The sequence below is a fragment of the Zingiber officinale genome, chromosome 2B (genome assembly GCF_018446385.1).
Source record: "Zingiber officinale cultivar Zhangliang chromosome 2B, Zo_v1.1, whole genome shotgun sequence".
In the NCBI taxonomy this organism is placed as follows: Eukaryota; Viridiplantae; Streptophyta; class Magnoliopsida; order Zingiberales; family Zingiberaceae; genus Zingiber; species Zingiber officinale.
Genome location: NC_055989.1, coordinates 111,268,671 through 111,340,759, shown reverse-complemented (window position 1 = coordinate 111,340,759; position 72,089 = coordinate 111,268,671). Strand labels below are relative to the sequence as shown.

Here is a 72,089-nt window from a genome sequence, read left to right as displayed (position 1 = left end):
AATCTGCATGCATACTAAGTAGGAATAACCATGTAAAACAAGATATTAAACTCATTTGATAAAGTTATAATATTAATTAACAGAAATTTGAGCCTTAGAACAAAACACGATGAGAAATAACTAACATGATTATTTGTGATGGTTTAATGTCAGGGCAAAAAACTATAACTTAAAACAATAAATAAAAACATATCATCAGATAATTTTTAGTTTTTCTTTCTAAAATCTTTTATGATATTTCTCTTATAATCAATATTTATCCCATGCACCTAAATGACTATGAAATTTCAAACAGCAAACTGCCATCACTTTTTCCTATTTTATCTATTAGTTAACATGCACGAATCATATTCGATATCACAGAGGTAAACGATATAACTAGCCTGTCTCTGCAATGCAATTAATGACTGACAATGCAAGTGGTGTTCGCCATTAAGCACCGTTATCATGAATTATCTCATAACCAATCAGAACTAAGTAAGCAGCTAAGACATTCTTCTAGAATCTAGACTAAGTGAATTGCCAGTTCACCACCTATTTGCTTCATGCAAATCCCGTCTTTTGGTTTGTATCTTTCATGTGAATTTTGATAACCTTGTTAATCTTCTTAAAGAATAACACAATGACTGCAAACCAAACCTAGACTACAAAGTACAAGCAATAATAATGATCCAAAGTTTGAATGCTTATAAGTGAGAGGAAAATAACATCGATACTACCCAGGGAAAAGATGGCATCAACAACCCAACAGCTTCATATGATTCCTCTTAATTATATTCCTTTGTCCATAACATCCTAACCAGGATTGCAAAGTCACTGCATGATGCTAACTAAAATGAACATGACCCATGCCTATATTGACTCTGCAGATATTCTCTCTATATATCTATAGTTCAGAAACTAGTTTTCAAAGCAAGGAAAGATAGATGTACTGGTTATCACTGAATTTTCTGGAAATCAACTAATTATGCTATAGTGTTCAGTATATCTATATTCTCTTACCTTGACAATGCTGAAACATATATAAGCCCTTTCTTATAAGCAATAGGAAGGGAAAATTCACCTTCACTCTGTGTCACACATGAAGGTTAGCTCCTCAGAACTGCCAAAAAGAATGAAGATATGAGAAATTTTACACTAACAATGCAAAAAGGGCAAACATCTATAGTTTAGTTCCTCATTGTCCAAATGGCTTTGTATGGTGGAAGTTGTTGCCAAGGTCCTACTTTTGCTTCATTGGGGCTTGCTTCCTCGTACAATATCAAAGAATAAGAGGCTTTGGAAATTAGTCTATTACAAGAATGAATTAGATTCATATGGTGATTCATGTATCTATGGCTCTGTTGTTGTTGCTTTCTGAACTAAAACTTGCTGATTCCTTGACTCAGTGGAGCAGCTCGGAAAATCCCTATAAAAGTTTTGATAGATCTATAATAACACTAATGAAAAGAAAAACACTTCGTAAGAAACAAGATCTATGGAAGAGATTCTCTTTGACCAATTTCAGGACTATACTTCAATATTTCCCTGAATTATACTAAATGACAAAAAGAACATTGAAAAAACTACTAGGGTTATCTATTTCTCTCTTCTTCTTTTTTTGTTTTGTTAGCGAGATTTAGTTCAAAGTTAGACCGACGGAGTCTGTAATTCTCATACTACTAAAGACATCGTTCCACTTGTTCACAAGAACATTGAATCAATGAAGTCCAGCCAGATTCTTTTTAGTTTCTCTATCAAGCAAGGATAAAATAAGCCCTTTTAAATTCTCCCTGCAACCTTTGCTAGTTGGAAAGTCTCTCTGACTCATGGACTAAAGTAAATCGATTGTAAACGCAGAAACTACACAGTGGCATTACCTCGAACGCTGAACGGACAACCTTCTTGGCGCGCTGAAACAGAGAGAGATTCCCTCTGCAAGAGTGTATGTGCTGGAACTGGTCAATGCCGAACTTGCGAGTGACCTAGCCGAACTGGATGTAGACGAAATCGGAGTAGGGGAGGTCGACCTTGATGTAGCTGACGCCGTACCAGATGAGATAGCTCCGGATCTGGACACCCTCGAGGTTGGAGACGGAGCCGTAGCCGAGGAAGCCAGACACGCGCAGGGCGTAGTAGACGACGTACTTGAAGTCGACGTAGCACTCTCTGTAGAGATCGATGACGAAGTAGCCGTTGGAAGCGACGGAGAAAGACTTGACGGTGTCGGGGAGGATGCTGGGAGGGAGGTTGTACTCCTGGAGGATGTCGTAGACAGTGGAGCTGTTGGACGGCAAGACCGACGATTGGGCAGTCACCACCGCGGAGAGGGAGGAAGGGAAGAAGAGAGAAAGGAGGAGGAGGAGGGAGGAGGACATGGCGATCGGGAAGGAGAAACCCGACGTTTTGGGAAGGCAAGAACAAAAACGGTCTGTTTTCAGGGAAACCCGACGGATTTGGGACAAAAAATAAGTGTTGTGGAAAAAAAACATACCAAAATGCGAAGAAGGCTTCCTCTTCTCACCCAAAGGAGGAGTTAGAGGAGATGCAGTGTGATTGGACGGAGAAGCAAGGGCATGATCCTGATTGGAAGAGGAAGGGGCGTAAGGGGAAGAGGGAGATGAGGTTGAGAGAGATGGTCGGAGGTTTAGGTTTAGGTTTAGACTGAGAGAGATGGTCGGATGAAGGGGCGGGATATAGGTTTAGGTTTGGAGGGAACTTCGTAGTGTTGCAAATTTTGGCAAGTGGGAAAATTAAAATATTTTATTTTAGTTTATTAACATCGGATTTTAAAAAACGATGTTAAAATCGATGTCTATTAACGAAAAAAAGGCGCTCATGGACATCGCCTAAAAAACCGATGTCTATGAGCGAAAATCTGCGCTCATAGACATCGATTTTTGGAAAAACCAGTGTAAAATACTCAAAGACATCGGTTTTTGCTTAAAATCGTTGTTATTCCACCGATGTCTATGAGGGTTTTTGTTGTAGTGCAGGCAAGCGATGGACACCCGTACTTTACCTGCCCTGGTGGACTTGGCCACTGAAACAGCCACTATGGTAAGCTCCCGCTCTCTATTGCGGTTATGTTCCTCCTACTATGTCTTTCTGCTCTCACTTCAACTTGATTATGAACAGATGTTTGCCTAGTCGCTCCACTTAAACCAGACAATCCTGCACATATACCGGTTTAATAAGATCTTAAAAGACCGAGTTGCATACCTAGAGTCTCAAATCTCTGACCCTGATGCAGTCATGTCCGGACTTAGGGCGGAGGTGGTGACATTGAAGAAAGCGAGTGTCTCCCGGGAACAGACCTTGGAAGAGGCCCAGGCAGAGATTAGCCATCTCTGAGATGATAAGAGCAAGCTTGAAGCTCTCTTGCAAACATCTGAGGTTAAGTGTCAAGAGGCTCAATCAGAGCTAACTCAACGATCTACCGCTCTAGAGGACTTCAAGCTTACATATAAGCAGGAGATAGATCGTATGTCTCAGGAGCTGAGTTCCCGAGACCTGCTGATCATGGACCAGAGGCGCAATCTAGAGTCTCAGGCAATAGAGCTGGGTTCTTTGCAGGCAGAGTTGTCTCAAGCTTAATCTGCTTTATCAAGCTCTGTCATTGCCTTAGAGACCTACAAGGCTAGGGAGAGCGACCACCTATAAGCGAGCCGAGAAGAATATTTACACTCTTCAAAGTTTGGCTCACAGGTAGGGATCGCTTCGCCATGTCTGTGGCTTATGGTGCGGTGGGGGTACTTCAGCAACTCGAGGAACAAGGGTATCTATCCTCTGCTGCTCCTGAAGATTTTTTGGATCATCATCGCATCCTCAGAGAGATGACCGACGAAGTATTCACGGAATTCAAATGACTTGTGTGTGGATATTTTATTATACTATATTAATGTTCACTATTGTTGTGTGGCTACTTTTTTAGATCTTTTACCTTCCCCTTAGTTTTAACTTAGTGGGGTCTGAGTTGTTAACCTGAGCACAGGGGTCTGATCAGGTCTTAAAGAAAATTCATGAGTGTTCTGGACCAGATATCCTGACCTGTCATTTCATGCCCGACCAATCATATCTTTCTGATCTTAAGTCTTATAAAGTACTAACTTAAATATGATAGGGTTGGAGGTAGTTAGCGCTCCAGGGACGGTCTAGCTCCCTGCCCTGAACGCCCTACAGATAATAAGCACCCGACGCTAATCTTTTGACAACTTTGTATGGGTCGCCCCGCTGAGGTGCCAATTTGGTTACCTCCCCTACGAAATTTGCCTTCTTCCATACTAAGTCACCTTCTCCAAAGAACCGGAGAGCAACCCTTCTATCATAGTTTGACGCATCCTTTGTTGATATGCCGTTAAGCGAGCAGCTGTCCGTTCGTGAATTTTACTGATCAAATCCAGCTCTGAAAGTCGTCGCTCAGCGTTTCCTTCATCATATAGCAGTCTTCTAACTGAGGGCACCCCAACCTCTATGGGCACCACAGCCTCACTGTCGTAAACCAGGTGAAATGGGGTGAGTCTTATGCTTTCTCGGGGAGTCGTGCGATAGGTCCAAAGGATGCTAGGCAACTCATCTACCTAATCGCCTCCAACATGATCCAACTTGACTTTCAGCCCTCGCACTATGTCCCTGTTAGTAACCTGGATTTGCCCATTGCTCTGAGGATAAGCTACAGATGTGAAGGCCTCAGTTATGTCAAATCCTTGACACCAGGCCTGGATCTTGCGGCCTTGGAATTGCCTTCCATTATCTGACACTAACTTGTGCGGTATTCCGAATCAGCAGAGGATGTTCCTCCATAAGAATTGAATAACAGCTCCTTCAGTAATCCTGGCCAGGGCTTCTGCTTCCACCCATTTAGAAAAGCAGTCTACTGCTACGAACAAGAATCTCTTCTGACTTGGCGTCATCAGGAACGATCCTACAATATTCATGCCTCATTGGTCAAAGGGGCATGAGACTATTGAGGTTTTCAACATGTCGATTGGACGATGGGTTAGGTTCTGATGCTTTTGACAGGATAAGCAAGTGTTCACCAATCTTTGTATCTTTCTGCAGAGTGGGCCAGAAATACCCGGCCAGTAATACTTTTCGGGCCAACGTCCTTCCTCCAGCATGATTGTCGCAACATCCCTGATGTAATTCCTGTAAAGCATACTCCGCCTCTTCTATTCCTAAGCATTTGAGTAGCGGTCTGGAGAATGCTCGCTTGTACAGATGGTCCCCGATCAAGGTATACATATGAGCTCTTTTCCTAGTCAACCGGGCCTCTTCCGGATTAGTAGGTAGGACACCCTGCTAAAGATAAATGATCATCGGGACCCTCCGATCGATCAACTCCTCCATATTATTCTGTAGATCTATCTGAGCTATTAGGTAGGTCTGGGCTATTGACTTATCCAGCACCCAAGTGGTCAAAGAGCTAGTCATTTTAGCTAATTCATCAGCTTTTTGATTATCGACTCGGGAAATCTTAGTCACCGTGACTTCTTTGAAATCCTTCTTTATCTTTTCATATGCTTCCTGATATACCAACAACTTGTCATTGTTAACTTCGATGTTGCTTGCTATTTGCTGAGTTACAAGATGAGAGTCTAAATAAACAACCATCCGAGCGGCTCCAACATGTCGAGCTACTTGTAGTCCTGCCAATAATACTTCGTACTCCACCTCATTATTCGTGGCTCTGAAACTTAATCTGATAGCCAACTGCAAGATGTCTTCCTGAGGGGATATCAGGAGATTCCCAACTCCGCTTCCTTGTTGAGTAGATGACCCGTCTACATAGATCTTCCAAGTTTCTTCGGAGTCAGGTTGATGAACCTCCGTCAGGAAATCTGCCAGAGTCTATGTTGTAATTGCAGTTCAAGGCTGATACTATATGTCATATTCTCCCAACTCAGTAGCTCATTTGATGAGGCGGCATGCTACTTCCACATTAGTAAGAGTCTTCCCCATGGTGTTGTTAGTCAAGACTGTGATGGAGTGTGCCAGGAAATAGGGTCTTAAGCGGCAAGCCATGAGTACCAATTTGCAGATCAATTTTTCCAAGGTCATGTATCGGGACTCGGCCCCTTTTAATAAGTGATTGAAGTACACTGGCCACTGTACATTGTCCTACTCTTTTACCAACACCGCCCCCACGGCCTCAGGGGTGGCTGACAGATACACCCAGAGTAGCTCTCTAACAATAGGCTTGAACAGCGAGGGTAAGGTCTCCAGGTGCTTCTTTAATTCCTCGAAGGCTTGGCTGCATTCTTAGTCCCATTGAAACTTGGCTGCTCTTCTGAGTACTTTGAAGAAGGGCAGGGCTTTATCCACAGACTGGGATAAGAACCGAGACAGTGCAATTATTCGGCCCACCAACTTTTAAGTTTCCTTCAGATTCTGAGACGCCTTCATATCTCGAACTGCCCGGGCCTTCTCCAAATTAGCTTCAATTCCTCTCTCAGTGATGAGGTATCCCAAGAATTTCCCCCCTTGAGCTCCAAACAGGCATTTCAAGGGATTCAACTTCAACCCATACTGCTGCAGTGTGTCGCAGGTTTCTTCTATGTTGGCAATCAAATTTATGGCCAGAGTGGGTTTGATGAGGATGTCATCCACATAGATTTCCATATTTTGCCCTATTTTCTCCCAGAAGATCTTATCCATCATCCTTTGGTAGGTAGCTTTGACATTCCTCAATCCAAAAGGCATGACGATATAACAGAAGGTACCATCTACCGTAATGAAGCTAACTTTCGCCTGGTCTTCCTATGCTAGAGGGATCTGGTGGTATCTTTGATAAGCATCAAACATGCAAATCTTTTCATAGTCTGAGGTCGAGTCCACAATCTGATCAATCCTAGGCAGCGGGTAGCAGTCCTTAGGGCTGGCACGGTTGAGGTCCCAGAAGTCGATGCAGACTCTCCACTTATTGTTGAGTTTAGCTACTAGGACCACATTAGAGAGCCAAGACGGAAATTGTACCTCTCTAATGTGACTTGCTTTCCTGAGCTGATCCACGTCGGCTTGAATGATCTTATTTTGCTCAACTAAGAAGTTCCTCTTCTTCTGCTTGACCGGTCGGGCATCAGGCAGAAGGTGTAATTGGTACTTAGCCACCTCAGGCTTGACCCCAAGTAGCTCTTCGGGTGATCAAGCGAAGACGTCCCTATTATGAGTCAAGCATTGGACTAGGTCCTCTTGACTTCGATAGGCAGGTCACTTGATATGCGGGTGAGGCTCTCTGGGTGATCAGGATAGAGCTGGACCTCCTCCCAAGGGATGAACTCCTCTGCTATAAGCAAAGGCTCCTCTTAAATGACGTGGATCCTGCCATCCTGGGTTCGCTGAGTCTTGCGAGCCTCCACCTTCACCATGTCAATGTAACACCTGCGAGAGACCAATTGCTCACCTCTAACTTCCCCGACCTGATCTCCAACAGGAAATTTGATCTTTTGATGAAAAGTGGAGACTGGCGCCCAGAACTCGTGTAGTGCCGATCTCCCTAAGATAACGTTGTATGAAGACAATGAATCCAACATTATAAAGGTGCTCCTCCGCGTCCACACCAAAGGCTCGCTATCCAAAGATATGGCTTGCTTGATCTGGCCCATGGGTCGTACTTCATTGTCGGTGAAATCATACAATGAAGTAGTCACAGGCTCGAGTTCACTGCGATGATTTGCATGCCCTTGAATGCACTATTGAACAGCGCGTTGACAGAGCTTCCGGTGTCAACGAAAACTCTGGCCACGCGACTATTGGCGATGACGGCTTGATTATTAGGGCATCATCGTGAGGAAGCTCCACCCCTTCCAGGTCTTGTGGGCCAAAGATAATGGCAGGCCCTGCAACTTGCTCCCGACTGCATCCTACAGTGTATATCTAGGCGCCGCTAGTGAGACTTCTGAGCCCTAGCAGAGTCTCCATCTGTGGGCCCTCCTAAGATCATACCGATCTCGCGGATGGTCGCGTTCCCCCTGTTCTCCTCTTCCTAGGCTTCCCTTGGCTCCTGGTTGCGGCCAGACTGCTGATTTCCTTATCCTGCATTGTCGGCCAGGGGTCTACCAGACTGACCTGCCATAAGTTGTTGGCTGGCTAGTATCCTCTGCTGAATCCTGGGCACAATCTCAGGTGGAGGCAGGCCCAGCTCAGTTGCGCGCTGAGAGTCTCGGGCGAACTGGAATCAATCATTTATGGCATGGGTGTGAGACCTATGGTAGGTGCAATAACGCAGCCCCCACTGCCCAGGCCTTGGAGCTTGAACCGCGGCCACACGTTGGGCCGACCTAGGATCCTGACCGGGAGGGAAGGGCGGTTGGACATCCCAGGCATGTGGAAGAAACTGAGCTGGTGGTTGGAGTGACCTCTTCTCTGGTTTGTTGGCGGGAGTAGGCGCTTTGTCCGCCTTCCGCCAAGCTGCCTGAGACTCTTCTACCTTGATATAGCTAGCGGCCTTCCCGAGCATCTCATCGAAGTTCTTCACGGGATCTCGGATGAGATCTCAGAAGAACTCCCCCTCTACTAGTCCATGAGGGAATGCACTTATCAATATTTCTGAGATAGCGGATGGGACATCCTGGGCCACCTGGTTGAAGCGCTTGATATAGTTCCTCAAGGGTTCGGCCGACCCTTGCTTGAGGACGAAGAGACAGTGGTTTGCCTTCTGATACTTCCTGTTGTTGGCGAAGTGGCGTAGGAAGACAATTTGGAAATCATGGAAGCAGGTGATGGACCCGTTTGGTAATCCATTGAACCATTTCTGTGCCGAGCCAGGTAGAGTATTCAAGAACACTCAACATTTAATAGCGTTGTTGTATTGATGCAACAGCACAACGTTCCGGAACTTGCAGAGATGATCCTCCGGATCCTTGCTACCATCGTACTCTCCAATGGCCGGGGGCTTGTATCCCTTCGGTAGCTTCTCCTCGAGTACCCTTAGAGAGAAGGACACTTGCTCATCAGGTTCCCCTCGGGGCTCCTCCCTAAGGACTATAGCTTTCCCCTTCTTTGAGTCCTTGGGCGGGGAGCTTTCCGCCATAGAAGTCTGCGGTTGCTCTTTCTTGTTATAGCAGTTTGGACCCTTATGATAGTAATCCGGGACTGGTTCCCGATAGAAGGCCGGGAGTGTTAGGATATATACTAAAAGTCTAGCTTTTGGTATAAATATTTATCTAGAAATAAGAATCACATTGGTCAAATGTCTACATTTATGATAAATGTAGTTGTTCAATTAATTTATATTGTAGATAATATGGTGTGTGGTGTCACACACAGAGGATCATGTTATCAGTACCTTATAAATTATAAACAGTAGCTCACGACCAAAATGGAAAGGAACAAACCATTGGAAGGTTGTAGTGTAATTAGGTATTAGTTTATCTTAACTATATAATTACACTAGTACACTTAGAGTGTATTGAGTAGGACCATTAGAGGTCGTTTCTTTTATACTGACTTTATAAAGGAACAAAGACCTCAGTTATTATGGAAGTGTGTGCTCTTAATCCTAATATAATAACAAGCACATATATTTGATATTTATTTCTTTAATTTATCAATGGGTGAGATTTAGTTCGATAAATCAATAAGCCCGATAAGTTGGGAAATGATATCACTTATAGTGTGTGTTGTTGATTATAGAAGGAAACTGTGTCCTAGTAATCTAGGTTGAGAATGTCCCCAAGAGGAGCTCATAAGGATTGTCATGTTAAACCCTGTAGGTGGAATTAGTCCGACATGACGATAAGGTTGAGTGGTACTACTTTTGGACTGAGATATTAATTAAATGAGTTGTCAGTAACTCACGTAATTAGTGGACATTCGACATCTTAAACACAGGGAGACTAACACACTCATAATAAGAAGGAGCCCAAAATGTAATTTGGGATTGGTGCGGTAGTTCAATAATAGTTCTCTAGTGGAATGAATTATTATTGATAAAATTAAGTTGTGTGTTCGGGGCGAACACGGGATGCTTAATTTTATCGGGAGACCAAAACCAATTCCTCATCTCGGTCCCTACCGTAGCCTCTTGTATATAGAGATTTATACCCAACACATACCCACCTTCTTACCCATCCAATGAGACCGGCCAAGCTAGCTTGGAACCCAAGCTAGGGCCGGCCAAGACCAAGTGGATGAGCCAAGTTGGTGGCCGGCCAAAGCTTGAGTCCCAAGCTTAGGTGGCCGGCCACTAGAATATTAAAAAGGATTTTTATTAAAATTATTTCTTATGTGGATATCATGATTTTAAAAGAGAGTTTAAAAATTAAAAATTTCCTTTTATAGCTTTCTACAAAAGATTAAGAGAAGAGATTAATCTCTTTCCTTATTTGTAGATTAAAAGGATGATTTTAATTTTTGGTAAAAACTTTCCTTATTTGTAAATCATCTACATGTTTAAAAGAGAGTTTAAAATTTGAAATCTTTCCTTATTTGTTGATTAAAAGGTGGATTTTAAATTTTAAAAAAACTTTCCTTTTTAACCATGTTCATGATTTAAAAGAGAGTTTAAAATTTAAATATTCTCTTTTATAAGTTTCTACAAGAGATTAAGAAAAGATTTGATATCTTTCCTTATTTGTAGATTAAAAGATATTTTAATTTTTAAAGATAACTTTCTTTTTATCCACATGTTTAAAAGAAAGATTTTAATTTATTAAATTTCCTTTTTATAAACCAATCATGAGGGGATAAAATTATTGGAGAAATTTTTATAAATTTCTAGAAACAAATTAGGAAGTTTTAATTCTTGTTTAATTAAAACTCTCCTTGATTTGGGGAAATAAGTGGCCGGCCATGTTATAATGAAAAGAAAAATTATTTTTAATTAAATAAATTTTTCCTTTTCATGGCAAAAGAATTAAGGAAGTTTTTATTTAAATTTCCTTATTTGCCAAGATCAAGGATTATAAAAGAGGGGGTAGAGGAGACTTTAGGCAAGACAACTCTATTATTCTTTTCCTCCCTCTCTTCCCTGGTGGCCGGCCTCTTCCTCTTCTCTCTTCTCCTTCTTGTGGCCGAACCATCTTGTTCTCTTGGAGTCCTTGTGGTGGCCGGATCTAGCTTGGAGAAAAGGAGAGAAAGGAGGCTTCGCTCTTGCATCCCTTGGAGCTTGGTGGTGGTGGCCGAACCTCATCCTTTCTTGGAGTCATGTAGTGGCCGAACCTTATAAAGAAGAAGAAGGTGCCTTGGTGGTTCTCGTCTCGGAAGATCGTTGCCCACACAACGTCCGGGATTAGAAGAGGAATACGGTAGAAGATCAAGAGGTCTTTCTAAAAGGTATAACTAATATTTTTCTTTTCCGCATCATACTAGTTATTTTTGGAAATAATACCAAATACAAGAGGCATACGATTCTAGTATTTCGAATTTGTTTTCGATGTTGTGTTCTTTTATTTTTTATTTTCCTTGTGATTTGATTGTTATTTTCGGTTGACCTAAAGTTATTTAAGGAAATTAAATATTAACTTTCCTTAAAAGGCTTTGTCTAGTCGGTGGTGGTTGTTCCCATATCCAAGAAGGTCATGTGCCTCGCCATGTCAGTACTGGAAGCCAATTTTGAAAATTAATATTTAATGAAATTAATAACCTAGGTGATTTGGATCGAACGTGTTAAGTTCCGCAGGAGATCCGAGTCTAAACCTAAAAGAACAAATAGATTAAACTTTGGATCAAACGTGTTAAGTTCCGCAGGCGATCTAAGTTTAATTTAAAAGAACACATGGTAGCTAAGAAAAGGTTCAGACCTTTGTACAAAATTTTTGTACAGTGGAACCATTAGGTTTTTCGAGTAGCAACCAACAGGGAGAAACTCCTCTGGCTGCCTCTTAGACCCTCTATCCGAAACATGAGTCGGGTCCTTGGAAACAACAGACATTTTGTATGGTCGCGAAGCAGTGATCTGTTTTTTGAAAGTCGCTCGTCTCTTAGCTTCCTTGAACAGTTCGTACTCCCCTGTCGTAATGGTTATGTTGATTCGCCCGGTGTCCTCCATCTTCACGATTTAGAACAAGTGAAGAAAGTTCCCACAGACGGCGCCAAATTGATCATGTCCAAAATCTGAGTCAGATGAAGGTCGGATGAGCTGTTGCTAGCATTAAAGGGGGGGAGGGAGGCAGGGGGGGCTAAGATACCCTTCTCGTATGCACGTACAAGGATGGACTCCCACGTGGTGCTGACGAACGACGATGATTGAGTCGGCGGTACCTGAGCTCTGCACACGCTTAGACAAGCACACGGGCGTTAGAGGCCAGAAACCATGAAAAAAGTCCCCGGAGCAGGTCCTCCAACACTTAAGTCAAGTACTTTTTCCCTAGAAGAACAGTATACGAAGAAGAAAGAAAGTGGAAGACAAGTGCGAATGTACGAGAGAGCGTACCTGCGCAAAGGAGAGAATATCCCTTTTTATATGACAGTGCGTATCTCTGGAGGCTGACCGATATCAAAGAATGTCGAGTGTCAGACCCTGTTGAGTGATGGAAGACATGTGTCATCCTCTTGTAGGCTGAAGGAAGCTTCCATTTGTAGATGATCGCAGCCCGTTGGAATATTCTCTAGCATGCAGCAGTTATTCTTTGATAGACGGTTACGATTCCCTGACTCTGTTGTCATGTAGCGCCTTCTGTCACGACTGGGTATAAATAGGACAGCTCAGGATGATCAATCAAGTATACCATCTGGCCTAAACTGTGGGGGGGCCGGGAGCTGTGGAGAGATCGTCCAAGAGTCGACCGGGAGTTGACTGCCCAGGAGTTAGCTTACTGAGAGAACTAGGCCTAGATACAACCAGACTGTGAGGGTCCAACCAATCAGATCCGGGTCAGGTATCACCCCGACTGCCTGCCAAGTCTTAGACCAAGGTGTCTCAGATCTGGAGTCTTGGTCTATGAGAACCCGATTGGGAATTATGTTGCTGACGTCGTCACCCGGTCTTACTTTCTCTTTCCATATCTGTTGATTGTCACGTTTCTTTAACTTTTAATTGTCCCGTCCTCTTTATTTTTTACTACCCGACTTCATCGGATCCTATTATTATACATCAGATCATTCTGTATACATGAATATGATCAAGTGCAAATTGTTCTTGATTCAAGATTGTTTTTTCGGTTATAATCAGGACGGATCTTAAATAGGACTGTTCAATTGTATTTCTTTAACGGTACAATTAAAGCTCATTCTATCCTCACCCAAAGTTCAGCTCATTTTTAATTTCTATATTGTTTATTTTACAACCTCGGTGAATTTTGTTTTAGATTTTCTTTGAACTTGAAATTGAATTTAGTGTTGACTTAATTTGGTTAAAATGTACCTAGAAATAGAATTCTTGGAGAGTGACATCACATGTGCTACGGCCTATCTGCACACGTACAGACGGATAACCTAAATCTGCAAGAGGCAGCGATATGTGGACGTGATTCAAGGCCTAAAGCGTGGATGACGCGGTTGCGGTAGGTAGTATGATAGTGATGCCGCAAACAACCGTGCTGCTATCAGACATGTAAATCATGGACCACGTTTTGGCACCATTTGCTCCAGGTAACGGTGTAGCGGTTAGATCGTGGTTAATCAGACATCCAACAGTTGAATCTGAGCTGTATAACATTGTAGAGATTTTTTTTTATGGAATGACAACTCTAGGAATGATATAATCTTTTGGATGAGTCTTCGTTGTTAACGTCTCTTGATTTTTCTTGATGACTAATGAAAATTTTTTGTGAATTTGGACCGGTCATTTTCAGTATTTATCGATTCGAAGAACTAAATACCTAGATTAAAAATAATAATAAAAAATAATAATAATTCATATTTCATTGTCCCTATTGATTGCTTTTAGGGTTATAAATAAATCGAGCCGAGTCGAGCCGAGCCGAGTTTTGAGGTGTTCAAGTTTGTTTGATAAGGTAACCAAGCCGAGTCGAGTCGAACTTAAAATGAACCAAACTTTTGAAATGAGTGTTCAAGCTTGACTTGGTTTATTTTTTATGAGCTTGAGCTTGTTTGAAACTTAGCTTGAGCTTGGTTCATTTAGATGTTATTAAGCTCTCAATTCAAGTTTGACTTGAGCTTGGTTCGAACTTGGTTTATTTAGATGTTATCAAGCTCTTAATTCAAACTTGTTTGATTGTTTGAAACTTTTAATTGTTTGATTGATTATTGAACTTGATAATTTAAATTTATTCATTTATTTTATTTTATTTTATTATTTATTTAGCATATTGAAAAGAGTTATTAATGAATATAGTTCGTGAAAATTATTCATGAATATTATTCATTAACATCATGCTTGGTTCATTTATAGTCGTAATTGCTTTGCTCATCATGCATACGCTAATGCAATGATTCAATTTTTTTAAAAAAAAATCTAGATATTTCGTTCTTCAAATCAATTAATCCTAAACATAATCAATCTAATCTCATAAAAATTAATCCTAAACATAATCAATCTAATCCCATAAAAATTTTCTACCGACCATTAAAGTAAATTTAAAAAACATAGATAAGTACTAGTGGATGGTTTGGTATCACGAGTTGTACAAACACCAAAGACGTATGTTATACTTTGAGAAAGATTCAAACCCTCATTACATGAGATCATCCGTGTGATCATCCATGTTATCTCTTGCCAAAGAGGACCACAGAGTGAGACCTGATTCTCAAGTACTTCTTTCTTAATAAGCCTCAGCCCCTCAGCCCCCCATCTTAAAGCTGCATTGCTGCACCTTTTTGCTGAACACAAATAGAACTAGCAAAGGCTACGATTGTAGTTTCATTTTGTCAACAAAACACATGCGAACACACACCAAAGAAACAGAGGGGTTTGTTTTAAACAGCATCTTATAACGACTATGGCCTTCCTTCTATCTCAGATATTTGACATAAATATGGCTACTCTATGATAGGAATCCGCATCCTATCTCCCCATCTCGCAGGGACATAGAGAAAAGGATAAAAGAAGGGATGAGATGATCACGAGAGAATCAGCCTCCAATAATTGAATCATCTTTCAAAAGTATAGTCCTACAATAATATCAAATCAATAATAAATTATTAATAAGTCAAATAACCTATTCTAATATTTTCATGTCCTCGAATTAATAATAAATCTAATAATTTTTTCTAAAGGATAATATTTTAAAAGAGTTATTTGAATTTGTCTATTTGGAATCGTATCATTCCACAGATGTGTCTCTTCATCAGCTTGACACTGCTGGCATCACAAATAGATTTGGATCTTCAAGCTGTCACCTCATTTTACAAGATCTTTTGTGTGGTTTTCTTGACTCAATTTTTCTCATGTTCCTTTCTATATTTTCCTCATTTTTTTTCTCGTCACAGGAGCTTTCTTTTGTTTCTCTTGTATGAATTACAGGAACTTGGTGGATCCTGTTACTCACAAAACTCACGGGTGCAGCACTCCATCCTTACGTCACACCTTTCCATAATCCATAGTTGATTCATATGTTCATCTGAACTGCACCTGCAAATACGAGATCGATATCAAGACTAATATGTTTTATGTGAGATAAGTAGAAACTTTTAAGTCATGAAACAAAAAATTACGTTTCAAAGATAGTTTTGCTCAACAATTGATAAAAGAAATAACCTCAGAGCTGTTCCAATTCTGAATTTTGAAAATCTGCCAAAATACAAGGAAAATCAGTCACACGAGTGACAGTGAATAAATATCACCGTGAGATTGTATCCTTGAAGAATATGCAACTTTAGAATGTGAGTTCCAAGAACAAGATACATCCAGCCCATAGAGTTCGACAAGAAAGAAAAAGACTGCATTGCAAACTTAATTACTCAACAGCATCTGTTCACAGAACATTGACGTAAATGGCAACCCATTGCTATCTATTTTAAACAAACTAATCTGCAAACAAGTAAATAAGAAATTGAATAAAACTAAGAAGAGCTAAATTCAAAACTTCTGAAGTAAATTTTGATGTCAAATGAAATAAACCAGCATCGATTCTGATGCCTGAGTGATGTAATGATCATTCTTTGTTGACATGGATGCTTACTTTCAATCTGACTTGGTGTACCCAAGGTGGCAAAAGACGAATACGCTTGGCCCAAGCACCCCTGCCAACCCGTCCTAGGGCTAACACGGAGGAGGTAAATCATGGGCGGCTACTAACCTTTGGAATAGTGACTAGCACATAAGAGAGGCATTTACCTCGCTTTGCCGAGATTCGAACCCCAGACCTCATGGTAACAACACCTTATGCCCACTAGACCATCCCGAGGGGACTGACTTGGTGTACTCAAGAAGCATATGTGGAGATCTATAGATCTTTACTAAGGTCCAATAAAGGACCTCCTCCACTTATAATTCGTCATCTGCTCGAGCAGCGTATGTGTTCCCGCATATTGCTATCAGTCTGCACCCAAAGATGTGAATTGCTTTTGTGATATAATAATATCTTGTCGGACTTTATGTTCATGTTTGTTTATTTTCCAATCTTTTTCTTCATATTGAACAGTTGGTTCATTCACAACACTCAGCTTGTTGTCTAAAATAATTGCTTGAATGTGGTCTTTGTCGGCAATCAAAGGGCCATGGACTCGAGTCGGATCGATCCAAATTGAGCTTAAAGCTAAGTCTAAAAGAGGAGAACTAATCTAGAGCGATATAGACAATTCATCTAAGATCCGCAGGAATCTGGATCATCCATCACGATCTGGTTCATCCAAGTCAAAGGGAGATCTGATCCGATTCAAAGAGAGAGTAGATCATCACTCTTGATCTAGATCTGATCCAAGGGCTCAGATCTAGATTGACTCCCACCATTAGATCAGATCTAGAATACCTCAGCCGTTGATGGAGATCTGATCCGATTCAAATGGGAAGCTACAACAACTGAAAAGATCACCAACAGAAGGGAGCACGTGACAACAGAGAAGAGGAGAGAGCTCTATCGCCACCGGAGCTTCGCCTTCATCCGCCGAGGTCAAGGGATTTTCCTTGTCCATCCTCATCTCCACCTTCATCAGAAGCTCCAACTGTTATCATCTCCATTGCCCACAATTCTATCCATCTCTGCCAACCTGTCCACACTGCAAGCCACCTCCACCGGATCCACCGGAGGTTAAGGGGATTCCCTTCCTTCTTTATTGGAGTTGACGAGTTCTTTCTTACCTCATCTGCAATCCCACCTCATCCATCTCAATCCTGATCAGCAATAACGGAGAAAATGGGTGTGCCAAAACAGGAGATCATCTTTCACCTTCATCGCCAATCACGAGAGCTCCACCCACCATCGGGATTAAGGGGATTTCCTTTCCTAACCACTTCATTCAAGCTTCAGCGATCCGTCTTCCATTCCATCTCGCGATGCCATCATCCGAGGGCCTACTTCATCCATCTCCATTGGTGATCCACAGCGTAAGCCCCATTGAAAGTAAGGGGAATTCCCTTCTTCAGGCCATGTTCGCTCAATTCCAACGATGTTAACGAATTTTCCTTCCTCAGCGGTTCATTGTCCATCTTCATCCAAGATCTAACTTCCTTCATGCTAACCAACTCCATTCTCTTCTTCCAGCCATCTTCATCCTCCAGCCGCAACCCACATCAGATTTGGACAGCACCATTGAGTTGTAAGCATAATTCTGATCCAGAGATTCTTCATTTGTTCAAGTGTAGGTCCTAATTGATGCAGGAGCAATTTATTTCCTCCGATACGATAATGTTCCCCTTCGAGCAGTGACGAAAAGAAAATGAGGTTGCCTGACTCAGTTGTGCTCTATTCAAAGTTCGGACGAGACAGAATTGTATTTCTAGTGGCCGACACAGCCATCCCATGGCCCTTGGCATGTGTTATGCTATATCTTTTGATGAACTCTAGATTTGGTCTTTTAACTTTGTCTTTTATTTATTTTAAATTTTTAGGATTATTTTTCTTTTCTAAAAATTAATTTAGATTTTATCTCCTTTTTTTAGGATGAGTTTTCTTTTACTTTTTCTTTTGTCTGCGACTTTTTCTTATTTCTTAGGTTATTTAAACAAGGGTTATGGCTCCTGTAAAAACATATTGTTGATGCAGCGGGGCCGGCAAGAGGGGAGGGGTGAATTGCCTGTAAAAAGAAAATACCCTCCTCGTTCTTTCAACTCTAAAACAACAACAATAATAAAATAAAATAACAGAAAAGAAGAGACAAGAAATTTAACTTGGTTACAACTTAGGTGGTTGTTAATCCAAGACAGTTGAAAAGCTCCACGAGAAATGTCTCCTTCACTGCAGGCGGAGAAGCCTTTTGCACACTAAGAAAGCTCTAAGAGTTGCTAGGAATTGAATACTGAGTTGAATAAATAATTCCAAGCTCTAGGGGCCTTTATATAGCTCCTGAAAATCCTATCTGGGCGGATAAAATTTTATCCGCTCGTCAATGGCCAAGTTGGCCAAGTCAAGGGCGCCCTCAATGCCATTGAGGGCGCCTTCAGCATGTTGAAGTCGGAGGCGCCTCCAACGACTGTTGAGGGCGCCTCCAACGACTGTTGAGGGCGCCTCCAGCTGTTTTTCCAGCACTTTTTCCTTTCCTTTTCAGCTTCCGAAGTTCCATTTGACTAGGTGATTCCGGCCAACCGAAATAGGGCTCACCCGAACCCAATTTCCGACCTTCTCCTCAAGCAGGCTTCCGTCCCGGCTTCTCGTCCCTCGAACGTCGCGCACGTTCTTCTCGTCCACCGGTGTACTCTTCCGCAGCTCTTTCGCCCTTCGGAAGCACCGAGCCCATCGGCTCCCTTCCCGTGTCGTCCTTCTCGCTAGTTGCGTCTTCCGCTTGACTTCCTACGCTCCTAAGCTTCTGCAGACTTAAACACAGGGATCAAAACCAAACAGGACCTAACCTAATTTGGTTGATCACATCAAAACAACCACGGGGACCAACACATATTGAGTTTGATTTTAATTTGAATAAAAATTTATTTTCATTTAAACCTAGAAACAGCTCCTCTTCATTGGCAAATCCCCCCTTCCTACGCTTTCTCTGCAACCTCTATTCAAACGTCGCACTAGGAAATTCCGTCAGTTGGTATTAGATCCTTAGATCCCATGAATGGTCGTCGTGATCGTGATCAAGGTCATGATATACAGGTTCTGACCGAGGAAACCTCGCATCGTGATCATAGCCCTAGAGATGAGATACTTGAAAATTTACAGAAATAAGTCACAGATTATCCCAGCATCTAGCGACGCAAGATCTTGAAGATCATGAGGTACGTGGTCGAAGTAGTGACAGACAAGTTCTGGCCGAGAAAGTCTCACACTGTGATCATAGTACTCAAGATCTTAAAGGCCATAAGTTTTTTTTATTTTAATTTAGATAAAACTTATCTTGAGAAAGATCTAGAAGATAAGATTAAAATAGTCGGTGACCTAATTTATGATGAAGACGAGACTGAGTCAACTAACGAGCCAGTATATGGCGAGGTACTTTATGGCATGGTTTAAAGTGTCGTGCCGAGAAGGTCAAAACGGACAAAACATCTCGTTCCGCCCGTCGACCGGCACTGGTACGACCTCGGCACTAGACCCATGATAGCTTTAACGTGTTGCGCCCCATGGCCGCAGTGAAGGGGTCGCTTGGCCCCACAACAGCAGTGGAGGGGTCGCATAACCGTTCTGATGCTGCCACGGAGGCGTCATGTGACTCTGTGGCCGCTGCAGAGGGACCGCACGACCACCACTATCGTACCGGAGGAGTCACGTGATCCCCACAACCATGGCTGAGGGGTCGCGCAACCTCGCGGCAGCGCCTAAGTCGCGGGAGCTCACGAGTGGTGTCGGATTTCAGATTTTTTTTAATTAAATTTAGGTTAATTATTTTAATCAACTCCTAGCTATAATGGAGATAATCTAAAGTGGCTTTATTAAACCCTAATAAAACTATCTAATTAATTTTATATTCCATTTATTTTAATTTAAAAATTATAATAAAATGTTTATTTATTTATCTATTTTCATATATTTTCCTATTTTAAAGATTATTTTTTATATTGTCTATTTTGTTTATTTTTTAAATATTTATGTTAAATATTTTATTTTTTAATTAATATATTTTATACTTAAAAAATACCGAAATTATATCAGCATGGCACGATACAGTACCGAAATTGTATCGTTCCGGTTCAGGATCGAAAACTCGGCACGGGTCGAAATTTTAAACATTGCTTTATGGTGATGATTGTGAGATTTTGGTCATTCTTGAGATTCATGCAGTGCATGTTCCATTAGAGCTGCCCATAAATTTGACCGAGGTAATGTCAAAGGATCTTCTTCCCGTTTTACCACTTACGAGATGACTTATGATTTACCAGCGCTCGAAAACTTTTGATCTTGAAGACACTAGCTTGAACTCGAGAATGAGTTCTTTTCAACCCCGAGCATTTGATGCAGGAGCATCTAGTAGCATGACCAATTTATTTCCTTCGATACGGTTATGTTCCCCTTAGAGTTGTCATGAAAATAAAATGAGGCTACCAGCTTCCCTTTTGGGTCTTAGAGAAGGATGCGAGACTACCGACAAGGAAGATGACCAGTCCGTGGTCTCTTAACTTGATTGCGCTCTATTCAAAGTCTGGACAAGATAGAATTGTCTTTCTAGTGGCCGACACGGTCATCCCATGCCCCTAGCATGAGCATGTTATGCTATGTTTTTTGATGAACTCTAGATTTGGTCTTTTAACTTCTTTTTTTATTTATTTTAAATTTTTAGGATTATTTTTATTTTCTAAAAATTAGTTTAGATTTTATCTCCTTTTTTAGGATAAGTTTTCTTTTATTTTTCTTTTATCTGTTGTAACTTTTTCTTATTTCTTAGGTTATTTAAACAAGGCTTAGTGCTCTTATAAAAACATGTTGAGTTTGATTTTAATTTGAATAAAAAATTATTTCCATTTAAATCTAGAGGCAACTCCTCTTCGTTGGCGAATCCTCCCTCATCCTACACTTTGTAGGCAACCTCTATTCAAACGTCACACTTGGAGATTTCTTCCCCTGCATCACTTATTCGTGTGATTGAATTGTTGGAAAAATGTTGATTTAATTCCTTATGCATTTGATCTTTGGTAGTTTTGTTAATTTGCATTTGTTCCAAATTGTTCATGCTTGATTTCATTTAGTTTAGTAGGTTAGTTTAGATTACTTGTTTTTGTGATTTCATGAGTTGGTTTGCATTCTTAGATGATTTGTTTTGACTTCCTATCAATTGGATGTTCTTTAGTTCCTTGCTTTATATTTTTATGAATCGCTTCCTGATCATAGTTTAGTTTACGCACTCTCTATTAGTTGTATTGTTCTTCATGAATTGTGTTGTGATGTAGATTAGCAAGTTTTCAGTTTCATTAGTTGCATTACTTCATGTTTCCATTATTTCCTTCATGTTCATAGTTTAGTGAATTTATATTCATGCCAGTTGCATTTAAATTCCCGTCTTTATTCTTAGCTAAATTGATCTTAAGATTAGAATTCACCCATTACATTCCTTGTAAGAGACAATATAGGTAATTTCCTATACTATATTCGTGTAGTGGGGTTTTGGTATTATTGTTTATAAACGTGTCACGACAACACAGGTGTAATCTCCCTAGACTTTTACGCGAGCTAAAAATATAGACTCAGATACATACGTTGCATTGAAAACAAATGGTGATAATAAATTTCAACGTTGTTTTTGGGCTTTTGGTGCATGTGAAAGAGTTTTTGAACATATATTTGTAAACTAATTGGCATTGATGCAACACACCTGAGTGGCAAGTATCCTAGTGTTTTATTGATGGCCACAAAACTAGATGACCATAATAGTAGATGGTAATGGAAAACTTATTCGGAATTGCTGAGGTTGAGTGTGGCCTAACTTGGGAGTGATTTCTAAATCATCTAAAGATATTTCTTACAGTTAATCCATCAAATATAACAATTATATCTAATAGACATCATAGAATATTATCTGCAATGACTAAAGTTTATCCTACTACTAACCATGGATTATATTGCTATCACTTGTCTTGTAATATGATTACAGATACTCGTGATAGACATGCATTATGATTGTTTTGAGCTGTAACTAGAGCAAATATAATTCTACAATATGATCGAGTCATGCAGACTATGTCAGAGAGATATGCAAATGTTTATAGATGGATGCGAAATATAGAGCCTACAAAATGGGCAAATACACATTTTCCTAATAGAAGATACTTAATGTTGACCACGAATTATTCTTGAAATATGAATGCATTGTTCAAGGACACTTGAGAACTCTGAATTACAAGACTAATAAACAACACAAAGGAAGGTTGCGCAATGATTTTATAATCGTTGGAGGAAGTATTTGATTCTGTAGGAGTATTGACGCCATTAGCTAAGAAGGAAATGGACACTCTATGATAAAAAAATTGGGCCCTATGCAATATTTCCACATATCATAACAGAAATGAAAGTACAAACTTCAGCATCCTTCTATATAGTTGATATGGAGTTGTAAATGTAATTGCAATGAATTCCAGATTTTAAGGTTTCCTTGCTCACACTCTACTGCAATGTGTTCATTTAGAAATATGGATCCATATTTCTCATTTGAAACTTTGAAAAGTACTTACATGGATCGTATTTATCCTTATAGAAGTAAACAATTTTGGCCAATAAGTGGACACGATTATATTATTTTATCACCTCATAACCTTGTGCAATCTTGAAGAAGGAAGACGGAAGAAGGCGAGGATCGAGTCCAAGTACACGGGAAAGGTAAAAAAAAGTATAGTAGGTGCAAACAATTATGTCATAATAAAATATTATATAGAATAACTCTACCATGTTAATACATGTATTAATGTGTTCTTTTGTGATAGTACTCACCTTGAGTAAGTACTTTTCCAAGTTTCAAATGAGAAATGCTGGTAATACTGATATGGATTCATGTTCCTGAATGGCCACGCTACAACAGCGTGTGAGCAAGGAAGCTCTTAAATCTGGAATTCACCGCAATCACATTTACAACTCTCTATATCAACTATATAGGAGGATGTTGTAATTTGTACTTCCATTTCTGTTTTGCTATATAGAAATATTGTATAGGACCTCGTTTTTTAATTTCCTAGTGTCAATCTCCCTCATAACTAATAGCGTCAATACTCCTATACAATCAAACATTTCCTCCCAACGATTATAAAACCTTCCTTCGTATCTTGTTTATTAGTCTTGTAATTTAGAATTCTCGACTGTCCTTGAACAATGTATTCATGCTTTCAGAACAATTAGTGGTCAGCGTTAAATATCTTTTACTAGGGAAATGTGCATTGACGGCAAGTTATATATTTTGCAGTCATCTATAAGCATCTGCATGTCTCTTGGACATAGTCTACATGACTCGATCATATTGTAAAATTATATTTGCTCTAGTTGTAACCCAAAATAATCTTAATGCAAGTTTATCATGAGTATTTATAATTGTATTACAAGACATGTGATAGCAACATAATCCATAGTAAGCAATAGGATAAACTTTACTCATTGTATATAATATCCATGATGTCTATCAAATATAATTGTTATAGTTGATGGATTTAGATGATTTAGAAATCACTCCCAAGCTGGGTCACACTCAACCTCAGCAACTGCAAAGCCAATTGAATAAGATTTTCATTATCTACTATTGTGGTCATTAATAAAACATCAGGATACTTATCACTTACATTGTATCAATTCCAATTAGTTTAAAAAATATGTTCGAAAAATTCTTCCACATGCACCAAAAGCCCAAAAACAACGTTGAAATTTATTATTACCATTTGTTCTCAATGCAATGTATATATCTGAGTCTATATTTTAGCTCACGTAAAATCAGAGAATGGATAAACACGAATCTGGCCCGCACATCAAAAGCTTTATTCACTCAGCCTCCATCAATTCCTTCTATAGTAGAAGATAATATCATCAACATGATGTTAATATCACCATTTGTTTTCAATGCAACGTATGTATCCGAGTCTCTATATTTTAGCTCACATAAAATCACAGAATGGAAAAGCACAAATCTGCCCAGGACATCAAAGCTTCATCCACTCAGCCTCCATCAATTCCTTCTACAGAAAAAGATAATTGCACTAGCAATTATCACTAGCAATTGCATCTTTTTGGCATTGACACTAGGAAGGGTGGCATACTGTCATATCATTAATAGCAATTGCATCTTTTTGGCATTGGCACTACTAGAGATAGAGTCAAACAACTGTCAGACCATTTTGATTAGATTAGGAACCGAGGAGCCTTGGAATAGCAGTCGAAGGTCGTAAACCAAGTAAAAAATAAATTGTGTACTTGTGATTGTTTTTCTTTCATTGTGCTCTTACTCTACATCTCCAAAAGAAAAGTTCTTAAAAAATATTTTACGCGCATTGGACTGCAGGAGGTGGGAATGGTGGCTACCAATGACCCAAAAGCATTGTCTCCATTTGGAAAATGGATTTCTAGGGTTTCAAAGAGTTAGAATCCGTCGGAAGGGATCATGAGGAAATGCTAGCTCAGAAGGAGACTTGGAGGTTGCTGAGGACACGATGGACTACTCCTGGGCTTATGCTTGCTTGATTTGTAGGGTTCCGAAGAGTTGGATTAGTCACAAGGAATCACGTGGAAATACCGGCTGAGGAGACTTGGAGGTTGCTGAGGACACATTGGACTGCAGGAGGTGGGAATGGTGGCTACCAATAACCCAAAAGCGTTGTCTCCATTTGGTACCTTATCCACTTCCTTTTGTTTAGAAAAGTTCAATTAATTCAGTCGAAGACCGAATTAATCAATATTTTATTGGTTCGGTTTCTTCAATTTTTGTCAGAAAGTTCGATCGATTTGATTGATTCACAAAAATTTCGATTTTTGTTCGGTTGGTTCGATATTTTATTGGTTCGGTTTCTTCAATTTTTGTCGGAAAATTCGATCGATTTGATTGATTCAAAAAAAATTCGATTTTTGTTCGGTCGGTTCAATTTTCAACCGAACACTCATCCTTACTACTTACACAAGACCAAGTCTTGGAATATATCTTAAATTATCGTGCAAGAAAATGGCTCATTAAAATGGCTTCAGAAAATGACCTAGAGCATGCATTTACTATTCTAATTTTATCTCCTCCAAAAAAAGTACTTAAGGCATACTGTCATATCATTACTACCAACTGCATCTTTTTGGAGATAAAGTTAAACCATTTTGATCAGATTAGGATTCGAGGGGACTTAGAGTCGAAGGCTATACTTAGAATTGTTTTTCTTCTGTTGTGTTCTTACTCTACATCTCCAAAAGAAAAGTTCTAAAAAAAAAGATTTTACGCGCGCTATTCTCACATAAACTTGGTTGCCCGTTGACTCAGTTGTCGGGCCGGTTACTACAATTCTCACTTAAACTCAATTACTAACCTACTAGTCTAGGAAGTTCGCTAGAAATACAATGACGGAACATCTTCAAAATTCTAGACAACATAACTAATAGTTTGGCACAGAAAAATCAGATATTAGCATAAGTCTTAAGAAATCTAGACTATCTTAAGGAAGCTCAAGAATTCTTATGACGAACTTTGCGATTAGATAGTATTCCGACAAAATAGGACATACTTGTCTTATCCAAAATTAATTGAGGAAAATAACCCCAGAAACCTAGAAGATCAATTTAGGACAATCTTACTACAACTCAAGGATTGATTGTTAAAGAACTTATTACTCTACATAGGATACTTGAGGAAATCAAAGTATAAATGAACAAACTTAAATTTGAAAATACTCAATATGAAGAAGCTTTAGAATACGCACAACAATATTCTAAGACTAAAGAAGATGGATATTGTAGTACTGAGTTAACTGGAAGAGGAGATCAAATTCTAGTCTAGCAAAATAATAGCCCTTCTAACTTCACTTCATCATAGACCAACCCCGTTTGAAAATAGGATGGAGAAACTAGTTCAAAGATCTAACCAAACTCCTGATTGGAAAGAAGCCCTTGACAATATCAACAAAGACTTAACTAAGCTATCTACTGGGAATTTTGTAACCAGACAATCTCCAAAAACTTACTCTTTCTTAACTTACACTTCAGAACAATCAAATGAACTTAGACTGAACCCTTTATTGGGTTGTCTCAAACAAACGAGAAAGACAACCAGAATCAAACACTACTTCTTAGTTAGACAATATATTATTAGCTAGAAGATCGGATGTTTCTAGTCATAGACTAGAAGAAATAATTGACATAGACAGAGATTTAATTGATTTCTCAAACGAATTAAACGGGGATCCTATGGAGTTGGGGTTTCACTGGAGTTATAGCGTTTCATAGTTTTCTAAGATTTTTGCCAAAACCGGTCTCTCTTTTTTATGGTTTTTAGGGATGCGAATGACTCTAGGCACTTAGGATGCTTTGTCAAATATGTGTCTCACTAGTGAGTCTCACCTATTAGGGAGCAATAAGAATCATATATATGATTTTCCATACTCTATCCTAGATTCTTCAGGTCTTACTATGAGCTTTTAGTAGCTCTTGCTGTCGTACAAGTTTTAAGAGCGTGAAAAACTTGACGATTTCATCCTCTCCCTTAGATAGTTACTGTTCTACATGGTATATACTTAGACAATGATTGAGGATTCTTGAAAACAAACAACCACACCAGCCTTACAGGTTTTATGCTTCCATATGATCTTTTTACAAACTAAGAAATTGCAAACTCGAAAATTACTTATACGATAATAGGCTTCAGAGGTGTTGCTACTAGTGGGTTGATGAAGCACGCAAGCTTTTGGTAGTTTGAGTGCTTTAGAAAAGAAAAGCAATTCAACTAAGTGCTGAGTCATTTAGATAAGGAGGAATCTTTTTAGTGAGGTGCTGAGTTAGGATAAGAAAGCATCTTTTGAATGGGTGTTGAGTCATAAGATAAGAACAAAATAGTTTTCATGAGTGAGAGTTAGTGCTCTCAAAAGTAGGGGTCTGAATTAAAGCTCCTCCATCATGTTGATTAAATTTACTTCTTCGATGGAGCCTATTGAGAGAGGTAGAAGTGTGGTTGTTTATCCTTGTGAGTGACTTTATTTGTATTTACTCATTCATCATTTTTCATGAGGTAGCAGGGAGTGGAATGTTGAGTGGAGAATTTATATATGAAGGAAATAGTTCTCATATCCTTTGGCAAGTAAATTTTTTTAGTATACATTTCTCTTGTAGTATGAATTTAAATGGATCTTGGTATTCATCCCATAACTAGAAACTACTTTGAATGGATGCTCTCTCGTATTTAAGTTGGTCTTCAATAGATCTATTTGTTGACCAATCTTTATCAGGATTTGAAGGATAGTCTTCTATTATCTCTTTATATGTCAATCTTAATCACATGCCTTGCTTCAATTTTCAAATTTATCCATTCGAAATGAGAACGGTCAAAGGAGCATAAGTTAAAAGTCATATGTAGATGAGCATAGTATTCTTCCTTGGTTTTGGAGAAAACTAGGACATCATCTATATATACACAGGTAAAAGAAGATATTCATATCCTTTGCCTTATGCTCCTTTGACAGTTCTCCTCCCAAATGAATAAATTTGAAAATTGAACAAGCAAAGCATGTGATCAAGATAGACATACAAGGAGTCAATATTCAAGTTCTTACTTTTGAAGACTACCCTTTAAATCTTGATAAAGATTGGTCAACAAATAGATCTATTGAAGACCATGAAAAACATCCATTCAAGGTAGTTCTTGATTATGGAATAAATACCAAGATCCATTTAAATTCATATTGCATGAGAAACGTATACTAAAAAACTGACTGGCCAAAGGATATGAGAACTATTTTCTTCCCATATAAATTCTCCACTCAACATTCCACTCTCTGCCACCTCTATCAATAGAAAAATGATGAATGACTAAATAAAAATAAAGTCACCTCACAAAGACAAATAACCACACCTCTGCCTCTCTCGGTAGGTTCCATCAAAGAAGCAAATTTAATCAACATGATGGAGCTTTAATTAAGACCCTTACTTTTGAGAGCACTAATTCTCACTCATGAAGACTACTTCGTTCTCATCTTATGACTCAACACCCACTCAAAAGATGTTCCCTTATCCTGACTCAGCAACCCCAATGAAAAGATTCCTTCCTATCTAAATGACTCAGCACTTAGTTGGATTGCTTTTCTTTTCTGAAGAGGGTGGTACTTCCCTTCTATATAAACTACCAGAAGCCTACGTGCCTTATCAACCCTCTAGTAGCTTCCAAGTAGCAACACCTCTGCTTGTAACCTGAAAGCCTATAATCCTGTAAGTAATTTTCTAGTTTATAATTTCCTAGTTTGTAGTTTCCTAGTTTGTAAAAAGATCATATGGAAGCTTAATCTAATATCTAGGCAAACTCTTTTTTTTCTAATGTCTTAAGAATCCTCTGTCTAAGTATACACTCTGTAGAATGAATGAAATCGTCAAATCTTTCACGCTCTTAAAACCTGTGCCGACTAAGGTAGCAAGAGCTATTGAAAGCTCATAGTAAGACTGAAGAAGTTGAGATAGAGTATGAAAAATCAGACATATGATCCTTGTTACTCCCTAATAGGTGAGGTTCACTTATGAGAAGCAAATCTGACGAAGGCATCCTAAGTGCCTAGAGTCATTCACATCTCTAAAACCATCAAAAACAAAGACGGGTTTTGACAAAAACCGTGGAAAACTAGTGAAACCCCAAAACTCCATAGGCTCTAATGAAACCCATAACTAGTAAAACCCCATAACTCCATAGGATCCTCATTTAATTCACTTAAACTTCCCTAAACCCCATAACTCAGGGGTAGCGCAGGGGTCGGTTATAGTTCCAACCCAATAAAAACTGACGGTTCGATAATTTTTTAAAATATATTTATAATACTTAAGTTGTATTAATGGTGTGGTTCAATTAACATATTCTATCCTTTTATTTAAATTATTTTTTTAACATATTTGTCTTGAATTCTTTAATGTAGAACTATTCTACCTATCTATTTAAATTAATTTTTTAACTTATTGCCTTGAAGTCTTTGATGTGTGACTATTCTATCTTTGTATTAAAGCTAATTCACAACCTATTTATCTTGAATTATTTGATGTAGGATTATTCTATATTTAACTTATTAAATTTATTAATCTTATTTAACTATATGATTTTATTTTATTTATTTAATATTGAATTTATAAAAAAACAATAACTTTTTTTTATAACAATTATTTAACTTAAATAATAATTTTTATGAAAAATAAATATAATTTATTTAACAATAAAATTATATTAGAAGCTATCATTAAACATATAAAATTAATTAAAAAATATAATTTATGTGATATATATATATATACACACACACACACACACACAGATTCATAACTTGGTTAACGGGGTGATTTATTTTTAAAATAAATTTATAGTTTTTAAATATTTTTTTTAAAATAATAGTAATAATCTTGAACTGTCGTAAATCGTGAACCCTTAAAGGTCACTAGAATCGTTTAACCGGCAATTCCAAACTGACGGTTTCAAACCGTGGTCAGGTCTAGTGCACCCTATCGATCAATGAAAGTGGAGAGAAGCTCAGATACGAGAGTTGGACCCGGCGTAAAGAGGCAAATCGAAGCCGACGTAAAGGACTCAAAACACTACAATGTGGCCTGACCAAAGAAGAGCTTAATCACGTCGGAATGTTTTTTTTTAATCACACTACTTACCCAAGACCAAGTCTTGGAACATAGCTTAAACTTTGTCGTGCAAGAAAATGGCCCATCAAGAAGGCTACAATACTATACACCCCTCTTGCCCCTCTTTTCTATACCACCTAGGGATATGTGTATAGTTAATCTGATCAAAATGGTCGGATAGTTGTTTGACTTTACCTCTAATGGTGTCAATGTCAAAAGATGCAATCATGCTAATGATGATATGACAGTATGTCCTATAACTTTTCCGGAGGAGCTAAAACCTAAATACTAAATGATGTCCTTAAAGACTAGCATGTCTATGTCTAACCTATGCCTAAATGCATGCATGAGAAAAAGATAATAGGGTTGGATCACTACCTTATCCCTAGTCGCTAGTGGTAAGATGCATGAATGTTAAGGTTAGCGGCATACACAGGAAGATGATAAGGGGTATGAAAAAATTCTTGATGCATGAGGACTAGGGTGATGTCAGAGAATGTCAAGCACAATTTCAGGGTAGTTTGGGAAGGGGTAGAATAGGTTGATGGATAACCTAAGGTTCTAACCATATCGATATTAAAGTAGATGTCTTGGGTGACAACCCTAGTCCTAGTGTAGGTCATCGATGGGAGTCAGGTTGTGATAGAACTTTGCACACAAGTCAATGTTAATATAATGGTTGCAATAGACTAGTTGTGCAAGAGCATAGTAGTTGATAATCTCAACTACGTCGGGGAAGTACACATTAAAGAAACCACTATATAAGTAGCAAGTTCCCATAACTGTGTGGTCTCAAAGGCAAAGGAGAACCTAAGCTCCTCGGTAGAAAACCTAGGATTCCTAGGGTGTGAGGGACCGGACAAACCTTAGTTAACACGATGATTTTGGCTAACAAATGAATTCAATAAGTAAAGCTAAAATTGAAAGCGAGAGAGGGTTTTGGGATTGTTACCAAGGCATCTTGGAGGATTTGGAAGCTTGGACTTCGGTTGAACGCATAAGGAGGAGGATGAGGAATTGTTTGCAGTAAATCAGCTACTAGTGCTTAGTCAAGCATACAAACAGTATTATATACCTTACATTGATATGATTAGAAGTTAAATTAATATTGGTTAACCATTTTCTCTCCTACATCTCTTAGTGTCAATGTTGGTCTTGAAGGCCTAGCACAGTGCTTGCGTAGTTGGTATTATTTTCAATCTCTACAGATTTCACTGCCCCACCAAAATTTTCCTCCACCCCTACCATATTGAAGTTTTATTTTTCATAGTTTGTACAAGGTTGAGCCTTGGGATTTGATGACAGAGTTGAAAAGTCAACTACAAATTGTCTTACAAGCATTCCGAATAACACTTGTATTCTCTTTCTTATTTAGGGGTAAACATCGATTTAAACCAAACTGACAAAACCAAATTAGTTAAAACCAAACTAACCAAATTTTTATTCAACCAACCAAATCAACTAATTCTTATTATTAAAATTAAACAAACTAAATCATAAAAAATTGGTTAATTTAGTCAATAACTGAATCGACTGATTTTTTTTAAATATATAAAAATATATTAAGACTTTTTAGTAAAAACTTAATCGATTTAATAAAAAATATAAAATTTTAATATTTTTAAATTTATTTATTCTTTAATAAAAAATAATTTAATCTATTTAATTGATTTTCAAAATTCAAAACAAAATCCAAAACTGATTTAACAGATATCTAAAAATAATAATAAACTTGCAAATAAACTAAATCAAATTTTTTGTTCAGTCAGGTCAGTTATTTCAATTGAATCAAAATTTTGGTGCCTAATGCTTATAGTTACCTGATGCTTAATCCTCATACATCCATATTGTTTCTTCTTTAGTAAAAAAAGTTCATGACATGTGGTTTTTCTATATCTAAACAATATTGGTGTCAGACTTATGCCTCCTATAGGAGTTTAGGTCATGTCTCAATCCCGGTGTGGCTGATCATCCTTTCAAACTAGCTACTAACCAATTTGGGTTTATATGTGAGTGTTTATGACTAGGATCAATTTGCACTTAATCTAAGTTTTCTTAAATTATAAGAGGTCACCAAGGTTGGTTAGAGTATATTCTTTAGATCCAATTTCTCTATTTAATTACCCCTGTGACAACTCCTTTCTCGAACCAGAATAGTACCATATACAAATAACAACCCTTTAGTAAGAACTATAGGGAAACATAGACCAATAGAAATGACTTTTTTTTAAAAAAGATGTTGTCTTACTTAATATCACTGAATGTAATCCGCAATTATATGACACTTATTTAGAACAATGAACAGTGTCTGTTAAAAGAGACTATCAAGCCATGGACATAGAATCAGGCGAACCATGATTAAAGTAGGAGAAAACTACATAGGAGACGTAGCCAGAGCAGTCTGGGAAGACTTTAAAACCCATTTTCTTGAAGAAGAAGCTCGTATTGCTTCACAGGTGAATAATATACTTAATTTCTACTATGCTATACATAGACTATTAATAGCCAAAGATGCAAATACTGGACTGATATTAGACAAAAAGAAGTCATGAGAGACTTAGAACAATATTCCATTCTAATCCTGCTAAGGTTTCCGAAGTGTATTCTCTTGGGTTTAAAAAGTCTATGCCTTTTGTGGTTAAGGCTTTAATCATATTTGTAATAGAAATTTCAAAGTGATTATGCATATGATTCATTGTTTTTCCTAAGAAGATAATATCTAATTGAAGGTTATCCCCCTGAAATTGTCTGTACCCTTTTGTTTGGATGTGTTTTACAAAATCACGTATAGTCATATTAAATTTGGGGAAATTAGCATTAATATCAACCTCAATAAGTCCTATGATGGCTTTCTCAGTATTTGAGAAGCGAGTATCATGTAAAACTAATAAAATTTTTCCTCCTAATTTGGCTCGAGTTAATCCTCTTAAGCCAAAGACAATAAGGCCAAGATGTATATAAATCAAAATGGTACTCCAAATTTGACATAAAATCAAGGTTTTGGCGAGTAAAAATGCATCCAGAATCAATCCCCTGGATAGCTTTTTCATGCCCTGAAGGACACTTTGAATGCTTAGTAATGCCCTTTGGGTTAAAGGTAGCCCATCAAATCTTTCAAAGAAAAATGGATGACATATTCAGACTTGTTACTGCTTTCACTTGCGTATATATTAATGATATTTTGGTATTTTCTCAAACAAAAGAAAAACATTATGCTCATTTACACATGATATTCAACCTCTTTGAAAAACATGATTTAATTGTCTCCAGAAGAAAAATGAAATTAGTTGCTCCTTGCATTGAATTCTTAGGCAGTCTTATAGGCCAAGGTAAAATAACACCTTAATCTCATATCACCAGCAAAATTTTAGGATTTCCAGATAAATGGAAGACATCAAAACACTTAGATCCGTTTTAGGATTACTAAATTATGCCAGACCGTATCCCAAAGATATTGAAAAAATTAGTGGTGCTTTGTATAACAAAACTTCTCAAACAAGATAAAGATATTTTAACCAACAAGATATTGACTTAGTAAAACAAATTAAATTAATGGTCCAACAATTACCCCAGTTAGTCTTACCGTTAGACTTCGATTACTTAGTCATTGAAACAGATGGATGTAAAACAGGATGGAGAGGAGCTTTATTCAGTAAAAGGTACCCAAAAACCTCTGAACATATGTACAGATATGCCTCATGTAAATATAAAGAAAAAGACAGACTTACTTCGCTAGATTTCGAACTCCTAGAAGTCATTTACTGTCTAGAAGCTTTTATGTTATTTATTTGTAATAAGTCGGATATTACTATTAGGACTGACTGTGAGGCGATAGTGAAATATAGCCAGCAGACAAAAGAAGTAAGAAAAAGATTAGGCTCTAAAAGATGATAAAATTTACAGATGTCATTCTTAACAGAGGACTTAGGATTCAGTGGAAACATATTAAAGGCAGTGCTAATTCTTTAGCAGATACTTTATTACATTTATTAACTTAGCTATCTCTGCAGCCATGGATCTACGAAAGAGAGTTCGAACTTATGGCTACCAAAAGACAATGAAATTTGGCAACCAAGAACATCCTCAATTCTCTCGCAAAGGAGACACTTTTGACTTTCCTCTACGTATACAACTTGACAGCATACAACAGTGTTTAATTGATAATATTTGGAGTATTCCTACTTCTCCTAGGATAGCCAGTCAAAAGATAGTCATCATCAATGTTATCTCTAATTACTTCCTTATAACTATTCAAAAACCACTTGGGAAGAAATTCTCTTGTTATGCTATCTTTTCTGAACCTTATGCAGGCCTTTATGCTACTTGGGATGAAGTTAAAGTCTTACTTCCAGCAGAAGATAAACCACCTTATAAGGGGTTTTATTCACTTAATGAAGCTTATGACTTACTAGGGGATAAATTGGCCCCAACTTCATCATAAGCCCAGCACTTCATTTAGAAAAAACAGTACAAGTGGATAAAACTTATTTAATGGCAGCAACTTCTTCCAGCAATACTAGCCCAAGAAGACAAGATACAGATCTTCTTTCTGTATCACTTAGACCCTTACATTACCAGTCATTAGAACAGGGCCAAAAGAAGAAAGATAATCTCTTCTCACTTAAAGTCTTTCCAGAAGACATCACTTTGTACTTACGTACTTTAGGAGATTCTTCACATAAAACTTTCTTAGAACTCTTAGATGCTTTAAACTGGTTTCATCAAAATCCTACTCCAGGAATGATGATTACTTACATAGAAGAATACTCTGGAAAAATTAAATGTACAAAAACTTTTCCTCAATGCTCCAAAATTGAGCCTACGGATTTGGGTTGTAGATGCCAACTTTTATATTCTATCCATCAAGCTAATATACATATGGAGAAATTCTAGCTAAAAAATTATAGAGGAAGACTTATTACTCCAGAATCACTTATGACTTATGGTCTTTTGCATCAACTATGGATCCAGGAGTGGGACTCTATACCATTATTACCAACCATACTTGGCAGACTCCTCCAACATTTACTTGAAGAAAAAGAAACTGTGATTTTAGCCACTTTCAACAGTACTCTTCCTGAATGGCTCTCTACTCAAACTGAACCAGCCAGACATTTAATTAAACTTGATGTGCAAGGACTTAATGTACAATTACTTCCTTTTTAAGACTATCCCTCTCATCCAAATAAAGAATGGCTTTCACCAAAGCCTATAGTAGAATAATTAAAATATTGGAGAGCTTCTCTCTAAGGAAGCTCTTGGTTATGAGATCCATACCAAGATCCAATTGACTACAGTTTAGTCGGAGAAACGTTCACAGAAAAAATATACTAGCCAAAATGATGTGGGACAGTACATTTCCCTTTCTCCTATATGACTCAACATCAAAACTTGTGCCAATTTTATCACAAGAAAAATTTGGCTTGGTTAGACAAACAGAAAACTACTCCTTCTGCAGCCTCTACTTCGACTATACCTTCAATGAGCTCAGTAGAAGAAACAAACTTAATCAATATAATGGAAATCTGACACCTGACGGAAGCACTGATGTCAGCAACCACTTACTGATCTTCATGACAGATGCAATGATGTCAGCAGCATAATAACGTAAGCCCTTAGCTCATACAACACCAAAAGGATAGACCTTATCTGCCACGTCTCTCTTCTAGCTCCTTCTCTCCTATAAATATAGAGCCTCTCTGCACAACAAGAGGCATCGACTAAGAGCTTGTAAACACATCCCTCTTCTCCTCTCCTGGTTTGAAAGCTTGTAAGCCCTACATAAACTCTGTAAGTACAGTTTGTAAGTTTGTATTAAAAGTATTTTGTAATCTGTCTATATGACTGAATAAATCTTTGGCTCAAAGCCTCAAGGTTTGTTTAATTTTTCTAGCTCAATAGTCCTTAGTCCTTATTGGAATCAAAAACCCGTAACTAGCTAAGAGAGAAGACTAAACTATAGACCTTTGATTCTGTAAATCCTGTGCGGGCTAAGTAAGACAAAACAACTTGAGGCTATAATAAGACCTGAAGAAGTCGGGGTAAGAAATCAAAGACTATGCAAAGGTTCTAGAGGCTCTCTACTAGGTGAGGCTCACTGGTGCGATCTAGGGAGACTAAACAAATACCTAAAGACTTAGACCCATTTGTCAAAACAACTAAGAACAACCTAAAGAACAATTCAAAGCAGGCAGTGTAGAACCTTTGTGGTTGTTTAGGTTGTTCTTTAGGTTGGCAGATGGGTCTAAGCCTTTAGGTATTTGTTTAGTCTCCCTAGATCGTACCAGTGAGCCTCACCTAGTAGAGAGCCTCTAGAACCTTTGCATAGTCTTTGATTTCTTACCCCGGCTTCTTCAGGTCTTACTATAGCCTCAAGTTGTTTTGTCTTACTTAGCCCACACAGGATTTACAGAATCAAAAGTCTATAGTTCGGTCTTCTCTCTTAGCTAGTTACGGGTTTTTGATTCCGATAAGGACTGAGGACTATTGAGCTAGAGAAATTAAACAAACCCTGAGGCTTAGAGCCAAAGATTTATTCAGTCATACAAACAGATTACAAAATACTTTTAATAGAAACTTACAAACATACAAACTTACAAATTGCACTTACAAAGTTTATGTAGGGCTTACAAGCTTTCATGGTTACCAAGAGAGGAGAGAGAGGAGAAGAGGGATGTGTTTACAAGCTCTTAGTCGATGCCTCTTGTTGTGCAGAGAGGCTCTATATTTATAGGAGAGAAGAGAAGGAGCTAGAAGAGAGACGTGGCAAATAAGGTCTGTCCTTCTGGTATTGTATGAGCTAAGGGCTTACGTTATTATACCGCTGACATCATTGCATCTGTCATGAAGGTCAGTAAGTGGTTGCTGACAACAGTGCTTCCGTCAGGTGTCAAATTTTCATTATATTGATTAAGTTTGCTTCTTTTACTGAGCCCATTGAAAGTATAGTCGAAGTAGAGGCTGCAGAAGGAGTAGTTGTATAGGAGAAAGGGAAATGTACTGTCCCACATCGTTTTGGCTAATATATTTTTTCTATGATCGTTTCTCCGACCAAACTATAGTCAATTGGATCTTGGTATGGATCCCATAACCAAGAGCTTCCTTGGAGAGAAGCTCTTCAATGTTTTAATTGTTCTGCTATCGACTTTGGTCAAAGTCATTCTTTAGTACCAAAGAGACATTAGGCGTTGTCATTTCTAGACTAGAGAAAATAGAAATTTTTAGAGAAAACCCAACTAAATACTGGGAAAAAGATAAAGTCTATTGTAAACTGGATATAATCCTGACCTAACCATTAATCGCAAGACTTAAAATACTCAAATTGGGAAATAGAAGAATGTAAAATGCATATTACTCAACTTTTGGCCTAAAAAGCTATACAGAGATCAGATTCTAGACATAGAAGTCCTGCTTTCATAGTAAACAAAGGAGTTGAGCAGAAAAGATGACAGTCTAGAATGGTGTTTAACTACAAAAGACTAAATGATAATTGTTATGATGACGGATATAAAATACCAGATAAAGAGCAATTAATCAATAAAATTCAAAAATCAAAATGGTACTCCAAATTTGACATAAAATCAGGGTTTTGGCAAGTAAAATGCATCCAGAATCAGTCCCCGGACAGCTTTTTCATGCCATGGACACTTTGAATGGTTAGTAATACCCATTAGGTTAAAGGTAGCCCCTCAAATCTTTCAAAGAAAAATGGATGACATATTCAAACCTGTCATCAAACCTGTTACTGCTTTCACTTGCGTATATATTGATGATATTTTGGTATTTTCTCAAACAAAAGAAGAATATTATGCTCATTTACACATGATATTCAACCTCTTTGAAAAACATGATTTAATTGTCTCCGGAAGAAAAATGAAATTAGTTGTTCCTTACATTGAATTCTTAGGCAGTCTTATAGGCCAAGGTAAAATAACACTTCAATCTCATACCACCAACAAAATTTTAGGATTCCCATATAAAATAGAAGACATCAAAACACTTAAATCTTTTTTAGGATTACTAAATTATAATCTGAGCCAAATGGTGATTTAAAGACAAGAGATTTATAAAGAGGAAATAAACTGGAAATGGTAATAGCCAACCCATGTGATCTTAAAAGGACTTCAGCCCTTATACTTTTGGTGGGGGCTTTGGCTCATTTTCATATTCTTATTATGAAATTGTGATACCTTAAAGTTGGTCAAATGAAAATTATGACAAACATAACAATTTAAAGAGGGTTAATGAGAAGATAAAATTTAATGAAATTTTATTTAAATACAATATGTGCAAATCGATTTTGAATCCCACTGTGAACATGTGTGCTCACTTTGCTTTCCATAGCCTTCAAAATTAGACATAGAAATATCAGTTATTAAGGTATGATTTTTTATTTGCCAATTTCTAGAATTGCTTAGAGATATCTAAATACCATTCTAAAAATTAGCTTTATAATAAAATTTAGTCATGTGTATTTCATTTCTTTACGTAGATCTTCTTTCATACTATGAATTTTGAAATAAGTGTTCTTGGTTTTATTGAAAGTATTCTACATGGAAACTTTTGTCAATCTAATCAAAGTTGTGTTTTCTTCCAAAGCATTCTACAATAAAAATTAATTGTGCTTCTGAATAATCCTTTATGGGATGGAATTGCTAGTGCAAATTGAGTAGATTTAGTGGATCGAGGATTGTCATTGATAAGGGTCCTTCAGGTCATGGCAATTGATGGAATTTACAATTGACATTGCATGAGTTGTTAATATTATAGCAAAAAGGTGAAGTCGTCACCTTAGCGGCTCTTCACACAGGAGAGGCAGGCACCCAGCAACGTATTTTAACACCCATTGGGAATTGATAGCAAACACTTATGCAGGTACCAACTACGCCAACCCGTGGGAGCTACAAGAGTTGTTAATATGGACATGTAGCATATACCATTAGGGACGCAATGATTGTCTGATAGAGATATCTTCCATAACCAAAAACTTGGTCCTTAAAAATGGACATGAAGAAATACATCATGCATCCTCTAAGAAGCATCTAGGTACCAACTATGCCAACCTGTAGGAGCTACAAGAGTTGTTAATATGGACATGTAGCATATACCATTAGGGACTCAATGATTGTATGACAGAGAAATCTTCCAAAACCAAAAACTTGATCCTTAAAAATGGACATGAAGAAGTACATCATGCATCCTCTAAGAAGCTGATATGGTCCCGAGTATAGGATCGAGTCACAGGTCAAGATCCGGATCCGTACTTGGTCATGCAACACGCAAGGGGGGAAGGGAGGAGAAAAAAGGCTCATCCTAGATAGAATCCAAATCACTTAAGGGGGAAGACTCGTCCTAGACAGAGTCCCAATTACTCAATTTTTCTTCCCTCTTTATTAATAATGACACTCCTTATATAAGGAGTCAAACATGACAAGATTAGGAAAAACCAACCATAAAGAAAAACAAGGAATCAAAAATAGAAAAGCTAATTATGCCATTATTTGTTTTCTACTATAGTAGTAGTTAAATTAGGTCATTATTTATTTTCTACTAATTAGGCAATAGCTAATTTATTTCTAATAGCTAATTAGGTAGTAATTAATTTGCTTCCAACTATAGCGATGTTCAACAAAGGCGTCTACCTCGGCATCCACATCATCACTCCCCTCCTTGATACTAAGCTTGTCCTCAAGCTCAAAAGCGGGGTATAACGCCACTAATAGCATGAAGGGAAATTTCTGAATTCACTTCCCCCTCTTCCTCACCTTCCTTGTCATCATCAGGCACTTCAATCCAAAACAGACGTTTACACTTGCGACCCGTGGAGTAGGATTCATCACAGTTAAAACAAAGGTCCTTGGCTCTCCGTTCTGCCATCTAGGCGCGAGTCAGACACTTGAAAAATGAAACAGGTGGAGTCTCCTTGTTGATGTCCGGGGCCCTGTTCTTCGCCAAAGGAGGGCCTCCACTGCTAGTGTTGAGCTTGGTTGTAGTCCCGCCCCAATTCGTGCGCAGCAACCCCCCACCTTGATGGAAGCACTGCTTTCGTTCTAGTGCCCTGGCCATATTCATTGCAATGCCTAAGTTTTCAGGCTTCTGCAGTTCGATGTCGATACGGAGATCTTCGACTAGCCCTGCAGTGAATAAGTCAACTTGTTGTTGTGGTTGGAGGTCCGAGGTCCGAGCGAGGTGAGATTGAAATTAGTGCTGGTAGTCTTCTACAGAGCCTGTCTCCTTCAGATTTGCTAGCTCTCCCAAAAGGTTGTTGCTTAGGGGTGGGCCAAAGCGGATATGACAGTGGTCTCTGAACTGTTTCCAAGTCATCTTTGGCTCTTCTTGCTCTACCTGATCAAACCAAAGTTGGGCTTCCCCTACCAAGTGGAAGGCAACAAGGCCAACCTTGTCAGCCTTTGTGGTCCTTTGGTTGGTAAAGAATTTTTCGCACCTTTTAACCCAGCTCAGCGGATCCCCTTCCCCAGGATAGGTGGGGAACTCCATCTTTGAGTATCGCGGAGCCATGGTGCCGCTAGTTGGCAGTTCAGGTCTGACCTCTGCGCCTCTAGAAGGGTCATACTCTGCGCTGGTAGGGTTGTCTGCAATGTGCAAAGGTCGTCGTCTAGCATCTTGAACATTTCGAGAAATCTCAGCAATATGCTCCTCTAGTCCTTGCTGGAGGGAAGTGATCTGCTCCATGAAAACTTGTTGTTGTGACATCAATCTTTCCATGAAGGCCTCGAGTTTGGATGTGATAGGATCTGTGTCACCCATGACCGACTCTGATACCAAGTTGATATGGTCCCGAGTATAGGATCGAGTCACAGGTCGAGATTCGGATCCGTACTTGGTCATGCAACACGTAAGAGGGGAAGGGAGGAGGAAAAAGACTCGTCCTAGACAGAGTCCAAATCACTCAGGGGAAAGACTCTGTTGGAGGATCTTGCGGCCGACTTGAAGGGGGGTTGGATAGACGGCGCCCCCAAGTCGCTCGCTTTCTACGTATTTGTTAGTTGCGCAGCGGAATACAAATAATACTAGAAAGCTAATCTAAAAACAAGAAAAGCAAGCAAACCAACACGCGCGATTTCGTGGTTCGGAGATAAAGCTCCTACTCGGCGTGTCCGTAAGGTGGGCGATCCTATCCGTCGGTGGATTACTCCCGGAAGACCTCCGGTAGCTCGAACCTCCTTGTGGGTGGAGAAACCTCACCACAAACTCACCAAGACCTGGACACAAGGGAAACTCTTGAGCACTTGTAGACTACTAATTAGACCTTAACCAAGTCTAATCGTCACCTTGGCCGACCGTACCAAGCTCCTTCTTATAGAGCTTGGAGCAAATCAAAACTGATTTGCGTTGGTTATTGGTCCTTGCATCGGTGATGTCGACCAACGGCTCTCTCGGCGGTATACATTCTACGGTCGTGATCGTCCGTACGATCATCTTCTGATGCGCTTCTGATGCCTCTACGGTAAAACCCTAAAATTAGAATTTTACTCCAAGTACGATCTCTCGTGCACTCGTACCCTCGCCACTCATTTGACTCTTCTTTGCAACCTTGACCTCTTGCCTTCAAGCCTACTTCCTTTGGCTCTCGTCCCTCGGATGCATCCAAGCCCGCGGCTTGTCTCCAATGTCATCCTTCGCGTATGCCTCGAAGTCGCTTCCCTCGGCCATTATCCTTGCTGCCTTGTCCATGGTCCCTCGGATGCTCCATCCTTCACCGGACCCGAAGCCGTCAACCTGAGTCACATGTGTCACCTGCAGTCCTGCACAACTCAAGTACACATATCAAATAACAAGGGTAAACCTAACTTAAACCCTTTGCCCAAACACCAAAACACATGGTCCCACGAACCATTGGGATTGCTCCAACAGACTCGTCCTAGACAGAGTCCCAATTACTCAATTTTTCTTCCCTCTTTATTAATAATAACACTCCTTATATAAGGAGTCAAACATGACAAGATTAGGAAAGACCAACCATAAAGGAAAACAATGAATCAAAAATAGAAAGCTAATTAGGTCATTATTTGTTTTCTACTATAGCAGTAGTTAAATTAGGTCATTATTTATTTTCTACTAATTAAGTAATAGCTAATTTATTTCTAATAGATAATTAGGTTGTAATTAATTTGCTTCCAACTATAGTGATGTTCAACAAAGGCGTCCACCTCGGCGTCCACATCAGAAGCATCTAGTTTCCTTATGTGAAGAAGATTGATTCGACTTACACAGTTGGCAAATTTAATAAAGAAGTAATTGTCTATGCCTCAATAAACCAAGTTGATTATGGTGGATCACCCAACCTAAGTTGTTTAAGGCATTGGAACTGGTGATAGTGGTTTTCACACTCTTGATGTGGATGGCCAATATGTCCAAGATAGAAATGCTTGTCTATAAAAGTGACATGAACGTAGATCTGAGGATACATTGCAAGAGGACCGAAGCTAATCTAATTCTGCGGGAATGGTGCTCGAACATCCTCGAATAAATTTTCTATTTAAATACTGTTCTTCTAGCTAGACAAAAAATATTTTGGCCATCAAATAAGGAATATTGCCATACAAAAGAGTAAATTGTGTTAGTTATGTAGGGTTGTAAACAAGCCAAACTGATCTAAGCTTTAGAGTGTTCAAACTTGTTTGATAAGGTAAACAAGCTAAGCTAAGCTAAGCCAAGCCTAAAATAAACCAAGATTTTGAAATGATTGTTCAAGCTTGGTGCTAGAACATCCTCAAATAAATTTTCTATTTAAACACTGTTCTTCTAGCTAGACAAAAATTATTTTGGCCATCAAATAAGGAATATTGCCATACAAAAGAGTAAATTGTGTTAGTTATGTAGGGTTGTAAACAAGCCAAACTGATCTAAGCTTTAGAGTGTTCAAACTTGTTTGATAAGGTAAACAAGCTAAGCTAAGCCAAGCCTAAAATAAGCCAAGCTTTTGAAATGATTGTTCAAGCTTGGCTTGGTTTATTTTTTATGAGCTTGATTCAAGCTTGGCTTAAGCTTGTTCGTTTAGATGTCATCGAGCTCTCAATTTAAGCTTGGCTTGAGCTTGTTCGTTTAAATGTTATTGAGCTCTCAATTCAAGATTGGCTTAAGCTTAGTTTGTTTAGATGTATAGAGTTCTCAATTTAAACTTGTTTAATTATTTGAAACTTTTACTTGTTTGATAGGTTATTGAGCTTGATAATTTAAGCTTGCTTGTTCATTTTAAAAGTTTTTTTTTGTTTATTTAGCATGTTGATAAAAGTTTTAATAATGAACATGGTTCACGAATATTATTCACAAATGTTGTTCATGAACATATTTACAAACATTATTCACGAATATTTTTCATGAACGTTGTTTACAGACATTAACGAACTGAATACATATGTGTTCAAACTTGCTTGTTTAATTTAACGAGTTGTTCAAGCTTGTTTATTTAATTGATTTTGCGTGTATTGAATGAATATAAACAAACTTTTACCAAGCTAAACACTAAACTTATTCACGAACATTCGGTTCATTTACAGCACTAAAGTTATGGAATAAACTCAAATGTACTATGTAAAATTCATAAAATAGTGAAAGCCACGGGGGACCATGTAAATTTCATGAAATCAAGGAAGAAGTATCTAGATATGGATTTTGTCGAGAATAACATTAGTTTTGAATATGAGAGTGTACTACTTTTCTTCAATTCTCAACCAACTGCAGGCATGGAACCTAGGTAAAAACAAACACATGGACCTACTCCAACAAGTTTCTATCTGACAAACCCAATCAAACATAGACTTCAACCAGTCACCAGGTAAAGAAAAGGAAAAGAATCATGAATATAGATATCTGCCCTATCAAACGAGGAGGGAAGGACTCGATGACCAACCTGCCAACAGCAGCAGAGGCAGCACGAAGCTACCAAGAAAACCCGGCATCCAGATCAGCAGTCCTGGGAGGCGGAAAGCCCTATCTCAAGTTCCTCCACTGCCGTGGCCGCGATACATCGGCGACTTCCAGTGAAAGCAATCGCGCTTGGGGATCAGAACGGGAAGAAGCGGATTCTTGGGCAAGATTTGGGATCTGGCTTCGCGGCCGGATGAGACACTTTCTACTCGCTAAAATAGTCCGCAGGGAGCGTAGCGTCGTTGGGGAAGAAATAATATACAAGCTTTACCGCCCGAAGACAACTCACCCATCCACGCACCCGTTAACAATACGATGGCCAGTCTATTACTTTTTTATGGGAGTGAATTCAAAGGTCAGTATGTCATTAGACGTTGGAAAAAGAGTGCAACGGTCGGATACAGGCAACGTTCTTCATGCGGTCGTCCGCTTAGACAAATCCCTAGACCGTTCTTGGATTTTGAGATGAAGAAGGAGAATATTCCTCCTACAGGTGTTCCTCCTAATGGTCCATGAAGAACTCTCGCCTACCCCATGGCATGATGTGGTGGCGAGAGATTTGACAGGGATCGGATGCCACGTCAGGAGTTATCGTAATTTCTAGATTTATTTGAGGGACGAAATGTGGAACTGGATCAGGTATCTCAGAATTAATAGGGTCGTAAGATCCAGGTGCATGCGGTTTTTAAGAGCCTTATTTTTAGTAATTTAGTTTCCACCTTTTGAATAAGTAATCTTTAGCTATAGATGGTTGTATCAAATTTTAAGCATTCCCAAGTCAAATCACTATTAAGTTGCCTTTGTTTCTTATTAATGTTAGACGTACACGATGAATATACAAGGTCGACAAAAAAAAAAACTTAGAATGTAAGTTCTGATATCATATCTTGTTGCAAGTTTTAAGAGTTTACAACAAAAGTGAAATTAAGGTTTGTCAGTATTGCTATAGCCTCAATCACAAGGTAAATTTAATTCAGGTTCCAGTCTCCCTTCACTTGTGTTTTTCCCTATCAATGATATACACAGTAGAGTTTCAAGAATTTCGATCAGATAGAAATGAATAAAGACACATCTTGCACTTGTAGTTGCAGAATTTGGACTTCCTTGGTGAGCAATTCTTGAACAGCAACTAGATCAGGAAGCACAACTGCACCAGAATCCCTCCAGCTCTCAGCATCTGATGTCTTAAATCTGTCCAACAGCATCGCACTCATACCCGCACTTCTAGAAGGGATGTAATCCTTGTGCATGCTGTCTCCGATGTGCAGTGCTTCCTCCGGGGCAATATTTCCTGCCATCTCGAGTGCAATCTCGTAGATCCTTGGGTCTGGTTTCTCAATACCCACTATGCCTGAGAATACACCAAAGTCCCACTCTGACCCCTGCCAGTGTAACTTAGTCTAATAATGTTGCCCTCATTCGGAGATCAACAACATGTGGGCATTTTGATAGCAAGGTATGATATGAGGAGTACACACAATGAGAGAATCTGATACCTGATTGAGTCCCAAGGCAGGAAGAATTGCATCTTGATATCGATATTCTGCATTGCTGACAATTCCGACTTTGAAACCCTTTTGACGTGCCCATCTAAGGAAGGGATGAGAATCAGGAAATACAGAATAAGGTGCAGAAGATCCAAAGGTTGAATATATTCTTTTGAACACCTTCTCAAATGTCTTATCATCGTATTCATAACCTGCCTGCAACATCAATTTCCAATATATTTAATGAATTTGATTTCATTAACATTTGTAAACCCTGTTAATCTTAACAATTAACAGTCAAGTAAATGACCATAAGTATTAGCAAGCCAATGAACAAATCTTACTAGGCTGTACTAGTGTATCATAGATTCTAAAGCATGAAAGCTGCAACAAGGTCAATAGAGGGAAAAGTTAGAATTAATGTTTAATAACATAGCAACAATTTAAGAAATTTTGTTTACATGCCTGAACAAAGCATTCACTTGTGTATATGTTCCGAATACTTTTATTTTAATCAAGTTACACCAAAAACTAACAGAAATACCTGATAAATAACAATTTAAGAAAGTTGGCTTCACATAAACTACAATCTACTTACCCTGATAAATGAATCTTTAACACATAACCTCCACCAATCAGGATTTGGCATTTTGGCTGCATGTCCAAAACATGGATGCCGTTTTGCCATGTCTGTATATGCAGCCTTGAAGCTTTCATGCATGCGTTTGTAATCCGGACAGGGCAATCCTACTGCTTTAGCTGCCATGCAGTAGTAATCTCCAAGTTCTCCTTTATATGCTATTAGAGTGCCAGTCACATCCACAGTTATACACCGCAGCTTTGACAACATTGACATTATGGCAATAGTTGAGGAGCTGTTCCTTCAAATGTACACCTCAGTTATGTTCACTCAAGTAACCTCAAAGACTCCACAACAATAACTTGATCAACTAGCAGTCAAACAGCTTGAAACAATGTAGGAACAAAGTTCCACATGTGACATTCATTACAACTATGATTATACAACTCAGACAATTGAAATTTTACCATTGGGGACTGGAAGACGCAAATGTAAACCAAAATGAGTTGTCACTTCAAAGAAACTTCTGGATGATATAAAAAGATATTGTTGAACTACAAAAGCTAAACATAGACAAAGTCACTATTCTAAATAAAAAACCATTTTGCAAAATGTTAGCAACTAGTTTTTTGCTGGAACAAAAAATTTAAGTTTTTTGCTTCACAAGGGGAAAGTACTCCAGCGATTACATTCACTTTCTTCAGTTGATTGGTGAATTTGAGGAACTTGTTTGAGAACGAGAAACACCAATGAAGCATTCATAAAATTACAGAACATATAACAAACGATAAAGGAAAAAAATCTTGGGAATAAATCTGGTTATTTTCCATCTCTTAATTTCCTGTGGCATTTAGATAAGAATGATTAGAATCCAAAAGATTGATTAAGGAAATGGGAAGAATTTAGTAAACTTTATGCATGATAGTATAAATCACAGCCAAACTCCAAAAGGGAAATTGTATCAAAATTCCATTCTAGCTAATAATTTTAGTGAGCTAGAAAGTAGAAAGATAAGAATAATAGGACATGTAACCTACAAGAAAGCCATACTTCGAAATAGAAGAAGGCATCTTTTTTCAAAACCCAAATTGAACCAAACAAATTCCAACTAAAAAATTCAGTTTAACAGATTTTCAATTGATTTCAGTTGGTAAACTAGATAAAATCATTGGTTTTGATTCAGTTTTGGGTTTGCGCATACACAAACCAAACTGACCAAGTTTTTACAATATGTAGACTAGTATGTTTTTCTATTTTATTTGTTTGTTATACTCAGTTTTACTCACTAATCAACAAAATCCTTCAAGTACAATAAATTTTATTCTTATACGCAATAGAAATCTTGCTTGGAAAATAGTTTTTGATAATAATATATATGGTTTCAAACCTAAATCGGACCAAGCCAAACAAAACTCAAAATGAAAATTTGGGTTGGGTTTATTGACCCAATGGAACATGTTGTTTGATATTTGACAAATAAACCTCAGGATATGAATATGATGGGCGGTTTAAAAAGATATGCTCCAATCCAACCGAACAATTTTGATTTGATTTCAATTTGGAGCTTTCAAACCAAAATATACCAGTTTGGTTTCAATATTTCTCACCGAAATTATTAATAAACTAAACCATCTCACCCCTACTTCTGAATCATGTGAAAGGAAAAGAGATGTGCAAGATCACATCAGAAAAACGGCAACAAAGTAATCAATCCAAACGTGAGGCAGCAGGTATATTTTGTAAGCAAATTTACTATTTGTAATATTCCAAAAGAATATAATCGCACAAGCACATGATATTTCTCAAGCAGAGGAACTATGATCCGTAGTTCCACGTCGGCAATATAGAAGAGTTACATCGATTTATTTTATATGATTTCCAATAATACACTACATAGTAACATGAAATAATTTTTCATTACAAGGGAAAAAAAAGCTAAACTTCAAACTAGTCAAGCAAGACAGGAGCTAAATAAGAAGGGGAAAAAAAACAAGGCAGAGCCTTAGAGATGGTAGAGGAGATCAACTGAAAGAACAGATATTGAACCTAAGCGCAGCTAACACAATAGCAGACATACAAAAGTGATCTATTTGTTAAGCATCAAGTGGAACCAAACCTCACAGAAGCGAAGTCCAAAAACTAGATAGAAACGCATCCATCACCGGGGGAAAACAAAAAAGCTGCAAGCTCTTTTTTTGACACCCCTCTTGAAAAAAAGGCAATCACAAGAACAAACAAAAACATATGTAGATCCTCAGATGGAAAAGGAACTAACCGAATCAGGAGCAAGCAAAGAATGCGAAACTTCTGCAGTCCAAGAAGACAAATAGAGGTTCGCTGAAAACCAATAGCGACGCAACCTGCATTTAATCCCGAAACAGAAAGGCAAGAATCATGAATCATAGGATCGTTGGCCGACCTGCCAAAAGCGGCAGAAACAGCACGAAACGTCCGTGTAGGAGATGGCCAGATCCACGGTCCCGGACAGTAGAAACCCTATCTAAGTTCCTCCGTTGCCGCCGCCGGAATACATCGGACAAAGCAGATCTGATGGATCGGGATTCTCGGGGGCAAAGCTTGGGATCTCGCCCCCGGCGTAGGCGGCACGAAACGGGAACCCCCTTTGCGTGCAAAAATTTAAAATCTAATTTTAAAAAATACAAATAATTATTTTAAAAAATATATTTTTATATTCATTTAATAATAAAAATATTGAACAAACAATTTATATATAATATTAAATTATTAAACTAGATAAAATTTAATTATAGAGTTTACAAATTTTTAGAACCTTAAAATTAGAAACAAATTTTAATTTATAAAGACATTAAACTTGATAAAATTAATTTAAATTTAAGAGACAAATTTAAGCAAAAACAAAAAATATTAATAAAGAAACAAACCAAGTTTAAAAAATAATAATTAAATTTATGAACTTTATTGATAAATATTGAAGTCGAACTCAGTATTTATCTGATCCGGACTCACTGATCCGAATGTGGTTTCATTTATGTTTATAGTACCAAAAATGATAAATTCGTGCTGTTATGAAATTGAACTTGTTTTTATAAAATATAGACATTTTATAAAAGGCTGCTTTTGACTTTTTTTCATCAAAGTTTATAAGTTTTAATTGAATTTATATTTTTTATATAAATTGATATTGTTTTAAGTTTAAGTGCCATCTTACGTAAGCAATTTAGACTGAGTATAAATAAAATGACATCTAAAATGCCATTTTGAAGGGATCAGGATTTAGAGTTCAGGTGATCCGATCCGAACTATTATTTAATAATTTAAGAATAATAAATAAGTAAAAAAAAAATTTACAACATAACGAAGAACATCAAAACAAGCTTTCTTAATTATATTCGATCGTTATTCAAGACGAACCATGGCGACTCGATCTAAAGCTTCTCCCTTCGGTGCTTCCGGCCAACATCCCCCGGCGCGGTCTCCTCGTCCTTCCCCACCACCGTCTCCTTGATCTTGTGCGTCGTCTCCTTGGCCACCTCCCAGGCCCCCTGCACCGTCTGCTTCGCCTTCTCCCCTATGCTCTGCGCCGCGTCCGCCACCTTGCCCGCCCCCTCCTTCGCCTTCTCCGCGCCTTCTCCCGCAGTCTCCTTCGCCTTATCTTTCGCCGCCGCCGCAACCTCCCTAGTCTTCTCGGCAGTCTCCGCCGCCTTCTCTCGCGCCGCGCCGGCTATCTCCTTCGCCTTATCTTTCGCCCATGCCGCAGTCTCCCTCGTCTTCTCGGCCGTCTCCGCCGCCTTCTCGCTCGCCGCGCCGGCTGTCTCCTTCGCCTTCCCGGCGGCCTCTCCCGCCTTCTGCTTCGCCTTCTCCGACGCAGCGGCCGCCTGATCCTTGGCCTTCTCCACGTACTCCTTCATCGACTCCTTCCGGCCACTAATTTCCCTTGTGTCACCGAAATCCTTCTGATCATTAGCCTCCGAAGACGACCGCCGTGAGGCCTGGAGGCGAAGGCCGGTGGGCTTGATGGAACCCGAACGGACAGAATCGACGGGCAGGTAATTGGGGAAAGACTTGGAGATGTTATGGAACATTCGTCCTCCATACATGGCGCCTGATCCTGCTGCCATCGATCGGTGATATGTCTCTGAAACTCGGAACCTTGGCCGTATATAGAGAGAGCACACAAGCGCAGGGCGACGATGAAGGCGGCGAGGAAAGCGATGCGAGAGGACGCGTGGGCACATGCATGCCATGGCGAGCTCGACGCCACACGTGGTGTGGAAGCCGGTGTCCTTGTAAGACACTGCCTCAACCTCTTACATTAGGAGTGTGAAACCCACACTTAAGTAGTGAGTTTCATCATTTCATTGTGAAAGATTAGGACAATGCCTATACAGGCAGGATAAAATTTACCCCGTGTAACAGGGAAGCGACCGGACTTGGTCAGTCGGTTGACGGTTAGTCGAAGCATAAAGCTCGCTTGTGTTTCCACTTAGTCAACTCTTAAATAAATTATTATAAAAAAGATTTGTACTGTTTTTTCAAATATTATGTTTTTATTTTTGGTATTGTTTCAGTGCAAATTCATAATTGCTATAAATATGGATATTTCAATTTTAATCGACTCGAATGAATAGTCGCGACATCATAAACATAGCAATTATAATTCATAGTTATTATAATTTGAATAGTTTATCTTTCGTCTGGTTAATATTATATTATAAACAGTAGTTTAATTATAGTCACTCATAGTATTTATTGTAATAATTAATGAGCTAATAAATGATTATCTGTTTATTGAATGAAGTCTCGTTCGATCATAGGAATATCGAATATTATTACTGTTTAAAATCATGATGTATTTCAGAATAATGAAGTAGAGAGATATTCGATTGATTCACAACTACAATGTATATCACAATTATTTGTAGATGGTAATACCACTGATGAGGAGATAGATGATGGAGAGATATCCAGCAGTAAGAATTTTGCTGAACTAACATAATCTAGCGACGATGACTTACAAACTGTTATTGTTGAGTAGAAATACTTCCAGAGTCTAGCATTGATTAAATTTTAACATTATTGTTCATCTAGTAAGTTATGCTTCAATCATGTTTTGTTGCTTATTTATCATGTTATTAAATTTTATTATGATATGTTGTAATATTTTTTTGTAGATATCAAATATCATGGCAGATCTTCCAGCACCACTCCGTGGATCCACCGTCCTTAGGGTTGTTGGAGAGTCGTATGTATTTTTTTATTACTAGTAATTAAAATTCTTTATTTATAACATATATCTTATGTCTTAATATTGTTTATATGCAGGTTTACTCTTGACGACCATCGAGTATCGACATATATTACACAGAAATTTAAGGAAAGAGTCTGCATATCTGGTACTACATGGAGACATGTAGATGCTGAAACTAAGGATTTTTATTATCAAGAATTTGTGATAAGTAAATTGAATATTTACAATATATTTATCCTTTAATATACTAAAATTTTAATTTTTAATTGTAGAAAAAATATACGTGGGAGGATGGGTACGAGGTAGAATTTGCAACAACTTGGAATATTTATTGTGCTAAGTTGTACAAAGACCTATTATACTATGTGAGAAAGGATGACACACGACCACTTATGTATCTGACGATATATGGGGTGCATGGGCGACCACTTAGTCTGTAGATAGATGGCAGACAAAGACCCTAAAAGCTCGAGCGAATAGGAATACAGAGTCAGGTGACCCGAGTACCGGATCTGCTCGGCATACATCAGGATCTGGATCCATTGTTGAGCACGCTATGGATCTGGTGATTTTAATTTAAAGTTATATAAATCAAATTTTTATTTATTAATAAACTTATATAATTTTAGCCAAACTTATTTGTGCATGCAGGAGCGTTCTTTAGAAAGACAACCCACTTGCCTGGAGATCTTTCTCAAGACTCACCAGAAAAAGGATGACGCATATGTTGATCTTCGATTCAAGAACATTGGGGTGTGAATTATTAGCTTGCAATTTATATTTAATCTTTAATAATGATAAATTAGCTTTAATAATTGTGTATAAGATATAAATTGTATATTTTTTCTACGCGGGAGGAAATGACAAGTAGGGTTGCTCAGGCATCTCAGCCACTGGTAGAGGGAGGGGAGTCAGGATCTATCCACCCAGCAAATAAATGAAATTTATTATGATGTTGTGGGTGGAAGGACAACAAACTCCTCCCTCTACGACCTTGGCTCCCAGGGCAAGGTGGTATTTGATCGCTTGAGGACTCCTAGGGGTCGTGCGAGTTCCTCTTCTTCTTCTGAGGTGGAGTCATTAAGAAAATAAAACCAAGAATTGAAGACTCAAATGACTACGATGGATCAGAGGTGGGAGGAGAGGTGGGCTGCTCAGGTGAAGGCATTGGCCCAGATACAAACAATTATTGCTAGATGGGACCCATCACAGCAGCCCCAGTCAGAGGAGACCCGAGACCCATCAGACCTTGCTGATGATTAGATTTTTTTGAGGTATGTTCAACTATAACTTATTTTTTTTAGAGTTTATTAGAAATTAATTAAGTCAAATATATTTATTCTATTAGGATATTATTAGATGTTTATCTTAAAGTGTTTTACATTTTTCAGGATTCATATTGATACATTCTTCATCACTACTATTATTGGATATCCAAAAGATAATCCATGTATTTTTTTTTACATGTAAAATTAGTTATATATTACAATGTTTGAGTTATATTACATTTGCATCGATTCATTTTGATAATAATATCTTGTATTTGACTTTTACAGGATTATATTTGGATATATGTATAGGTGATGTATCATGGTAATTATTTTGGATATTTTGTATTTGTCATTCACTTATTTACTTTTAGATACTTATGATTGTGAGCACTTGACAGTTGGATTGTATTGTATTTAGGAGACTTTGTATTTGTCATTCACTTATGTTTATGTATTGTATGTTGTGTTTTGGAGATTTAGGATTGTTTTATATTGTGATCTTGTTGTATGTTGTGAGTCTATTGTGTGGATTGTGATATATGTATGAATTGTGTTTGTGATGTCATCGCTTGTGATGATTTATGTTTATATTAAAATTGTATATGGGAAATGAGTAAAATTAGAGTAGGTTTTTAATTTTTTACCGACGGAATTTGGTTTCCGTCGGTAAAGTATCGGTAGCACAGTAAATTTTGCGATATATTGTTTTCCCGTCGGGAATTCCTAACGGAATTGTGTTTTCCGTCGGGAATTCCCGACGGAATTGCAGCTTTCGTCGAGAATTTTCGACGGAATTGCAAATTCCGTCGGGAATTCCCGACTGAATTATTTTTTTCGTCGGGATTTCCCGACGGAAACACACATTCCGTCGAAAATATTCCGACTGAACAAATTTCAGTCGGAGATTTCTGTTAACCTGCCGTTTACCTTTTTATCGACGAGATAAGTTTTCAATCGTTAAATTTATCGACGGAAAATGTAATTCCATCGATAATTACCAACGGAATTGTATTTTTGTCGGTAAATTACATTGCCGACTAAATAACTGCTGATGTCATAAATCCCATTGATAATCTCAGATACTGATGAAATACTGACTAAATATTCAGTTGTTATTAAGAGTTATTTTTGTTTTATAAAGTTCAACTATAGCGATTATAATTGTGTAATTATGCTGCTATAATTGTGTAGTTATTATAGTAAATATGATTTTATTAGAAGGAGATGATTTCGTCCATCTTTAACGGTTTAATATCGTCTGTCCACAATAAAATATAAGTGAATAAATCAAAGAGATATTATGCTCTGGCTAAAAGATAAGTACTATACAAATGATTAAATGAATAGAGGTAAAATAGGATATATTTTTTTATAATAAATAAAAAAGGGACGTGGCGTCCTTTGAATTTTACTCTTAAATAAAATGCTATGCGCACCCCACAATCAAATATAATAACAAGGTCGTAGAGAATAAACAAAGTTTGGGGACAGGCTTCGGCGTCGCCTTGCGCTGCGCTCTACTGACCGACACGGCAGTTTGCAAGCAAGGCCGCCGTGGGAATGTTGCGTTCCATGCGACCGTCGCGTCGCATGCGCCCCCTTCCGGAGTTCTCGTCGCCGCTAACTGTTCTTCGTCAATTAGGTGAATTATTATTAGTCTGTTAGTTCTGTCAATGGCATTTTGCGCCCCTTAACTTTTATCATGAAACAGAAATCATTAGATTTTCATACTTTCAGGATTGGCATGGGTTTATGACTCCAAAATAATTTTAAACGTTCAAAGGGTGTTTTGAAAAAAGATACTAAATTATGGCAGAGAAGATGGATTGGCCTCTGTAGAAACATTGATGGCTGGAATAAGTAGCAGCAGCAGTCAAGATTTGCGTCTGGCTCTCCGCGCCATGTGAATTTGCAGAAGGGAAGCCAATGAATTTGGAAGGGCTGGCGAAAGGATTTGTAACGTGTCAGGGCATCAAAAGAATAGAAATTCGTTGGAGCCCTCCATGCAGGTCTCTATCCCTTTTTATCCCATGTACTAATTTATTATATCATGATAGTAATAAGATGATTATATTTGTAATTCGTCCTAGGATTAATATGAACGGATATTTTTACTGAGATTCGAATCTTAGATTTAATCATCAGAAAGGAACTAATTTATTATATCATTATGGTGCATCATGAGTTTGTATATTTTACATATAATCTTTATTGTCAAAAACAAAAAAAAAAATTCCCTCCCTAACGCTTAACATAATGAATATCAATTTATCTAATTACTTCTTATATTTTTAAAATAAAAAATCTAAAAAATATATCTAATTTCTTTTAAATTTAGTATATTAAAGTAAAATCTAATATTTTTTTTATCAAATTGAGCATGACTTTTTTCCTATTTCAATTGGATTAAAAATATACTAAATTTTCTTTAAATGATACTCAATTAGATGAAAAATATACTAGATTCTTTTTAAATTGTGTTAAATTTAGGAAGAATTATATTAAGTGAAAAAATCATACTTAAATTTTCACTTCCTAACCAACATAATGGTTATCAATTTACCTAATAGTCTCTCATATTTTTTTAAGTACAAAAAATATAAAAATAAATATAATTTCTTTTAAATTCAACATATTAAATTAGAATGTAATATATTTTTTATCAAATTAAGTACAACTCTTTTTATACCTCAATTGAATGAAAAATATACTAGATTCTCTTTAAATAATATTTAATTGGATGAAAAGTATATTAAATTCTCTTTAAATGATACTGAATTTAGGAAAATTATATTAAGCGAGTAAAAATCGTGTTCAATTTGATAAAAAATATACTCTATTATAATTTAAAAAATTAAATTTAAGAGAAATTATACTTATTTTTAAATTTTTTTATCTAAAAAATATAAAAGATATTTAGATAATGATATTTGTAGAAGGGAATTGAAGTAAATAAAATTTTATATACAAGGAGTGAAAATAAAATTTTTTAGAGATGAAGATTACATGTAAAATTAAAATTATATTTAGGAAATTTTCTCCAATTTATTCTTCTAATCTTTTAAAATTTAAATACTAATATAAAATAAATATGCATTAGAGAGTCCATTACACAAACAAAATTGGCAAGCACTGTGGGCTTATAATAAGCTCAGTGGCTCAAAGCACCACAAGTTTGCCCACATTAATTAATAATTTCACAGTCAGCAGGCAGGAACTGCGTTCGTAATTATCCATATAAATTCCACAGAGATCATGAAAACTATCTATATATCTTATGCCAGCAACAGTGATGCAGTAGCAGAGTTAATGCGGGATCAGGAGAGGGGAGACCTCTGAGGCGCCCCCTTCCTCCTGCTGCTCAAGGACAGGACTATTTGTGGGAAGAAGCCGCCCTTTTTCTTCCTCTTCTCGCCGGGGGTGCTCGAGCAGCCGATGAAATTGCCCGCGTCGTCCTCCTCCTCGTCCTCGTCCTCCTGGGCGAGTTCTGCTCCGTCCATGCGAAGGTTTTCAAAGCGAGAGAAGGCGAAATCCAACTCATTGAACCTTAACAGTATGCTGGATAGGTCCTCCCCTTTAAACAAGACATGATCCACCTGCTCCCATGCATAAGTATCAATCATATTGATTTAACTAAATTGATTTGATTGGATTAAGCACCTTGCATGAGAGGGAACAGAAGTGGAATGGATCTTGGAGAATTCTGTCACACGTTAAGCAGAGGTTCCCGGAGCCCTTGAAAGGCCTCGATTGAGGCCTTGGCTTAAGGAAAATCACTTTGGCACTGTTGATAGTGTAGGGCTGCGGCCACAAATGAAATGAAAGCCATGGTAAATGAAAATTGGTTACATTCTCGATTAGCACAAGAACTTCGTTACAAAAATTTAAAATTTTTTCGGTCGTTCATCATTTCACCAATTGTAAACTCTTATTTGATTAAACTTCCAACTTTTGACAAAAATCATTCAGATCTAACTCTCTTGTAACTAAATCAATAGGTAATTGAGTGATTAATTACCTGAACGTAGGAGCAATCTATAAGCCTCTCCAGATCCTCCAGGCGAGCCACGTCGTTGTACACATATCGTCTCACCTGATTTATTAAAAATCCCAGTGAGTTGGAGAATAAAACAGAGGATATACAAATTGTTTTTTTTTTCCTTATTGATCTGAATTCTTCCTTGATTCTAGGATTGGTGCAATTTCAAAAATACTGGTCGGAGAGAACTACTTAGTCTACAATTAAATATTTTAGGTATGGATCAATCCGAATCTGCCGTCAATCTGAATCATTGACCAAGAATTATAATGAGACATGTGTTATCATGCTGAGGAGGCCACTCAGCTGACACCACTGCTGGTACAGGGGAAAAGTCACTCTGACATTTGAGGGCTAAACAGTAAACCCATCGTTCTGATTGAGGGATGGAGGAGGGGGGAAAAAAGGAATTGAAGGGGAACAGTAAACAGAATGAGATGAGTCCAGAATTTTCATTGCAGCAATTAGACCCATAGCAGCAGTGTGGAAAATTAAAACAACCAAGGTGAAACAAAACTGAGAACAAGTTGTAAAACTAGAACAAAAATAACCAAGATTATATCACAGTAGGAAAAGGAGTGAAAAAGACATGGTAAAAAAGGGGAGAAAAACCTATATCGGGTTAGGGTGAAGAAACCAGAAATCGGATGAATCTGGACGTGGATTGATTGAAATAGAAAGAAAATGTGAAGGGAAAAAGCAACGCAACCAGAACAAATCCTTGAGAAACAGACAAAAGCCCACTGGAGATCCTGCCTCCGAATTAGGAACATGAGCAAATTTCGCAAATCCACCTCCGCTAATCAATTAAATCGCAAATGCCGAGGAAGCCTACAAGAAATGGAAAATCGAGAGGGGGTTTAGGGTTAGGGACCTGGAGGAGAGGGTGGGAAGGGTGAGCCGTGGCGCAGTGGTGACAGATGCTGGTGCAGCAATCGAGGCAGAAGATGTTCTTCTCGCTCTTCTTGCGGCTTCCATGGGCGTCGCATCCGACGAAAAAACTCTCCTCCATCAGCCTTCCCAGCCATCCCGGCATTGCCTCCGCCGCCGCCGCCGATCCGTACTCGCCTCTTCTCCACATCTTATCGAAATCACCGAGCTTCCTTGGTCGACGGAGAAGAGATGGAATCAACGGTGAAGCGGATGATCGAAACGAGGGGAAGTGTGGATCTGGCGATCGCTTGAGGTCCTCCGATGGAGTGAAGGTGGAAGGGAACAATGAAGCTCTTGCTCTATTTATAGGAGGCAGAGCAAGCAGAGAGACGCAGGAAGGAGACTTAATTATACGGGACGAGAGAGAGAGAAAAAAACACAAATAGCTAATTTGTTTCCTTTTTTATTATTTTAAGAATAAGCAATAAGTATTTACATATATGGGCAAAAAAATAAAAAATTATCGTTTTGACGTCTTTCAATAATAAGCACTATAATTAATTTAAAATTTTTAAATTTAATTAAAATTATTTAACATTATTGACAAAAGTGTAAAGTATTTTAAGATAATAATATTTTATAAAAAGATAAAAAGTTAGGTCTCGAAGGGACAAAGGTACGAAGGATCATCTTTCAGGCTAAATAAGGGGAAATAAAATATTTAAAAAATTAGAGAGTGTACGATTTATTTAATAAAAGGAATGGAAAAAATAGACCCACAATTAAATTTTATTCTGATAAAATAGTTATTAGAGAAAAACATGGAATCGTGGATTTGGTGGCTGTAGCGTCTATAGCGGGAAGTCAGGAATTCTTTTTTTTTTTTTTATATATACATATATTTTTGTTGTTGAATTATATACCTCTTCATTTTGTTTCCAATTACCCATAATTATTTAAACTAATTACTGCAAAATAGTCGTTTTGGAGTCGAGAGACGATGACAGTGTTTCTAAAAACACCCTGAAAGTTTTGAAATTGCGATGTTTTTGAATTACATGGAATTTTTCCTTATAATTTTCTATAAAAGATTTTAAAACTCCTTTAAGATAAGTGTAATGTCTGGGAGCCCATCCCAGATGGATGGTTTGATTGATGGAAATTTGTGGCTGAGTCGTAGCCGACATGGTTCCGAAATGGAGGACCTGCCAAACGCTGCAAAAGTTGAGGTGCTGAAGTGGAATTAGGGCCCAGTGCATGTGAAGCTGGTGGTCAAAATCGATGATTGATCAGATTCAATTGATTTGGACCGTGAACAATGCTTCCCTAGCGGAAACACAAAATCCAAGATTTTCACTTTTACTCCCCTATGTTTGTTGAAATACAGACGATAACTTTTATCCACTTCACGTGTCTCATTTTTTATAATTCTAAAAATATATAATATATTTCCATTATTAAGCATATGAATTTGTGTGTCCGCACCATTAAATTTTTACACAAATTTTTATAAGTTTTTAAAAACTCTCTTTCAATTTTGATTATCGAATTCAGAACTAAAAATATAAATACATTAAAAAAAGTTTACAAGAGTATATTAATTTTAATTTGAAATTATTCAAAATTATTATAAGTTCATTATAAAGCATAGGATAAAAATATTCACTAATCAATATCGAGAAATTATTAGTGCAATCGATCTCTAGATCAAAGTTGATCAGTTTAACTAAGTTCAAGTGGAGTCAAGCTTGAGTTTTGATGTTTACATAATATGTTGTGGACAACATTTTTAGACAATATGGTGTGAGACATATGAGAGAGAAGTTAAGTAGGTCATGGAGGATCGGTACTTAACTGGTAAAGTCCTAACTAAGGGTTAGACAATGGTAAAATACTCCTAACTCGGAGGTTAGGTAAGGCAAGTCCTAACTCGAGAATTAGGCAAAGGGAAAGTCTAAGTGGGTTAAGGAGGATCACACGTTGGCAAAAGAAAATCTTAATTGTGATTAGGCAAAGGAAAGTTCAAGTGGATCAAGAAGGATCACACGCTAGAAAAAAAGTTCAAGTGAGTTAGAAAGGATGACACATTAGCAAGGAAAGTTCAAGTGGGTTAAGGAGAACCGTACGTTAGCAAGGAAAGTCAACTGCGGTTAGGAAAAGGAATGTCCAAGTGGGTCAAGGAGGATCTCACGTTGGCAAGAAAAATCCTAACTACGGTTAGGCAAAGGAAAATCCAAGTAGGTCAAGGAGAACTGCAGGTTGGCAAGGAAAGTCCTAACCGTGGTTAGGTAAGCAAGTCCAAGTGGATCAGGGAGGATCAGACGTTGGCAAAGGAAAGTCCTAACTGTGGTTAGACAAAAGAAAGTCCAAATGGGTCAAGGGGGACTACACGTTGGTAAGGTTAAGTCCTAACTACGGTTAGACAAGAGGAAAATCCAAGTTGGTCAAGGAGGACTACACTTGGTGATCGAAAGTCCAACGAAAAGTTGGCAAAGTTCAAGTAGATTAAAAGGTTGACTAGACACTTGGTGGACAAGTTCTAACAGGTCACTGTTGACCGGAGATTGGACAAGGAAACCTTAGACTTAGGTTGAACAAGTTAGGGTTGAGTAATCAATCAAGTAATCGATTGAGAGTTGCATCAAGTGCATCTCTACACAACGCGTGCGTGGTGAATCAATCAGGTGATCGATTCACCCTGAAGTCAATTGATTAGTTAATCGATTGAAGGGGGATTTCAGGAAGCATAGTATTTTCTGTGCTGAATCGATTGGGAAAGTGCTCAATTGATTAAGAGAAGTTCATGAAGCAAATAATAGACTTCTGAATCGATCAGGTGATTGATTGAAGTCAAGTAATCGATTGGGCAATCGATTGAGAAGAGTTTTCGTGAGAGCACAAAGGTATTCTTGATCGATTGGATAATCGATCAAGAAGCACTTAATTGATCAGGTAATCGATTGGAAGAAGCAAAAAAGAGTCGTTGGAAGGTTTGGACTATCGAGATCACTAAATCTAACGTGGCAATCCATTGGGGGTAAGGTCAATCGATTGGGAACCCTAAATCGTGACATATAAAGGCATTTGGCGAGATTCAAACGCAACTCTTCTTCTCCACTCTTCATCGCCTGTTCTTGGAAGATTAAAGGTAAAGTGTTGCTGCATTTATGAGTCTACAAGACACATCTACAAGTTACAAGAGATCAAGCAAGGTGTTCATTGTACTGTTCATTCATTTCCTTATTGTATTTTCTTATTGAGAGCTTGTACGAGGTTTCTCCACCTCCGAAGTATTTTCATTGTAGAGAGTGTAGCATATGTGGATCCTTGGATTAGTCACCTCGTTGAGGTGGATACCAAATAAATTGGGTGTTAGCATTGCTTCAAGTGTTTTCCGCTATAACTCATCATTAAAGAAGCAATTGGAGCTAATCACCCCCTCTAGCTCGTCAGTGTGTCCTAACAAATGGTATTAGAGTGAGATCATTTTTTATTGGACTAATCGCCGAGAGAGCAACGAGCTAGAGGAAGAAGAAGACATTGAAGCTTGAAGTTCTAATTTCAAAGTCAAAGATTCATAGTCAAGGAGCTCAAGTTCAAAGATAAAGTTTAGAAACAAATTCGGATATGATATCCGAGCACCTCCACCGTTCGGAATTGGAAGCTTCGACCTTTGGAAATCAAAGGTTGAAAATTTTCTCATAATGGAGATAGAGTGACTGTTTACTCTAATGGGGGGATTTCAAACTCCAATTGATGGAAAATGGAAGATCCTCAAGAAGAAGAGATGGATCGAGGAGCTGTTGGTTGCTACTGGGAATATCGTACCGGTTCCCTTGTACAAAAAATTTATACAAGTCATGAACCATTCCTAACAACCTATTGTGTTCTTTAGAAATTAAATTTGGAATCGCAAACAGAACTTAACATTATTGATTCCAAATTCAACTTATCTGTTCTTAGTGGTTTAGACTTGGATCGCAAACGATGCTTAACATTATTGATCCAAATCCACCTATATTACAAATTCAATTAAATATTAATTTCAGAGATTGGCTTCTAGATTAAACATGGCGAGGCACTAGGCCTTCATGGGTATGAGAGCATCCACCACTTCCTAGACAAAGCCTTTCAACGAAATTTAATATTTAATTTTCTTATAATAACCCTAGGTTTAACCAAAAAAGAATAATCAAATCACAAGCTCGAAAAACAAAAGAAACACAAAATCGAAAACATAAATTCGATTACCTAGATACATTAGCCTCTTGTGTTTGGTATTTCAAGATCTAAATAAAAGGATGAACTAGTTATGATGCGGAAACTAATAACTAGTTATACTTTTATAGCTTATAGACCTCACGATCTTCTGCCGTATTCCTCTTCTTATCTCGGACGTCGTGTGGGCGACGATCTACCGAGACGAGAATCCACCCAAGCCTCCTTCTTCTCCAAGCAAGTTTCGGCCAACAATAAACTCTTTGAGTTGAAGAACTTCGGCCACCAACTAAGTTCCAAGGGATGCAAAGAAACAAAGCCTCCTTTCTCTACTTCTTCTCCAAGCAAAATCCGACCACCAAGGGTCTCCTAGAGAGTTGATGCCGCTGGCCAAGGAAGAAGAAAAAGGGAAGAGGAAGAAGAGAGGGAGGGCCGGCCACCACAAGGAAGAGAAGAGAGGAATACTAGATGTATGTTCTTATCATGAGGTGAGGCACCTCTACCCTCTCTTTTATATTCCTTGGTCTTAGCAAATAAGGAAAGTTTTAACAAAAACTTCCTTATTTTCCTTGCCATTGAAAAGGAAAATTTAACTAATTAAAAATTCTTTTCTCTATTAATGTGGTCGGCCATATCTAATCCTCCTAAGAAGGAAAGTTTTAAACACAAAATTAAAACTTCCTAATTTGTTTCCGAAAATTTTTAAATAAAAATTTCTCTTTTAAAAATTCCCTTCATGGTTGGTCATAAAAGAAAACTTTTATAAATTAAAATCTCTCTATTAAAACATGTGGATAATTTACAAAAGAGAAAGTTTTCTCTAAAATTAAAATCTTCCTTTCAATCTACAAATAAGGAAAGATATCAAATCTTTCTTAATCTTTTGTAGAAACTATAAAAGGAAAGATTTAAATTTTAAAACTCTCTTTTAAAATCATCAGGATGGTTACAAAAAAGGAAAGTTTTTTCAAAAATTAAAATCTTCCTTTTAACTACAAATAAGAAAAGATATCAAACCTTTCTCTTAATCTTTTGTAGAAAACTATAAAAGGAAAGATTTAAATTTTAAACTCTCTTTTAAAACCATGGCTTCCACATAAGAAAAGATTTTAAAAATAAAATCCTTTTAATTTATTTTGGCCGGCCACCTAAGCTTGGGTTCAAGCTAGGGCCGACCACCAACTCACCTTGGTTTGGCCGGCCCTAGCTTGGGCTCCAAGCTAGGCTTGGCCGTCCACCTTAAGGTGGGTAAGAAGGTGGGTATGGGTGGGTATAAGACTTTATAAATAAGAGGATACGACAAGGACCGAGAGGAGGAATTGGTTTTGGTCTTCCGATGAACTTGAGCTTCCCGTGTTTAGTCTTCCCGATGACTACAGACTACATGATCGATCCATGTAGTCTGTAGTCTGATACCACTAAATTGTCACGCCCCAGAGGAGTCCCTGTCCGAGAAAATTTCGGTAGCATCTCCCCTGTACGGTGGACAATCTGAAACTTTTTTACATCCTCATATACCTCAGCCACAGGCGGCTGGAATAATAAAAATAATAAAATACAACCACACATACATCCACGCAGTTTATATAATTAAACAGAAAAAATACTCTGACTCGAAATCCACCCTACTCCACTACACTCGTAAAGCTCAAATCCGACGAACTCACCTCTTCTGCCGTTCAGGCAGGCATGTAGTAAAAACATATCAAATAAAACATCCATCAATATCGCATACAATGACCAAGTATTCAAATAAACCAAGTCTAAAACATAGTCAAATGAGAAGCATAAACAAAACCAAAGATAACTATAGCTGGTGGCCTGCAGGGGACTAGCAACTGGAACTCTCTCTCCTGACAGCATCAACCTGAAATATACAACAATGGAGGCGGGGTGAGTCCAACACTCAGCAGGTACAATTGATATGCAAAGTAAAGAAATAACACCTAGCACTAATCATGCATATAGTCTCCTGATAAAAATAAAGATAAATGCAAACCGAAGTAGACAGGAGAGAATCTGTACTAACCAGGACCCGGTATAAGGACAAACAGTCCGAAAGGTATAGAAGACCTGTATGCATGTCAAACATAGGTATCCAAACAATATGCAGCATATAAATACAGCAAACACAATCACAAATAATAAATGCATCATGCATATGATGCCAATGTCATGGTCACCCCTGACGCCAGTCAGCCAACTCATAACAAAAGTGGGACCGAGTGGGTAGAGCTGTGACAACCGTGCACTCTGCATCACTACCCCTGATGAGTGACCGAGTGGACGGGATGCTGTCGGAGTACACACGTACTCCTACCCCAAATCATAAATGGGGGAGCGAAATGCTCTCATCTCCCGGTACGCTATGACGGGGAGGGATCTCTAACGTGCTACACGCTGCGTCACACTACCCATGAGAGGACCAACGGAGCAGGAAAAGAGCTGACGTGCTACCACGTAGTCACGCTACCCATGAGCGTCACAACGGAGCACCGAACAGTGATGAAACTGGCAATGTGCTCAACAATAATGGAGCAATCTATCGCACAGCATGCGATCATGCAAATGGTGCATGTCACTAAGCATGGTAATATACTAAACCAACCTCTGGACATATAACAATGGGCACCATAGTGAATAAATCATATCAAGATATACTGATCAATAAGGTATCAAACCTAGGTCCTGAACATGTGAAATATGGTTATATCACTACCCATGAGCATGAAAAATCAGGTACGAGATCAATACGAGATGCAAACAAACAACCAATCAAACAGGTAACATGTATTGGGCAGTGATTAACCGAAACAAATAAGAAACACAATTAATACAACATGTTAATTTCATTACTAAGCATATCAAAGACAATAAGTCAAAAGTACCCGCCTCCGAAAATAGAAAGGTCCAATCTGACTCCGAGATACTCGTCTCGCGTCAAAGTCCTGTGTTAAATCGCACAGTTTAGCTAATTTAATTATAAACAAATAGCTAAACTAATTTCTAATCCACTGACCAGTTAGGGTTAGTTTCATTAACCCCAACTACACCGTTATACAACTTCTAAACCTAAATAAATAATTATTGCTAACACAACTAGCAATAATCTAACACAAAGATCAAAACCATAAACCTTACCTCAATTCAACCGCTGCTGGAAGTCACAAAGTTGTTGCCCAATTAGGATTGTTTACAGCCAGCAAAGATAAATTGCTGCTGGAACAAAACGAACAAACCAAAACAGTAATTAATCCACATTCTTAAACATACAGAATTTCCAACCAAGCTACACCTCACCGTGGATTTGACCAAGGCAGAAAGCACTAGGGCAGTGGCGTCGGCTGGCACAAAAGTAGTGGCAACCGGCGCTAGGGCAGAAGCGATCGGGAAACTAGGGCTTGACTGTCGGCTATGCTCGGGCTCGAGGGCAGAGGAAAGGGTGACTGGCACTCTCCGTTCGACGGCGGCAGAGGCAAGGAAGTGGCGTCGCTGGAGTCGGGTGTCGCGGGCTGAGGCTAGGGCACCGGCTATCGGCGCTGCTCCGTACGTCACCGGCGGCTAGGGCACGGTTTGCGGCGGTGCTACTCAGGTCGGCGGCGCTGGAAAGGGGCAGAGGGAAAAAGGCTTCGGCGTGAGAGGAAAAGAGAGGAAATGAAGCAGAATAAAAGGAGAAGAAGGGCGCGGGCGGTTAGGGCAAGGAGAGGCACGACTCGGTGTCGGGGAGAAGAAGTGAACGACGACAACAAAAACGAAGAAAAAATAAATAAATAAAGAAAAAGGAATTAATAAATTCAACTTTTCCTCATTTAAATAGGGTAACCAAAACAGGCTTTTCCGGATCCCATTTTTGTCCCCGTTAACTCGTTCATACGAACTCCGAAAAATTTCCGAAAAATATCCAAAAATTCTGGAAAATTCCCTTATTAATATTCGCCTATTTCCGATATTTTACATTCTCCCCCACTAAATGAAAATTTGGTCCCCAAATTTCGTTATCTACCATCAACAAGTACTAACAACAGATATAGAAAGTATAAATGCTGAACGGTAAACTGAATCACATACCTCACGTAAAAAGATGGGGATATCGAGCTCGGATAGTATCCTCGAGCTCCCAGGTAGCCTCCTCGTCTGAATGATGCTGCCATCCGACTTTAACCAGCCGGATAGTCTTGTTCCACAACTGACGCTCTTTCCGGTCGAGAATCCGTACCGAAACCTCCTCATAAGTAATGTCAGGCTGAACTGGAACTAGAATATCTGCCAGCACATGCGTCGGGTCGGGCACGTATCTCCTCAGCATCGATACGTGAAATACATCGTGGACGCCTGCCAGGGACGGTGGTAGTGCTAACCGGTAAGCTACCGCTCCGATCCTCTCTAAGATCTCGAAAGGGCCAATATACCGCGGAGCTAGCTTACCTCTGAGGCCAAATCTCTTCACCCCTTTCGTGGGTGAAACTCATGATACATGGTCGCCATGAGAACTCTAGTGGTGCGTCTCGATCGGCATAATTCTTTTGGCGGTCCTGGGCCTCTGACATCCTCCGTCTGATAGTACGGACCAACTCTGCATCCTACTGAACTCTATGAGGTCCCAACAACTGGGCCTCTCCAACCTCATCCCAGAGGACGGGTGTCCGACAAGGTCTACCATACAACGCCTCAAACGGTGTCATCTGGATAGCCGAATGGAAGCTGTTGTTGTAAGCAAACTCTACTAACGGTAGATGGTCCTCCCAACTGCCTCCGAAATCCATAACACATGACCTCAGCAGATCCTCTAAAGTGTGAATGGTCCGCTCTGACTGTCCATCTGTCTGTGGATGGAAAGCTGTACTAAAACGGAGCTGTGTGCCCAAGGCCTGCTGCAGACTCTGCCAGAAACGAGACGTGAACCGTGGATCTCTATCCGAAATGATACTCAATGGGACACCATGTAGTCTGATAATCTCCCGATAATACAGATCTGCCAATCGATCCATGGGATCAGTCCTCCGAATCGCTATGGACGAGTACAAATCCATTCGTATGACTGCATGCTGTGTGATGTGATCTCGGGACCCACATCTGAAACACCGAATGTCGCTGGCGGTTTGTTTCCGGTTCTGCTGTGGAGATCAGAAACGTCCTGAAGAAGACTGCCCTGATTTCTGAGGTCTATGAGATACCCCAGAAGTACCCTGATCTGACCGACTGCGCCTGCTCTGCTGTGGTGTAGCCTGTGACTGCTGGATCTGTCCAGATCTCTAACTCCGCTGCTTCCTTTTCCTATCCGGAAAAACTCTCTGCTGAGCTGACTCAATAATGAGGGCTCTGTCCAACATCTCCGCATAAGATGTGATACCAAGACCGACAAGTCTTAGTTGCAAATGTCCATCCAGCCCCTGAATGAACTGCTGCATACGCAAACTGTCCTCAATAACAAGCTCTGGACAAAATCTGGCCAATCTGTCAAACTCTGTACTATACTCTGTCACCGATCGATTGTTCTGTCGCAAACTCAGAAAATCCTGCCGGCGAGCTATCTGATAAGCTCGTGGAAAGAAACGGCTCTCAAAAGCCTCTCTGAATCTGGCCCAAGTGATGTTCTGCTCACCGATGATGGAATGCTGAGTAATCCACCAGGTGTCGATCGCGTCCTGTAAATGAAAAGCAGCCAGCTCTGCCTTATCCCACTCAGAGCAAGCCATATAGAAGAAGGTCCGCTCCATAGTCTCAATCCAAGACAAGGCCACACTCGGATCGCGGTCTCCTCGGAAGAGTGTAAATCGACTCTTCATCGACTCTGCCAATACTGGAATCCTGGCTCGTGCCGCAAAAATGTCAGTGAGAAGTGTCGGAACAGCTGTCGGGACTGGCGGAAACACTGGAGCTGGTGCTACAGGTGGTACTGGTGCATAAACCGGAGGAGGTACTCCCGGTGCTGCTGGGTAAACTGGAGCATATACCGTCGGTGGCACTGTAGGGTGAACATAGGTGGTCGGTATCCCTAGTGCAGGTGCTGCTGGGTACACTGTATGTACTGAGGGCACAGGGCTGCTGGTGCCGGATACACGGTGGGTCCAGGTGGCGGTGGTGCCGGGTACACCGTAGGCTGCACTGGAGCAGGTGTCGGGTATGCCAATGGTACCCCTGGTGGTACCGGAAATACAGTAGAAGTAGATACTGTCGGTACAGCTGAGGTAGGTACCTCTAAACGAGCCATCGGGGTCTGAGAGCCCGACGCGCCCGCAGCAAGCTGAGTCTGTCCCTGGCTGAGATTTATCAGAGCAGGTATACGATACTTGCTATGCGTTCTGGATTTTGAGATTTATCTGATACCAATTTATTTGGTATCAGAGCTCAGATTACGAGTCTTATTTCCAGTGTTTCGGATTTCGTGATTTGGTTTTCTCGATGTGACTTTTCAGATTTTGGGACCTGGCAGCGGCAGGACATCTCTAAGCTATAGGAGGTATGTTGGTATTTTGTTATCCTACCTTTTCGTTAGTATATGCACCGTTGACTATTATAGTTTATGACATGTTTTAGCACTCTTTACTAGTACCTGTCTAGTTGAGATAGTAGATATTTTATGTATTAGGTAAAACCCTGATGATGATCGACCTTGATAGAGATTAAGGGTTACAGTTTCTGGTGATTTATCATATCATACACCAGTAGTTTTTAGCTTATGTTATTACTAGTTGGTTAGCAGATTGAGGCACATACTAGCCTCTGCTTTTATTAGCTGAGTAGTGGATAGTATCTATATCTTTATGTTGATCTAGCCAGTAGTATACCATGTTATCTTAGTTAATTTCATCCGTAGATAATTGGTTACTCTTGTTAGATTGGTCAGTAGAAGTCTGATTTATGCTTGTTGATTTGGGTAGTCGTATATTGATATACCTTAGTTGCTTGTGGAGAATTAAGGTATTCTTGATTAATTAGTAGATGACTGATTTAGTTTTGTTAGTTTGATCAGTAGAGGACAGTCATATTCTATTTTTAGAGGTTCGAATCTTTCGATTATTTGTGCTTAGTTAGATATCTATAGCACATTTAAGTACATGACTTGAACTGATGTGGAAAGGACTGAAATAATAGTATATCGTTGTCGGCTCGACCAGTTTTAGAGGACCGATGTATCCAATTTCATGAAGATTTTGACCATGGACTGTATATACCTGGTTGGATGACTTAGAAGGTGCATTGGGGTTTGTGACCCCGCTGATGTAAGGAAGTGTAGAGCTAATTGCTTAACACTTATGAGATACAATCGTTACTAGTGTATAACTTGGAGAGTACATTTGGGTTTATGATGTTAAAATTTTCCCCATTAGATATAGTCTTAGTAGGATACGACATTGACTTGCAATGTTATACCATGGCGTGTATATCTCTTTTGTCTGCTACTAGTTCCGTTGAACCTAGAGTAGGGTTGTTACTGGATGATTAGGCTGCTTTATTTTGGGTTGTCTATGATTGATGTATTCCTGCTTGATACATATGCAGGATTTTTGTTTAGGTATGCCCGTAACCCATGAGTGTTGGTAGCATAGGGTTGGTCTCTTTGATTGAGCTAGTATGCTGATTTTGCATGTTTAGGTTGCATGTATATTATGATTGTTAAGTGTTGTAGGAATCTTGTGGTTGACTGTCCATTTGCAAGTAGTATATGTATACATGTTCTGTTATGGTTTGTAGGTTCCTTGTGGATCATAACTATGTAGTTTGGTGTATGTATCTGAATGTATTATGGAAAGTATCTTGTCAATTTAATCTATGTTGTGGGATGTGCACATGAGTTTAGGTATTTTGCTTGATGTATCTTGTCGATTTAATCAGAGATGTGCTATGTGCAGATGTGTTCGGTGTAAGATTCGAGGTAATTTATGGATTATTTTTGATTTATGGATACACTTGGGTCTATTAGACTCTATTGGAAGTATTAAGTGATTATACTCAATTGGTATGTGTTGTGAGTATTATTGGAGGTGTATTGATGATTCTACTTATGTTGAATGCAGGATGTGGAGTGTCTGCATTATGCCATTTGTTGGATTACCCTGTCAACTAATTTTCTTATCAGTGGGTGACTCACTACGATGTTGATAGAGTTGACGATGAGTTTGATTTGATTACTGGATTGTGATACCCTAGGCTACCCACAGTGATTTGTGGTAGAGCGACCCCATGTAGTCTCTGGCTAGATAGTTGGGTGCCTTGGGCACTTAGGTTTGTTTGTGGTAGAGCGTAGCTCCCACATATTATTGTTTGTTGTGGTGGAGCGTTGCTCCCACGTATTTCGGATTTCTTGTAGAGGAGCATTGCTCCCATATTTATGGTAGATTCATATTTTGGATTATTTATGGTGGAGCGTTGCTCCCACATATGGAGGATTTCTTGTGGTGGAGCGTTGCTCCCACATATGTGGTATTTTGTGTGATGGAGCGTTGCTCTCACACTAGAGGATCTATTCTTTGGTGATTTATATCGTTGGTGATCAGATCTATTTATTGTTGAGGATCTTATGGTTAGGAATGTCTGTGATACAGACATTATGTGTCTTGGTTTTACCATTATGGCTTGCGGTGCCCTAGATGTTAGCATGGACTCGATGATTTGGGTATCCCTAGGATGTTTGGATTGGTTTCCATTGTCTTTGTTGACGATGTGGTGATCTATTTCTGATTCGAGGTGAGTCACGTACACCACCTTCGCATAGTTCTAGAGTTGTTTCGACAAGAACATCTATATGTGAAGATCAGTAGTGCGTATTTTGGTTGTCTTCTGTGAGATGTTTGAGACACACGGTCACCAGTAGGAGTATACCGTGGTTACACAGGAGATAGAGGATGTTACCGTTGGGAGTAAATGGAGTCTATAGAAGAGGCTCGCAACTTCCTTGTTTGGCCGATATTTCCGGAGACGCGTTGAGGATTTCTCACGGATTGCTATGCTATTTACACGCCTGACCAGGAAAGGCATGAAGTTCACTTAGACTGAGGATTGCAAGACCAGATTCTAGGAGCTGAAGCGGAGACTAGTGTCGGTTCTGATTTTTGGTTTTTACCTTCTGGAGAGGATGGATTTGTCCTCTATACCAACGCGTCTCTACAGGGTATGGGTGTTGTTCAGATGCAGCACGGTAGAGTATTCTCATATGCTTCTCGATAGTTGAAGGAGCATGAGAAGAACTACCCAGTTCATGATCTGGAGCTAGCCGCCATCATCTTTTCTTTGAAGATTTGGCGACATCGTTAGTACGGCATTACATTTGAATTCTCATTGACTATAAGAGTCTCAAGTATCTGTTCACTCAGAAGGAACTCAATCTCCGACAGAGGAGATGGATGGAGTTCTCGAAGGATTACGATTGTACCATTAGCTACCACTTTGGGAAAGCTAATATGGTTACCGATGCACTCAGCAGGAAGTCCAGAGGGATTTTAGCTTGCCATCGCGTTGTGGTAACAGACTTGATTTAGGGATTCTCCGAATTGAGCCTTGAGGAGTAGTGATGGACAGAGCAGGGTATTCTGGTACCATGGTTGCTCAGTCGTCGATCAGGACGAGGATCCGAGAGCCCTAGGCTGCTGATTAGTATTTGTAGTTTATTTGCAGCCAGATAGCTTCCGGGTAGCAGACCGAGTTCACACGAGACGAGGAGGGTGTTATACACTTCCGAGGCAGATTATGCGTACTTCAGTCTCATCCGGTCTTATAGGAGTTACTTCCAGAGGCTCATCGCTCATGATTTGCTGTCCACCCAGGCGGTACCCGTGTATACCAAGATTTGAGGTGTTTCTATTGGTGGAACGACATGAAGGAAGACATCGCGGATTTTGTAGCTAGATGTCTTGTCTGTCAGCAGGTGAAGGCAGAGCACTAGATACCTGCCGGATTATTTCAGCAGATTCCTATTCTTGAGTGGGAATGGAACATATTACCATGGATTTTGTGGTGAGTTTGCCGAGGAGACGATGAGGCTATGACACGATTTGGGGTAATCGTTGATTGATTAACCAAATCGGCGCACTTCTTGGCGATTCGGAAGTCGGATTCCCTGGATCGATTGGCAGATCTGTATTACTGGGAGATCATCATATTATATGGTGTCCCTTTGACTATCATTTCGGATAGAGACCCTCGGTTTACGTCTCGATTCTAGCAGAGTCTGCAGCAGGCCTTGGGCATTCAGTTCTGTTTTAGTACAACTTTCCATCCGCAGACAGATGGACAAACAAAGTGGACCATACAGACTCTAGAGGATTTGCTGAGGTCACGTGTATTGGATTTTGAGGCAGTTGGGAGGACCATTTTCCATTGGTAGAATTCGCCTACAACAACGGTTTGCTTTTGGCTATCCAAAGGCCACCGTTGAAGCGTTGTATGGTAGGCTCTGTCGAACACCCAACCTCTGGATGAGGTTGGGGAGGCCCAGTTGTTGGGACCTCATAGAGCTCAGTATGAGGTAGAGTTGGTCCGTACTATTGGACGGAGAGTGTCAGAGGCACAGGACTACCAAAAGAGGGTTATGCTGACCGGAGTCGGAGACTCTTGGAGTTCTCCATTTGCGACCATGTATTTCTGCGAGTTTCACCCACGAAAGGGGTGAAGAGATTGGCCTCAGAGGTAAGCCAGCTCCGCGATACATTGGCCCTTTCGAGATCTTGGAGAGGATCGGAGCGGTAACTTACCGACTGGCACTACCACCGTCCCTGTCAGGCGTCCACGATGTATTCCACGTATTTATGCTGCGGAGATATGTGCCTGACCCGACGCATGTGCTAGCAGATATTCTAGTTCCAGTTCAGCCTGACATTTCTTATGAGGGGTTT

At 38.8% G+C, this 72,089-nt stretch overlaps 4 protein-coding genes across 7 annotated transcripts in view; all 4 read right to left on the bottom strand.

Annotated features, from left to right (window-relative positions):
* The window catches only part of LOC122048572, a 2,755-nt gene extending 398 nt beyond the window's left edge, over positions 1–2,357 (bottom strand). The window contains exons 1-2 of the mRNA XM_042610124.1: positions 1,975–2,357; positions 1,860–1,914 (exon numbers count right to left, since the gene is read on the bottom strand). Coding sequence (XP_042466058.1) covers positions 1,860–1,914; positions 1,975–2,357 — 438 coding nt within the window. The remainder of the gene's footprint in view (positions 1–1,859; positions 1,915–1,974) is intronic.
* Positions 2,358–14,937: 12,580 nt separating this feature from the next.
* LOC122046808 (haloacid dehalogenase-like hydrolase domain-containing protein 3) lies at positions 14,938–48,242 on the bottom strand. Of its 4 annotated transcripts, XM_042607701.1 has the most exons (7): positions 48,046–48,242; positions 47,902–47,963; positions 45,645–45,921; positions 45,056–45,262; positions 43,543–44,941; positions 15,535–15,610; positions 14,938–15,451 (listed from the first exon to the last, which is right to left on the bottom strand). In XM_042607701.1, the coding sequence occupies exons 3-5, from the start codon at positions 45,900–45,902 to the stop codon at positions 44,606–44,608; spliced, it is 801 nt and encodes a 266-aa protein (XP_042463635.1). In that variant the 5' UTR covers positions 45,903–45,921; positions 47,902–47,963; positions 48,046–48,242; the 3' UTR covers positions 14,938–15,451; positions 15,535–15,610; positions 43,543–44,605. The 4 variants fall into 4 exon arrangements, with proteins under 4 accessions (XP_042463635.1, XP_042463636.1, XP_042463633.1 ...); XM_042607702.1 differs by having other exon boundaries at positions 47,743–48,242; XM_042607699.1 differs by having other exon boundaries at positions 47,902–48,242.
* Positions 48,243–49,033: 791 nt separating this feature from the next.
* On the bottom strand, positions 49,034–49,726 carry LOC122048571 (uncharacterized protein ECU03_1610-like). The gene is made up of 2 exons (XM_042610123.1): positions 49,280–49,726; positions 49,034–49,225 (listed from the first exon to the last, which is right to left on the bottom strand). Exons 1-2 carry the CDS (start codon positions 49,724–49,726, stop codon positions 49,034–49,036), a joined length of 639 nt encoding a protein of 212 aa, XP_042466057.1.
* Positions 49,727–55,186: 5,460 nt separating this feature from the next.
* On the bottom strand, positions 55,187–57,391 carry LOC122049424 (protein RGF1 INDUCIBLE TRANSCRIPTION FACTOR 1-like). The gene is made up of 4 exons (XM_042610808.1): positions 57,041–57,391; positions 56,146–56,220; positions 55,788–55,928; positions 55,187–55,723 (listed from the first exon to the last, which is right to left on the bottom strand). The coding sequence occupies exons 1-4, from the start codon at positions 57,245–57,247 to the stop codon at positions 55,445–55,447; spliced, it is 702 nt and encodes a 233-aa protein (XP_042466742.1). The 5' UTR covers positions 57,248–57,391; the 3' UTR covers positions 55,187–55,444.
* Positions 57,392–72,089: the final 14,698 nt, after the last annotated feature.

Excerpts from the sequence above, each read along its gene's own strand:
- LOC122049424 (XM_042610808.1), bottom strand. The coding sequence starts at position 57,247 with ATGTGGAGAAGAGGCGAGTACGGATCGGCGGCGGCGGCGGAGGCAATG. Across the intron at positions 56,221-57,040 it reads CTTCCCACCCTCTCCTCCAG|GTGAGACGATATGTGTACAA; the intron begins GTCCCTAACCCT and ends TTAATAAATCAG. Across the intron at positions 55,724-55,787 it reads TCTGTTCCCTCTCATGCAAG|GTGGATCATGTCTTGTTTAA; the intron begins GTGCTTAATCCA and ends GCATGGGAGCAG.
- LOC122046808 (XM_042607699.1), bottom strand. The coding sequence starts at position 48,029 with ATGATTCATGATTCTTGCCTTTCTGTTTCGGGATTAAATGCAGGTTGC. Across the intron at positions 45,922-47,901 it reads CTTTGCTTGCTCCTGATTCG|CTCCTCAACTATTGCCATAA; the intron begins GTTAGTTCCTTT and ends TTGAAGGAACAG. Across the intron at positions 44,942-45,055 it reads CTGCCTTGGGACTCAATCAG|GGGTCAGAGTGGGACTTTGG; the intron begins GTATCAGATTCT and ends TTACACTGGCAG.
- LOC122048571 (XM_042610123.1), bottom strand. The coding sequence starts at position 49,726 with ATGGCAGCAGGATCAGGCGCCATGTATGGAGGACGAATGTTCCATAAC. Across the intron at positions 49,226-49,279 it reads CTGCCGAGAAGACTAGGGAG|AAGGCGAAGGAGGGGGCGGG; the intron begins GTTGCGGCGGCG and ends GAAGGCGCGGAG.